This window comes from Oryctolagus cuniculus, chromosome 18 (assembly GCF_964237555.1).
Source record: "Oryctolagus cuniculus chromosome 18, mOryCun1.1, whole genome shotgun sequence".
In the NCBI taxonomy this organism is placed as follows: domain Eukaryota; kingdom Metazoa; phylum Chordata; class Mammalia; order Lagomorpha; family Leporidae; genus Oryctolagus; species Oryctolagus cuniculus.
In genome coordinates, this window is record NC_091449.1 from 14,348,572 (window position 1) to 14,420,660 (window position 72,089).

At 48.0% G+C, this 72,089-nt stretch overlaps 1 long non-coding RNA gene and 1 pseudogene across 1 annotated transcript; both read left to right on the forward strand.

Moving 5' to 3' along the window:
* The first annotated feature begins 11,148 nt into the window (after positions 1-11,148).
* Positions 11,149-35,185, forward strand: LOC138846516 (small ribosomal subunit protein uS5 pseudogene; annotated as a pseudogene).
* Positions 35,186-49,357: 14,172 nt separating this feature from the next.
* On the forward strand, positions 49,358-52,703 carry LOC138846806 (uncharacterized). Its single transcript, XR_011384336.1, has 2 exons — positions 49,358-49,949; positions 52,549-52,703. It is a non-coding gene; the product is annotated as an uncharacterized lncRNA (long non-coding RNA).
* Positions 52,704-72,089: the final 19,386 nt, after the last annotated feature.

The following is a 72,089-nucleotide window of genomic DNA, read 5'->3' on the forward strand; positions in this document are numbered from 1 at the left end:
GGCAGCAGCTCAACCCACTGCACAATGCCAGCCCACAAGCTTTCTTTTTGTCCTCAAAGACTTATTTATTTGAAATGCTGAGTTACAGGGGTAGATGAGGGGAAAGAGAGACACAAAGAGATCTTTCATCTGCTGGTTGATGTCCCCAGATGGCTGCCACACGCGGCGGGGGGGGGCTGGCCAGGCTGAAGTCAAGAGCCCAAGCAGTTGCCCAAGCACCTGAACCATCTTCTATTACCTATCCAGGTGCATTAGCAGGAAGTTGGATTGACAGTGCAGCACCCAGGACTCAAAAATGGATGCTCTTATGGGATGCCAGTGTCACAGGTGGCAGCTTAACACATTGTGCCACAGCACCGCCTCAACCCTGGGTTTTCCTTGTAGTAAGGGTCTGTTGATGATAAATTCTGCTTTTGTTCCTTAGGGAATGAATGCCTGTATTGCCATATCTTCTTGAAATCAACATGAATTAAGGACAAGGCCAGATAATCAGAGACATCTGCCCCACCCCAGGATGCACCCTACCCAGGACAGCTCCAGGAAGGCACAGGAACCAAAGAGGGGTTGAAATTGGCAGGTGTTTCATTCTGAGCCTCAGGTGATGCAGAAAGTACAAACTCAAAAGAAATGGGCTGAGATGCTGAATGAGTGAGTCCATGACACTCACTAGGCTTTTAATCCAGCGATTAACACAGGACCTGGAGGCATCCATCCAGCTCTCAGTGCCTGCTTCTTTTACCTACAAACACAACACTAATTTCCGAATTTAAGTGTTCAGATTACCAAGAAGTGCATGAGTCTTCACTGCCCCCTAAGCACCCAGGGCAGCCTCAGCTGCAAAAGAAACCATTTCCCCAAGTATCTGCTGGTGTCTTGTGTCTTCTCCTGATACTCATAGCTTGCTGCAGAAATACTAGCTCCTGCAGCCAATGTATGCGACAATTCTTTGTTTAGGCAGTCTACAATCTGTTGGTTTTAATCTATCCCCAAGCCAGAGGAGGTCAAGGGAGCCCTTGCTGGTCAGGCACAGCATGGCAGACCTTACACAGGTGTAGTGCAGTCCTACGTGCAGACTGAGGCTGTGCCCTCTATAAACGGCCCCTTCAGGAGGGCTGCCTGGCTCAGCCCCGACTGTAATGGCTTTTTGGGGAGTGAGCCAGCAGAAAGATGTCTTTGTCTGTTATGCCCTCTCTGTTTAATTCATTTTAAAATATCAAATTTTTTTTTTATTTTAAAAGTTATAATTGTATTTCCATTAGGGTAAAACCAAATATTAATCCCACTTCTGAAAATGTTACATATTCATCCCAACACAGAGTCAAGTGCCCAATCAGGGCAGTGACTGCATCATGTGGTTCTTGGTAGCATTTCTTTATGGTGTTACTTCAATACCTGTTACTTATCCAGTAAGTTGGCTGAGTACTTCATTTGGGATTGGTCTAGCAATTCAGTCTCTAAGCAGATCTTTCCCTGTTATGCCTCCACTAGAATCAGTAGAAAAGCAACACAAATTGCTGAAGAACAATTAAATCAGTGAGGTTGTTAACCTCAATGACTAGAGGCACTGACACCTACCACACCTTTTGTCCCCCTACACACCCCACAGATCGACAGTCAGCCCAGTTGGAAAGGGCAAGGACTGCACACTCCCAAAGCTGTCTTCATGTGTAATCATACTCCACCCTACTAAATCAACATAAAACAAGCTAGGAAAGGAAGTTGGGGGAGAAAAATATAGCACAGCATCAGGGATGAGATGCCTTCGTAATTACAGTATTTTTCAGATTTTAAGTACATTCCAAAGGACCCAGGCACTTAGTTAAAGCTAAAAATGAAAGTGACAAAAATTTGAGAAGACAGGAAATAGTCTTTCCTAAAGTTGAAACAAAGGAATGAGGAACAATATCCAAGAGAATCAAACACAAAGCCTAACAGATGGAAGTGGGACCCTGAAATCCCCAATGGCCCAGAACTGGAGATCAGAGCCAGAGTCCCCCAGGGCCCAGTTTATGAATTCACAAAAAGGAACATGATCACACCTCAGAATACTAGTCATTTACAAAAGATACAACTGCGGCAGTGGACTTTGCCAGAAAAAGCTACACATTTCTGAGATTCAGCCTAAAAGGGAGCCTTCAGTTGTCAAAATCAAGGCAACTTACAAATTGTAAGCATTCAGAAAATACTTCTCACATGTACTTTTTAGAACTATCAAGATAAACAACAGGAAGCATAGGGATCACAACAGTATTTCCAACTCAGAAATGGTGTAATCCGCTTGAAGTGTCATTCCAGGACCAACCAAGGAAACAGTCACGAAACAGCTTTCTTGTCTCAACATTAGGTGAAGGACTACAGGCTGGGAAGAAGTTCACTAAGCTGTTTCAACATGCCAATTTACTTTGGGAGTTGGAATAAGGTAAGACAGGCAGAATGACGTTTGGAAACAAGTGTTCATAGCTGTCATTGTTGACTACTGTCCTGAGGTGGGACTACATGAGCATTACATTGTCAAAAAAAAATTGGTGAACTCCAGAGACTATTTGGAGGGGCAGGGCATTTCAACATGGGATTTCAGGATACTATCAAGCTGATCTACATACGAAAGGTTAAATAAGTGAATAAAAGAGTAACAGTTCTACTTTATTAAAATACTGAGTTTATTTCACAAATCTTTTTTTTTAAAATATCGGTAAAAGGGCACAATTTGGAGTACTGGTAAATTCACTTTTATTTTATTTGAAACACTAGTGCCCATATGGTGTTGGCGTTGCAGGCTGGGGCTTAGAACGCTGTCCCAATGAATAAAATCTTTAAAAATTAAAATGAAATAATTATAATAATATAATTTCTGAAAATTTATCGTAAGAAAGCGAGCAGATGGTATGTTAATTAGCGTGACTGTGGTGGTAACAAGAAAATCAATCTTTTTAAAAAGCACTTTTAATAACTTAATGGTGTCAGGACGTAGATTTAGGTCTTTAATCCACGTTGAGTGGATTTTTGTGTAAGGTGTAAGGTAGGGGTCTTGCTTCATGCTTCTGGCCAATAGAATACAACAACACATCAGGAAAATCATCCACCCAGACCAAGTGGGATTCATCCCTGGTATGCAGGGATGGTTCAACATTCGCAAATCAATCAATGTGATTCTCCACATTAACAGACTGCAGAAGAAAAACCATATGATTATCTCAATTGATGCAGAGAAAGCATTTGATAAAATTCAACACCCTTTCATGATGAAAACTCTAAGCAAATTGGGTATAGAAGGAACATTCCTCAATATAATCAAAGCAATTTATAAAAAACCCACAGCCAGCATCCTATTGAATGGGGGAAAGTTGGAAGCATTTCCACTGAAATCTGGCACCAGGCAGGGATGCCCACGCTCACCACTGCTATTTAACATAGTTCTGGAAGTTTTAGCCAGAGCCATCAGACAAGAAAAAGAAATCAAAGGAATACAAATCAAGAAGGAAGAAGTCAAACTATCCCTCTTTGCAGACGATATGATTCTGTACTTAGAGGATCCAAAGAACTCTACTAAGAGACTATTGGAACTCATAGAGGAGTTTGGCAAAGTGGCAGGATATAAAATCAATGCACAAAAATCAACAGCCTTTGTATACACAAGCAATGCCATGACTGAGAAAGAACTGCTAAGATCAATCCCATTCACAATAGCTACAAAAACAATCAAATACCTTGGAATAAACTTAACCAAGGATGTTAAAGATCTCTACGATGAGAATTACAAAACCTTAAAGAAATAAATAGAAGAGGATACCAAAAAATGGAAAAATCTTCCATGCTCATGGATTGGAAGAATAAACATCATCAAAATGTCCATTCTCCCAAAAGCAATTTATAGATTGAATGCAATCCCAATCAAGATACCAAAGACATTCTTCGCAGATCTAGAAAAAATGATGCTGAAATTCATATGGAGGCACAAGAGACCTCGAATAGCTAAAGCAATCTTGTACAACAAAAACAAAGCTGGAGGCATCACAATACCAGATTTCAGGACATACTACAGGGCAGTTGTAATCAAAACAGCATGGTACTGGTACAGAAACAGATGGATAGACCAATGGAACAGAATTGAAACACCAGAAATCAATCCAAACATCTACAGCCAACTTATATTTGATCAAGGATCTAAAACTAATTCCTGGAGCAAGGACAGTCTATTCAATAAATGGTGCTGGGAAAACTGGATTTCCACGTGCAGAAGCATGAAGCAAGACCCCTACCTTACACCTTACACAAAAATCCACTCAACGTGGATTAAAGACCTAAATCTACGTCCTGACACCATTAAGTTATTAGAGAACATTGGAGAAACCCTTCAAGATATTGGCACAGGCAAAGAATTTCTGGAAAAGACCCAGGAGGCACAGACAGTCAAAGCCAAAATCAACTGTTGGGATTGCATCAAATTGAGAAGTTTCTGTACTGCAAAAGAAACAGTCAGGAGAGTGAAGAGACAACCAACAGAATGGGAAAAAATATTTGCAAACTATGCAACAGATAAAGGGTTAATAACCAGAATCTACAAAGAGATCAAGAAACTCCACAAAAACAAAACCAACAACCCACTTAAGAGATGGGCCAAGGACTTCAATAGACATTTTTCAAAAGAGGAAATCCAAATGGCCAACAGGCACATGAAAAAATGTTCAAGGTCACTAGCAATCAGGGAAATGCAAATCAAAACCACAATGAGGTTTCACCTCACCCCGGTTAGAATGGCTCACATGCAGAAATCTACCAACAACAGATGCTGGCGAGGATGTGGGGAAAAAGGGACGCTAACCCACTGTTGGTGGGAATGCAAACTGGTCAAGCCACTATGGAAATCAGTCTGGAGATTCCTCAGAAACCTGAAGATAACCCTACTGTTCGACCCAGCCATCCCACTCCTTGGAATTTACCCAAAGGAGTTTAAATTGATAAACAAAAAAGCGGTCTGCACCCTAATGTTTATTGCAGCACAATTCACAATAGCCAAGACCTGGAACCAACCTAAATGCCCATCAATGGTAGACTGGATAAAGAAATTATGGGATATGTATTCTTTAGAATACTATACCACAGTAAGAAACAACGAAATCCAGTCATTTGCAACAAAATGGAGGAATCTGGAACACATCATGCTGAGTGAAGTAAGCCAGTCCCAAAGGGACAAATACCATATGTTCTCCCTGATCGGTGACAACTGACTGAACACCAAAAAGGAAACCTCCTGAAGTGAAATGGACACTATGAGAAATGGTGACTTGATCAGCATAGCCCTGACTGCTAATGGACAACTTAATACATTATCCCTCATAGTATTTTTTTTTGTCTGTTCTACTTAATATGACTGGTTTAATTCTGTAATTATCACACAGTTATTCTTAAGTGTTGAAAATTAACTGAAATGTGATCCCTGTTAAACATAAAAGTGGGAATAAGAGAGGGAAGAGATGTATAATTTGGGGCATGCTCGGGCTGACTTGCCCCAATTGGTAGAGTTGGAAACATACCAGGGGATTCCAATTCAATCCCATCAAGGTGGCATGTGCCAATGCCATCTCACTATTCCAAGTGATCAATTTCAGTTCACAATTGATCATAATGAAAGGACTAAGAGTCAAAGGGAGCACATAAACAAGTCTAGTATCTGCTAACACCAACCGATAGAATAAATAAAGGGGAGAGTGATCCAACATGGGAAGTGAGATACTCAGCAGACTCATAGAATGGCGGATGTCCTAAATAGCACTCTGGCCTCAGAATCAGCCCTAAAGGCTCTCGGATCTGGCTGAAAAGCCCATGAGAGTATTTCAGGCATGGAAAGCCAAGACACTCTGGCAAAAAGATCTCTGTGAGTGAGATCCCAGTGGAAAGAACAGGTCTTCAAAGAGGGAGGTGCCTTTCTCTGAAGGGAGGAGAGAACCTCCACTTTGACTATGACCGTGTCTAAACAAGATAAGAGTCGGAGAACTCAAGGGGCTTCCATAGCCTTGGAAACTCATAACTGGTGCATGGGGAGATTACTGATGCCATAAACAGGAGTGTCAATTGGTAAAGTCAACAACAGGAGTCACTGTGCACTTACTCCTCATGTAGGATCTCTGTCCTTAACGTGCTGTACACTGAGGCTTAATGCTATAACGAGTACTCAAACAGTATATTTCACTTTGTGTTTCTATGGGGGTGCAAACGACTGAAATCTTTACTTAATGTACACTAAACTGATCTTCTGTAAAAAAAAAAAAAAAAAAGAAAGAAATTATCAATTCCCAACTTGACTCTCACTGGGATTAAACATGACAATAGGTCTGATCTGATTTCATCATCATTTAAAAAAAAATCATCTATTATTTTTCACGTTATGTTTCTGTGTGGGAGCAAACTGTTGAAATACTTACTTAAGGTATACTAAGCTGATCTTCTGTATATTAAGATAATCGAAAATGAATCTTGATGAGAATGGAAGGGGAGAGGGAGTGGGAAGGGGGAGGGTTGTGGGTGGGAGGGACGGTATCGGGGGGGAAGCCATTGTAACACATGAGTCGTACTTTGGAAATTTATATTCATTAAATAAAAGATAAAAAAAAAACCACCTACGTAATGAAACTGAAAAAAAAAATAAAAAGCACTTTTTGTTACAGATGTGTTTATTGATTTGAAAGGCAGAGTTCCAGAGAGGGAGAGAGAGGTCTCGCACTCGCTGTTTCACTCCCCAAATGGCCACAACAGCCAGAGCTGAGCTGTTCCGAAGCCTGGATCCGGAGCTTCTTCTGGGTCTGGGTCTCCCACACACACAGGCCCAGGGGCCCGAGGACTTGGGCAAATCCTCTACTGCTTCCCAGCCATAGCAGAAAGCTGGATCGGAAGACCGGGGCCCCTACGGGATGCAGGCACTGCAGGCCTCTCTCTCTCTCCCTCTCTCTCTCTATCACTCTCTCTCTCTCTCTACCTCTCTATCCCTATCTCTATCTCTCTGTATCTCTCTCTACCTCTATCTCATCACTAACTCTACTGCTCTGTAACTCTGCCTTCAAACAAATAAAAAATAAAAAATATCCCTGCCCTGCTGGAGCCCGAAGGAATCCCTCCCTCGCTCCTGATTGGACAGTAAGAGCAAGGGGGCGGGCCTGAGGCGCTGAGCTACCAGCGCGAAGCAGAGGCGAGAACTCTGGGAGAACTTGACCACTGGAAAGCGGGTCCTGGCGCCCGAGTCTCAGCCCCGTCCCCTAGTGCGTGGCCCGGGGTGGGCCCGCTGCCCACCCACTGCCAAGAGCACGCGGAGGACGGCAGCCCACGAACGTGGCCACCGCACCCCGCCCCCCCCGGCTTTCGCGTTGTCTACAATGGCGTCCCCGAGGAGCTCCCCGACGTCATGGGGCAACTAAGCCCTGGGTGCAGAGGGGTCCAGATGGATGTTGTGCAGATCGGCGGGCAGCGGGTCCTCGGCAACCTCGGGGCCCTGAGCCTGGGAGCTCTCAGGGCCGTGATCTTCCTGCGAAGGTGCGCTGAGCTCTGAGCCTGGCGGTGGTGGTGACTCCCTGGGGTGGCAGTGCTGACCCATTCGCTGCAGTTTTCTTTGCTGGGCGCGCTGATTTTTAAACCAGGTCTGGGGAGGAAGGGAGGGAACAGGTTGCTCCAGAGGCAAGGACCCCAGGGAGACCCCATGGGCCTCAGAAGCTCGGGGCCCTTGTGGCGTGGGCACGCTGGGCTCAAGCCTCTTTCTCAAACGCTGTGCCGGGCCCGGGAGGGAGCCGCAGGCATCAGGTAAAGGGGAGGGGGCCGGGCAGCCTCTGCCCTGCTCCCAAGCGATCCTCCGCAGCAGAACCTAGAACTTTGCGCGCTAGGCTTTGCACCACAAAGGCTCACGTTCTGGGAGCTCGGTCTCTCAGGACACAGTACTGAGAGGTGCAGAGACCCTCGGCGGGGAGGCCTGGTGGGGTCATTCACCCATGGTGTCAATGCCGCCTCGAACTCTTTCAAATAAATAATAAATAAATCTTAAAATGAAATTCTGTCTCATTGCCTCTCGCACAATACATTTAAAGAAATACAATTTGAAAACGCGCTGCCCGCACGCACGTGTTTGCTCTGCCTGCACGGGCGGCTCTGGGCTGGCTCCCGCGGGCTGGGCAGAACCATCCACCAGGTGGGGTCCTCTCCATTGGCTCAGACTTGAACTCTTCTGCCCCAAGGCAGCCAGGAGCACCAGGGGGAGTCTATCTTGTGAAGCGCCCACCCTCAGGGACTTTGGGACCAGCCCCACGGCAGCCTCTGCCTGCCAGCCTCGAAGGGACTGCGAAGTGCGTGCATTGGCGACTGCCCTGAGTGGCCAGCACAGCAGTGACCGCAAGTGAGTGCGTGGCACGGAGGGCGCAGGGTTCGGGACATACCTTGATCACGCACTCATCCAAACATAGCTTTGCCGCTAACTCTTGTATCTTCTCCCAGTCAGGACAGGGGGTCTTTTCTAAAACAGCTTTCAACATCCCCAACTGCTCGGGGGTAAAGGCCGTGCGGCTGCGGCGAGCACACCTGGGCGCTGCAGAGGGAACAGGAACAAAGGGCTTTGGTTTGCTTTCAGAAAGAATCCTTTGGCCATCCTGATGCTGGCTTTGACTGCAGCAGCCACTGCATGCATTTCGGAATTCACCAGGTAGACAGCAGCGCTCTCGGGGTCTCTCCTTTTTGCCTGGGTCTCCCAAAGGAATGTTGGAAAATGCACCGTGAAAGGCAGAGCCTGATCTCATGGTCATGCATTTTCAACGTGAGCTTGAACTTCACGAGGGGAAGATGTCCTGCTGCCACACACACACACACACACATACATAAATACAAACCCACACACACAGAAAGACACAGACACAGAAACTCACATACACAGAAACACACACACACATACAAACTCATACATACACACCCACACACCCATGACATACATACATACACATACATACATAAGAACCCACACACTAACACAAAGACAGACACATACAGACACACACAGAAAGATACACACATATATATACACACATATGCATACATATACAAACCCACACACAAACACAAATACACGCACAGACAAACACACACACGTACATACACATACATACATTCATACACACCCACACCCACACCCTGTGAAGGCAAGTGCCAAGCTCGCAGTTTCTCCCAGCTCATGAGAAAGACAGAGAGAGAGACAGAGAGAGAGAAAAACTGCATAGGGCTTTGCAGGAAACCCTCAGCCATGGAGGGTATGGAAAGAGATGGAGAAAGAGCCGCAGGCAGAGGAGAAGGAGGCCAGAAGCACATGTGCGTGGTTAGAATGCAGCCACTGGGGCCGGCCCCTGGGAGGCCTTGCAATGCTGGGTTCCTATCCCAGAGTCCCAGTTGGAGTCCCGGCTACTCCACTTCCCACCCAGCTCCCTACAAATGCACCTGGGAAAGCAGTAGAAGATGGCCCAAGTACTCAGGCCCCCATACCCACATGGGAGACCCAGATGGAGCTCCCGGCTCCTGGCTTTGGATTGCACCAGCCCTTGGTCATTGCAGCTACCCATGCAAATACACATGCAAAGGAAATGTGTTTTTTTTTTTTCATATTCAGAAGGTGCCTGGCATTGTGGCAGAGTGGGTAAAACCCACCACTGGCAACACTGCTGTCCCATATGGACACTGGGGCAAGGCCCAGCTGCCCCACTGCCTATGCAGCTCCCTGCTCATGTGCCTAGCAAAGCAGCAGACAATGGCCAAAAGATAGGACCCCTGCACCAATGTGGAAGAGCTTATTTTTATTATAAAACTTGCATTCAAGGATATACTTTCTTTTTTTAAAAAAAGTCGATTCATTTATTTGATGGTCAGAGTTACACAGAGAAAAAGGAGAGGCACCGAGAGAGAGAAAGAGAGAGAGAGAGAGAGTCTTCCATCCACTGCTTCACTCCCCAACTGGCCACAATGACTTGAGCTGTGCCAATCCAAAGGCAAGAGCCAGGAGCTTCTTCCCGGTGTACCATGCGGGTGCCGGGGTCCATCTTTTCCTGCTTTCCCAGGCCATGCCAGAGAGCGGGATCAGAAGAGGAGCAGCCTGGACTTGAACCAGAGCCCATATGGGATGCCTGCACTTCCAGCCAGGGCTTTAACCCACTGCACCACAGCGCCGGCCCTATCAATGAACACATTAAAAAAAACCTTTTTTTTTTTTTGACAGGCAGAGTGGACAGTGAGAGAGAGAGACAGAGAGAGAAAGGTCTTCCTTTGCCGTTGGTTCACCCTCCAATGGCCGCCGCCGCTGGCGCGCAGCGGCCGGCGCACCGCGCTGATCCGATGGCAGGAGCCAGGAGCCAGGTGCTTTCCTGGTCTCCCATGGGGTGCAGGGCCCAAGCACCTGGGCCATCCTCCACTGCACTCCCTGGCCACAGCAGAGAGCTGGCCTGGAAGAGGGGCAACCGGGACAGAATCCGGCACCCCAACCGGGACTAGAACCCGGTGTGCCGGCGCCGCTAGGCGGATGATTAGCCTAGTGAGCCGCGGCGCCGGCCGTAAACAAAACTTTTTAAAAGAGAAAGATTGTATCTGTGTCTCCAGACAAGAAATGCACTCTACACTAGGTTTTTCCAATGCAAAGGAAACATGAGAAAATACAGAGAGACTAAGAAATGCATGGAAAAAATGAGTCAAAAAATGGGTTCATTCTGGTGCAAAAAACAATTTTTTGAAAGCCATGCATAACTTTTTCTTTTCTTTTATATTTAGACAGGCAGAGTTCGACAGTGAGAGAGAAACAGAGAAAGGTCTTCCTTCCGTTGGTTCACCCCCGCCCCCTAATGACCAATACAGCCGGCCTGGGCGCTGTGCTGATCTGAAGCCAGGAGCCAGGTGCTTCCTCCTGGTCTCCCATGCAGGCGCAGGGCCCAAGCACCTGGGCCATCCTCCACTGCCTTCCCGGGCCACAGCAGAGAGCTGGACTGGAAGAGGAGCAACCAGGACTAGGACCCGGCACCTATATGGGATGCCAGCACCACAGGCAGAGGATTAACTGAGTGAGCCACGGCCACTGTCCCCATAACTGCGCCTGGGAGCCCCCGGAGCCCTGCTCTTCCTCCGCAGGCGCGCTGAGCTCCGAGCATGTTGGCGGCGGCGGCGGAGGCGGTGGCGGCGGCAATGGCAGCAGCAGTGGTGGTGGCAGCGGAGGAGGAGGAGGAGGCTGAGGTGTGGACTCGCTGGGCTGGCGGGAATGGCCCTTCCGCTGCAGTTTTCTTTGCTTGGCGCGCTGATTTTTAAACCAGGTCTGGGGAGGAAGGGAGGGAACAGGTTACTCCAGAGGCAAGGACCCCAGGGAGACCCCATGGGCCTCAGAAGCTCGGGGCCCTTGTGGCGTGGGCACGCTGGGCTCAAGCCTCTTTCTCAAACGCTGTGCCGGGCCCGGGAGGGGGCCGGGCAGCCTCTGCCCTGCTCCCAAGGGATCCTCCGCAGCAGAACCTAGAACTTTCCATGCTAGGCTTTGCACCACAAAGGCTCACGTTCTGGGAGCTCAGTCTCTAAGGACACAGTACTGAGAGGTGCGGAGACCCTCAGCAGGGAGGCCTGGTGGGGTCATTCGGCCATGGGGTCGCGCGGGGCCGCCTTGGGCCCTGGGGGCAGTGAACCGGCCGATGGAAGACGCCTCTCTCTGCCTCGAACTCGTTCAAAGAGATAAATACATATTTAAAAAAAATTCGGTCTCATTGCGTCTCATCCAATACATTGAAAGAAATACAATTTGGAAACGTGCTCCCTGCACACACGTGTTGGCTCAGCCTGCGCGGGTGGCTCTCTGCGGGCTCCTGGCGCTGGTGCTGGGCGGCGCCATCCACCAGGGGCGGTCCTGGCCGCCACCGCCAGGCGGCTCAGACTTTAACTCTTGAGCCCACAACCACAACCGCAATGCAGCCGCGAGCGCCCCGTCCGCCCTGGGAAGTCTTTCTTGTCAAGTGCCCACACGCAGGAAGTTCGGGACAAGACCCGGGGCAGCCTCTGCCTGCCAGCCTCGCGGGGACTGCGAAGCGCAGCGCGCGCATTGGCCATTGCCCTGAGCAGCCAGCGCAGCGGTGACCACAGCAAGTGAGTGCGCGGCGCGGAGGGCGCGGGGCTCAGGACATACCTTGATCACATACACATCCAGATGAAGCTCGGACGCTAACTCTTTGACTCGCCTCCAATCTGGGCAGTGGCTGGTTTCTAAAACAGCTTGCAGCAACCCCAGCTGGTCGGGGGTAAAGGCTGTGCGGCTGCAGCGAGAGGACCTGGGCACTGCAGAGGGAACAGCAACAAAGAGCTTTGGTTTGCTTTAAGCAAGAATCCATTGGAGTTCCTGATGCAGACATTTGGGGGTTTCCCGGTAGACATCAGCGCTCTCAGATTCTCTCCTCTTTTGCTAGTTCTCACAAAGAATTTGTGAAAATGCGCCTTGTAAGGCAGAGCTTGAACTTCAGGAGGCGAAGATGTCCTGCTGCCACACACGCACACATACATACACACCACACACAAACACACACAAGACAGACACACACACAGAGATACACACACACAGAGACACACAAACGCACACACAAAGACACATAGACACAAACATATATACACATAGATACACACAGACACACACACATATATACATAGACATACATAGATTCATACACAGCCACACACACACACAGATGCACCCACATACCCACCTCCACACCCATATACACACATTCATACATACATACACATGCCTACATACATACACACCGAGACACACCCATCCCCCATATACATACGAACACATACATGTGTACATACACAACCACACACCACTCCCAAATACATACATACTTACACATACATGCATACACACATATATACACACATGTACACATACATACATGCATGCATACGTACCCACATACATACATACATACACACCCACACACTCACACCCACACCCACACACTAAAGGCAAGTGCCAAGCATGCAGTTTTCTCCCAGCTCTTGAGAGAGAGAGAGAGAGACAGAGAGAGAGAAAAACTGCATAGGGTTTTGGAGGAAGCCCTCAGCCATGGAGGGGATGGAAAGAGATGGAGAAAGAGCCCAGTTCTGACCATTGTGGCCACCTGGGGAATGAACCAGTGGATTGAAGACCTTTCTCTATCTCCTTCTCACTGTCTCTCTCTCTCTCTCTGTCTCTCTCTCGCTGTCACTCTGCCTTTCAAATAAATGAATCTTTTTTTTTTTGACAGGCAGAGTGGACACTGAGAGAGAGACAGAGAGAAAGGTCTCCCTTTTGCCATTGGTTCACCCTTCAATGGCCGTCACGGCTGGCGCGCTGCAGCTGGCGCACCATGCTGATCTGAAGCCAGGAGCCAGGTGCTTCTCCTGGTCTCCCATGCAGGTGCAGGGCCCAAGCACTTGGGCCATCCTCCTCTGCACTCCCTGGCCACAGCAGAGAGCTGGCCTGGAAGGGGGGCAACCGGGACAGAATTCGGCACCCCAACCGGGACTAGAACCCCGTGTTCTGGTGCCACAAGGTGGAGGATTAGTCTATGGAGCCACGACGCTGGCTCAAATAAATAAATCTTAAAAACAAAGTTTGTTGCCCTTGAATATTTCAGTTGGAGTTGTGTAAGCTGAGCCCCTTGAGAAGTCTGATGCGTTAGCTGCTATTTCTGTCCTAGGCGCTCACCAGACGCCTTTCCCCTTGCACACTGGTGGGGCTTGCTGTCCACTGCAGGCTTCGTCTTCCACATCGTCTTGTCCTCTCTGAAAGCAAAGTGTGCATGTGTGCTCTGCTGATATTGCTTTCTTTTTAAAACATATTATAGGGCTGGTGTTGTGTCGCCACCATCTGTGTGTCACCAGCATCCCGTATGAACACAGGTTCTAGTGTCAGCTGCTCCACTTCTGATCCAAGTGCCCACTAATGCACCTGGGAAAGCAGCAGAAGATGGCCCAAGGGTTTGGGCCCCTGCACCCATGGAGAAGACCTGGATAGAGCTCCAGGCTCCTGGCTTCAGTCTGCCCCAGCTCTGCTGTTGTGGCCATTTGGAGAGTAAACCAGCAGATGGAAGATCTCTCTCCTTCTCTTTCCTTGCCCCCATTCATCTAACTTAGTCTTTCAAATAAATATTTTCTAAAATTGTATGAGTGTTGTTAATTTTAAATGTACAACACAAAAATTGTGAGGAGTTTCCATATACCCCAGCTGGCTGCCCTATTAATATCTCCTATTAGTGTGTCTGTCACACATGAGCCACACACAGCTGCCCCATTTTTTTAACCCAGGACCAGATGGATTCACTGCTGAATTCTACCAGGCATTTAAAGAAAAATAAGCCGAATTCTTCTCAAACTATTCAGAATAATTGAAAAAGAGGGAATCCTCCCAAATTCTTTCTATGAAGCCAGCATCACCTTAATTCCTAAGCCTGAAAAAGATGCAGCATTGAAAGAAGATTACAGATCAATATCCCTGATTAACATAGATGCAAAAGTCCTCAATAAAATTCTGGCCAATAGAATGCAACAACACATCAGAAAGATCATCCACCCAGACCAAGTGGGATTTATCCCTGGTATACAAGGATGGTTCAACATGCACAAATCAGTCAATATGATACACCACATTAACAAAATGCAGAAGAAAAACCATATGATTTTCTCAATAGATGCAGAGAAAGCATTTGATAAAATACAACACCCTTTCATGATGAAAACTCTAAGCAAATTGGGTATAGAAGGAACATTCCTCAATATAATCAAAGCAATTTATCAAAAACCCACGGCCAGCATCCTATTGAATGGGGAAAGGTTGAAAGCATTTCCACTGAGATCTGGTACCAGACAGGGATGCTCACTCTCACCACTGCTGATAAAATATAGTTCTGGATGTTTTAGCCAGAGCCAGTAGGCAGGAAAAAGAAATTAAAGGAATACAAATTGGGAAGAAAGAAGTCAAACTATCCCTCTTTGCAGATGATATGATTCCTTATTTAGGGGATCCAAAGAACTCTACTGAGAGACTATTGGAATTCATAGAAGAGTTTGGCAAAGCAGCAGGATATAAAATCAATGCCAAAAGTCCCATGCCTTTGTATACACAGGAAATGCCATGGCTGAGAAAGAACTTTTTTTTTGACAGGCAGAGTGGATAGTGAGAGAGAGAGAGAGAGAGAGAGAGAGAGAAAGATCTTCCTTTTTGCCGTTGTTTCACCCTCCAATGGCCACCATGGCCGGCGCGCTGCAGCCGGGGCACCTTGATGATCTGAAGCCAGGAGGCAGGTGCTTCTCCTGGTCTCCCTTGTGGGTGCAGGGTCCAAGGACTTGGGCCATCCTCCTCTGCACTCCCGGGCCATAGCAGAGAGCTGGCATGGAAGGGGGGCAACAGGGACAGAATCCAGCACCCCGACCGGGATTAGAACCCAGTGTGCCGGTGCCACAAGGCAGAGGAATAGCCTATTGAGCCACAGCGCCAGCCGAGAAAGAACTTCTAAGATCAATCCCATTCACAATAACCACAAAACCAATCAAATACCTTGGAATAAACTTAACCAAGGACGTTAAAGATCTCTACAATGAGAACAGCAAAATCTTAAAGAAAGAAATAGAAGAGGATACCAAAAAATGGAAAAACCTTCCATGCTCATGGATTGGAAGAATCAATATCATCAAAATGTCCATTCTCCTAATTGCTGAGGTTTCCACGACCTTATGGAGAAGAGATGTGCTCTCACAAATGCAAGTGGTCCTCACTATGGATCACAAATCTCCAAGAGCCAACAGCTTTAATGGAGATCCTACAAGTAAGATTCACCCCAATTCTAGTGGCCACTGCTCACCTCATACAAAAGCCAGGCCCAATCCCCACTGAATGGGAAAAAACAGGAAGCATCTGGGTAGAGCAGTGGCCAATATTACAACCCAAACTTGGCATCCTTAGAGAACTGGTACAGGAACAATTGGAAAAGGGACACATAGAGCCCTCCACTAGCCCTCACAACACGCCCATTTTTGTGATACCAAAGAAACAGGGAAAATATAGGCTACTACAGGATTTGAGAGCCATCAACAAAATCATAAAAAAGATGGTTGGTGTTATAACAACGCCACTTCTTGACTAGAAAAAGAGAAAGTGGGGATGACTTCACTGCAGTTATCGTAACCTCAAGGAAAAGCTGATTCCACCTAGAGCCAGTTCCCAGACGCCAGCCAGAGGAGCCTGTTAGAATACTCAGATTCCAGGCTGGCATTCTCCATCCAGGGGCCATTGCTAACGGATAACACATAGTTACCATTGATATCAAAGATTGTTTCTTTTCCATTCCCATCACAGAGCAGGATAAGGCCTACTTCGCCTTTACAGCATGGAAGCCCAATTTCCAGCTCCCTGCAAAAAGATTTCAGTGGACAGTACTCCCACAAGGCATGTAAAATAGCCTGGCCATTTGCCAAAAATACGTTTCTCATGTGACCAGCACACTTAAAGATCAGTGCTTGGTCATACACTATGTGGATGATATCTTACTTGCTCACAAAAATGCAGCAACTCTGAATGCCTGTGTAAGTGATACAGTAAGAAATTTACAATTCCTGGGTTTGTCTATTGCCACAGGAAAGGTACAACATTTTCTTCCCTTTCAATTCTTGGGTTATCACATCTCCTCCCATGTATCTCCAATGGGCCCAAACCTAAAAGTCAAGTATAAATACTCACTTAATGAACATCAGCAACTATGCGGCCAAATCAATTGGCTGAAGCCCTTCCTTCCCCTAACACCTGCAGAGCTTAGACCACTATACGATTTACTGACTAAGGGGAACAGACCTTCTTCAAAAATCACATTGACATCAGCAGCCAAATCCACTATAGAAAAGATCAACACCCAGTTATCAAGTTTAAAAACCTTTAGATATGACCCTCAGTGCCTCTATTTGCCATAACCATATATACCCTCAAGGCCCCCTTAGGAGTTATTTGGCAATAAAATAGACCACTTTTTTGGGTGCACATAGCCTGGAGTGAGTGTTGTAAAGTAGTTAACAAAGTAGATGCCATCCTTATGATGGGACTTAAATTAAGATATTATGCCAATAAGATATTTAACACAGAACCAGACATAGTGGTCCTACCCCTATCACAATTAGAACTGTTGACAGTGATGCAGAATAGCATGCTCTTTCAAACTTTAATGATAAATTTCCCAGGACAGGTTGACAATCACCTGCCAGCAGACAGGCTACTCCAGATATTACAAACCTTAGAAATAGACTATCCAACACATACTTTCCCTGCTAATCAACCTATACCCATGGCACTGTGTGCATTTATGGATGCTAACAAGTTACTGTTTGGAATAGTGATCAAATCCTCAACAGAAAAAGATAGGATCCATGTAGAACCCCACGGGGCATCAGTACAATTGGGAGAAATAAAGGCAATAATCAAGGTTCTACTCCATAGCCAGGATGGGCTGGTAAATATGTTTTCGGACAGCAAATACTCAGTACAGGTTGCAAAGATGATCCCCTTTGCAGTCTTTTTTTTAAATTTTTATTTATTTTTTTATTTTTTGACAGGCAGAGTGTACAGTGTGAGAGAGAGACAGAGAGAAAGGTCTTCCTTTGCTGTTGGTTCACCCTCCAATGTCCACCGTGGCTGGCGTGCTGCGGCCAGCGCATGGTGCTGATCCGATGGCAGGAGCCAGGTGCTTCTCCTGGTCTCCCATGGGGTGCAGGGCCCAAGCACTTGGGCCATCCTCCACTGCACTTCCCTGGCCACAGCAGAGAGCTGGCCTGGATGAGGGGCAACTGGGACAGAATCCAGCGCCCCGACTGGGACTAGAACCTGGTGTGCTGGCGCCGCAAGGCAGAGGATTAGCCTAGTGAGCCGCAGCGCCGGCCCCCTTTGCAGTCGTTAACCCGACCAATAAGCCAATTGATCACACATTCACAACACTTAAAGAGCTAACTGAGAACAGAAAATACCCATGGTATAACTCGCACATTAGATCACTTACTGGGTTACCTGGCTTTATTAACCAAGGCAACAAAAAAGGTTGATCGTCTTATCTTCTGCAACACGGCTTCCATTGGACACCTAGAACAAGGCCATATTCTACACCAAAAATTTCATATGTCAGCAAGCAACATAAAATTGCTTTTCCCGGAGCTAACAATGAGCCAATGCAAACACCTAGTGCACTCTTGCAAGAATTGTGTACCCCTCCCCCCATTAGGCCCACTGCAACAAGCAGTAGTGACCCCGTGAGGCCTTGCTCCTAATAAGCTCTGGCAAGTGGACGTCACCCACATGAACTCCTTTGGTAAACTTCAGTTTGTCCATGTGGTGGTAGATACTTATTCAAAGGCTGTATTTGCAACAGCCCAATCTGGAGAAAAGGCTAGTAATGTGATAAAGGCAGTTAAATCAGCCAATCTGGTTCTTGGTGTCCCCTGAACCATAAAGACTGATAATGGGCCAGCGTATACATCACAGGAATTTAATTTCTTCCTGACATTCTGGAACATACAGTCTGCCACAGGTATCCCATAGAAACCACATGGACAGGCAATCATTGAAAGAACTCATAGGACAATTAAAGATCTCTTACAAAGACAGAAAAAACATCATATGCCCCCGGACCCACAGCTTGCTTTGACAGAGGTCCTTTTCACTATCAAATTTCTTAGTTTTGATTCCCAAGGGATCAGCCCAGCTTATAAACACTGGGGATCCTTTCCATCCCAGCCCCCAGCCCCTATGGTTAGGTGGAAAGACCCCTGACAGGAGAATGGAAGGGACCACACCCTCTGCTAACCAAGGGTCAAGGATATGCTTGTGTCTATCCAGAGAATGCGGAACAGCCCATTTGGGTACCAGCCAGAAACATCAAGCCTGCAAGTGACAGCCAAACAGAACCAGTTGAAACAAGACTGGGAGTCTGCCTTGTTGGCAGACACACCTGCCCGATCATCCTACACTGAGAAACTGCCCATAGCCACATCCATTACTGCTTTATACCCCACTAGCTCTGATCAGCCACTCAAATGGCCCACAGCCCGTGTGTGTCATGCCATTCCTTATTATCACTGTTCTTCATTCTTACCTCCATCTGAGCAAGCACTCCTGTGGTCTCCTGTTTTGAGTGCTGGTAATCAATGGTGGGTAAGATCCCCTGGGGGACAACCTAAGACAAGCACAGGCGTGTACGGAGACCACATGGAAATGGGGTCAACAATGGTATGGCCAAGAATCATGCCTCCCGTTGCTCAAAAATGAAAAAGGGGAAATGTGGTGGAATGAGAAGGTGAGAAGGTCGTGCCAAGATGGCCACTGGCAACAGAAACTGCCTGGCAACAGGCTGTGATTGGATGGTTTCAGAAACCACACGACAACAGAGCCTGACTGAGAGCAGGTTGTGATTGGATAGCTTCGGAAACCACATGACAACAGAGCCTGACTGACAACAGGCTGTGATTGGATGGTTCCAGAAACTGCCTGGTAATAGAGCCTGATTGGCAACAGGCTGTGATTGGATGGCTTTGGAAACTACCTGGCAACAGGCTGTGATTGGTTAGGGCATAGACCGCCCCTTGACTGGATTGGCTGCCTTGGCTATATAAGCAGCTGTTGCAACTGAAATAAACGAGTCTGCATGCTACTTGCCTCAGGCCTGCTTTCACCCAACTCTCGGGGTCTGTGTGGTGACTCCGCACCTCTTTCCTCACCATGCTCTTCCTCTCAGAAACAAATCCACCACAACAAACATGGATTAAAGATCTAAATCTACGACCCAACACCATCAAATTATTGGAGAACATTGGAGAAACCCTGAAAGATATAGGCACAGGCAAAGGCTTCTTGGAAAAGACCCTGGAGGCACAGGCAGTCAAAGCCAAATTAACAAATGGGATTGCATCAAATTGAGAAATTTCTTTACTACAAAAGAAACAGTCAGGAAAGTGAAGAGGCAAGTGACAGAATGGGAAAAGATATTTGCAAACTATGCAACAGATAAAGGATTAATAACCAGAATCTACAAAGAGATCAAGAAACTCCACAACAGCAAAACAAACAACCCAATTAAGAGATGGGCCAAGGACCTCAATAGACATTTTTCAAAAGAGGAAATCCAAATGGCCAACAGACATATGAAAAAATGTTCAGGATCACTAGCCATCAGGGAAATGCAAATCAAAACCACAATGAGGTTTCACCTCCCCCCCGGTTAGAATGGCTCACATTCAGAAATCTACCAACAACAGATGCTGGGGAAGATGTGAGGAAAAAGGGACACTAACCCACTGTTGGTGGGAATGCAAACTGGTCAAGCCACTATGGAAGTCAGTCTGGAGATTCCTCAGAAACCTGAAGATAACCCTACTGTTCGACCCAGCCATCCCACTCCTTGGAATTTACCCAAAGGATATTAAATTGGCAAACAAAAAGCTGTCTGCACCTTAATGTTTATTGCAGCTGAATTCACAATAGCTAAGACCTGGAATCAACCTAAATGCCCATCAACAGTAGACTGGATAAAGAAATTATGGAACATGTACTCTATAGAATACTATAGAGCAGTAAAAAAACAACAATAAAATCTGGTCATTTGCAACAAAATGGAGGAATCTGGAAAATATTATGCTGAGTGAAATAAGCCAGTCTCAGAAGGACAAATATCATGTGTTCTCCCTGATCGGTGACAACTAACCAAGCACCAAAAAGGAAACCTGTTGAAGTGAAATGGACACTATGAGAAACGATGACTTGATCAACCCTTGTCCTGAATGTGGATGAACAACTCAATACTTTATCCCTTTTAGTATTTTTTTGTTCTACTTAATACTATTGGTTGAACTCTTTAATTAACACACAATTATTCCTCGGTGTTTAAATTTAACTGGAAAGTGATCTCTGTTAAATGTAAGAGAGGTAAGAGATGTACGATTCGGGACATGCTCAAGCTGACTTGCCCCAAATATAGAGTTGGAAATGTGCCAGGAGATTCCAATTCAATCCCTTCAAGGTGTCATGTACCAATGCCATCTCACTAGTCAAAGTGATCCATTTCAGTTCACAATTGATCATAATGATAGGACTAAGAGTCAAAAGATCACATAAACAAGACTAGTGTCTGCTAATACTAACTGATAGAATTAAAAAGGAGAGAATGATCCAACATGGGAAGCGAGATACACAGCAGACTCATAGAATGGCAGATGTCCTAAATAGCACTCTGGCCTCAGAATCAGCCCTTAAGGCATTTGGATCTGGCTGAAGTGCCCATGAGAGTATTTTAGGCCTGGAAAGCCAAGACAATTTGGCTAAAAAAAAAAAGACCTAAATGAAAGATCTCTGCGAGTGAGATCCCAGTGGAAAGAACAGGCCATCAAAGAAGGAGGTACCTTTCTCTGTAGGGAGGAGAGAACTTTCCCATTGACTATGACCTTGTCTAAATAAGATAAGAGTCAGTGAACTCAAAAGGCTTCCATAGCCTGGGCAACTCATGACAAGAGCCTAGGGTGATTACTGACACCATAAACAAGAGTGTCAGTTCGTTAAGCCAACAACAGGACTCACTGTGCACTTACTCTTCATGTAGGATCTCTGTCCTTAATGTGTTGTACAATGTGAATTAATGTATAATTAGTACTCAAACAGTACTTTACACTTTATGTTTATGTGTGAGTGTAAACTGTTGAAATCTTTACATAATATATACTAAATTGATCTTCTGTTTATAAAGAGAATTGAAAATGAATCTTGATGTGAATGGAATGGGAGAGGGAGCATGAGATGGGAGGATTGTGGGTGGGAGGGAAGTTATGGGGGGAAAAAGCCACAGTAATCCGTAAGCTGTAGTTTGGAAATTTATATTTATTAAATAAAAGTTAAAAAAAACTTATACAAGAAACCACAGAAACTTTTTAAAAACTCAGTAAACTCCCAGTAGGAAAAACACAAAGAAATCACAGAAGACCCACCATAATCAACCTTCCAGAAACCAAATACAAAAAGAAAACCTTAAAGCCAGCTGAAAAGAAGACACATTACACCAAGATTAACAAGATAAGATAAATACCTGTTTCTTGTCAGAAACTATGCAAGCCAGAAGAACAAGGAACAATATTTTCCAAGTACTGAAAAAAATGTTGACACAACATGTATATGGAATATTTTTTAAAACAATGCATCATCTGAGACATGAAAGATAGTTCTTCAAGCAGAAAGAAAATGATTCTCAATGGAAACAGGGTCTATAAAGGAAATATGCATCAAAATGGTAGATACTCATATCTCTTAGCACATTTATAAACACTTTCAAAGTGTGTTTTCAAGTCCCTGATTGCATCATTTCTAATATTTATACCTCTGGAAGCACACATCTTCTCATTTGTGCAGTTCTTTACATGATTGCTAATACTGAATTTTCCAATAAAGTCTTGTTTGTGTTCTCTGAGTTACAGAAGCAACTCTACTGAATATTTCAAGATTCCTTTTACAAGGTCACCTTGATTCTTTAAGAACTGGACCATTTTAAAGGCCACTTCTCAGCTAATCAGTCAAAAGCTAGTGCAAACTGAGATCCCATCATCATTTGTGACATAGCCTAGGGTTCCAATATATTTAGCAACATTTTTCCTACCCACAGTCCATAGTAGAGGTCAAATTCTCATGTAGCCAGTAGCAGGGTTTCCTAGACCCCATTTCACAGTGGGGCAGCCCTTCTTCACTCCCCACTTGACACAGCTAGGTCTCCTCTTGTTCATGAGGCTTGGAGCCCTAGATTTCCCTAATGTCATGTTAGCAACTCGAGCCTACAGCCAGGTTTGCATACGTCAGTGAGCTGCCTGGACTTCAGCACCTTCTCACATTTGGTTTTGGATATCCTCTTCATTTCGAGTGCCTGAATATGTTGCTCACTCTAAGTGAGGCTATATACCTCTAACTTCATTTTATCTAGTTTCCACTTGCTATAAGGTAAATATGTCCCCACAAAGTTCAAGTGTTGGAAATTTAATCACTAATCTAGCTATTGAGAGGTAGGACCTTTAAGAGGTCATTAGGTCATGAAGGATCTGACCCCTCATGAATGGATTAATGACAGCAGTGAGTTACCACGGGAGTGGATTCCTTATAAATGGCTAACTTTGGGGCAGGCATTTGATACAGTGGTTAAGAAACCACACGGGAAGCCCTCATTCCATATTGGAGTTCCTGGGTTCCGCTCCTAGCTCCACTCCCAACTCCACCTTCCTGCTAATGCACACCCTGGCTCAAGTGCTTAAGTCACTGCCAACCACATGTGAGACCTGGATTGAGTTCCTGGTTTCCAGCTTCAGCCTGTCCTAATCCTAGCCTTGGTGGGCATTTGTGCAATATACCAGTGGACAGGAGAGTTCTCTCCACTTGACTCTTTTATTCTCTCTCTGTGTGAATGTTTCATTCTGTCTTTCTCTGTGATATTCAATAAATAAGTAAATATTAAAACGCCTTGCAGCACCAGCATCCCATATGTGCACTGGTATTAGTCCTGGCTGCTCCTCTTCCAATCCAGCTCTCTGCTATGGCCAGGGAAAGCAGTAGAAGATGACCCAAGTCCTTAGGGCCCTGCACCCATGTGGGAGACTGGAAGAAACTCCTAGCTCCTGGCTCCTGGCTTCAGATGAACACAGTTCTGGCCGTTGTGACTATTTGGGGAGTGAACCAACGGACACAAAATCTTTCTCTCTGTCTCTCCCTCTCACTGTCTGTAACACCACCTCTCAAATAAATAATAAAAAATCTTAAATAACTAAATAAATAAATGGATGAGTTTGGCTGTCTTTCTGCTTGTAGATGCATTTGTGGTTCTTGCCTTTCCACCCTCTGCCATGGAATGATATATCAAGAAGGCCCTCACTGCATGCTGATACTCTGATACTGGACTTCCCAGCCTCTAGGACCATGAGAAACAAGTACCTCTTGTTTTTGAATTATCCAGTTTATAAAACACAGTTACCACAGCATATAGCAGACACCACTTCAGATGTTTGGAATGCAAACCTACAAGAAGTGCTTGTATGTTAGCACAAACTTGATACAAAACATTTCAATGATAGTATGAGAGATAAAGTTCCAACAGAGTCTCAATTAAGACTGTAGACCTAAATATCATAAATCTAAAATTAAGAATTAGAGTACAGCATTTATTACATATAAATAAGCACAGCGGGTTTATCTGAGTAACACAAGGCTGGATTAACATGAGCAGAGTGAATAATATAATCCAGGAGCTAGCAAACTTAAGATAGAAAATACTTCAGGTTTTGTGTGCCACATGCAGCCTGTGTGACACAGTCTTCTTTAGTTATGTTTGCCTGTTTGGCTTTATAATCCCTTAAACAAACAAGACCATTCATAACTCACAGTCCAAAATGCAGACCAGTTTGCCAACAAGATATAGGTGGAGTATTCCTTATCTAAAAGTCCTGGGACAAGAAGTGCTACAGATTTTAAAGAGTTTTTCAGAGTTTGGAATATTTCACAAATTTTATCAGCTGGGCATTTCTCTTCTAAAAATCTCAATTTGTAATGTTCTGAAACTTGAAAAATTTAAAGTGTCATTTAGGACGTCAAGAAGTTTTGGATTTTAGATAATTACAGGTTTTAGATTTCCAGTTAGGGATGTCCAACCTTTACAATTCAAAACCATATCATTATCTCAATAAATACATATAATGTGTCTGATAATATCCAATATCTATTCATGCTTTTTAAAAAATTATGCATACTCTAAGAACATAACTCACTTAACCTGACAAAGATTATCAACTAGAAATTTATGGCAAACTTCCCTTCTTTTTTTTTTTTTTTTTTTTTTGACAGGCAGAGTGGACAGTGAGAGAGAGAGACAGAGAGAGAAAGGTCTTCCTTTGTCGTTGGTTCACCCTCCAATGGCCGCCGCTGCAGCCAGTGCACCGCGCTGATACGATGGCAGGAGCCAGGATCCAGGTGCTTTTCCTGGTCTCCCATGGGGTGCAGGGCCCAAGCACTTGGGCCATCCTCCACTGCACTCCCTGGCCATAGCAGAGAGCTGGCCTGGAAGAGGGGCAACCGGGACAGAATCCGGCGCCCCAACCGGGACTAGAACCCGGTGTGCCGGCGCCGCAAGGTGGAGGATTAGCCTATTGAGCCACGGCGCCGGCCCCAAACTTCCCTTCTTAATGCAGTCTCAGAAAGATTTTCTTTAACGTTGGGAACAAGGAAAGGATGCCTACCACACCTACTTCTACTAGGCAAAAAATACTAATGGTATACCATTTAGAAGGGATAAACAACACCCTCACTATAGAACAAAGGATATGATTGTTTATGCATAAAAACTCAGAAAGTACAAATAATTGGGATTGACAAGAGAGTTTAGATGTTCATAAGATTAATATATCTGTCTATCCATGTGTCCGTTACTTGGGTGATCTTACTCGTTAGGAGCTCCCAAAGGAACTATATGAAGCAAGCCTCTTCCACAGAGAATCCTGCGCTCACTTCTGCAAGAGCAATGGGATCCTAGTGACCTGAGATTATCCCTTTTAGAGGATTCAGCCGTTCCTTAATGTGAAGATCTCAAGTTCAAGCTCCTATCCAGTGATGGAACCCAACATTTAGTCTCCTGCTGCTGGCATTGTTGTTGCTACTTGCCTCCAGGATAAACCCAGCACCTGTTCACCATGCTAACTTTGATTTCCAAATGCTGGAGCTGATTGACATTGTTGATTGCTAGATTTTTGTCCTTGGAGATTTTTCTGATACCAAAGTACCTTATTCCACATCTTGCTATATTTTATAGAAAGATATTCTAGACCAAAGTGTGATTTATAAAAACTATTACATACAGAAAATACATTGGAAACAATCTTTTCAGAAAATACATTGGAAACAATCTTTTCAGATGACACAGCATAGGTAACTTGTATTCTCTTCTGCATTTCTGTATCATCTATTTATAATCTGTTCATTTTATAACAAAGAAATAATATATTTAATTTTTGAAAAGAAGTTGTGTACAGGACATGGTTCAAAAGCTTTTTAGAAGTATTTCTGAAAACACCAAAGAACACTTATCAAGCATATACCTGCTTTTTAAATAGTATCTGAATTCATTCTCATAGAAATCCTCATTATCCTTATTTTTGCAGGATATTGAGGCCCAGAAATGTAGAGTAATTTGTCCAATAACTGGGATTTCCATGCAGGAATACTTATTCCGAGGCCAGTGCTTTTTCTACATAACTATGCTGACTCCCACAGACAACATTTTCACATTACCACCTGCCAGTTCTAATCAAGAGATAGTAATTAAACAATTCTCTGCTTTTGACAATAACATTTAAGCTACCAGCACGTTAAAGAAATTAATATGAACAGCTGTTTATCTAATGGAAGATACTGTATCTCAACACAAATTACATACTATTACAGAAAAAAGTCTCCAATGTGACACAGTTATGATGCTTTTACAAAACAGGATTAATTGCATTATCTATTAGAGGATAAAGCATAAAAATGTTGTTTACTGACCAATATGTTTATAAACATGTTCAATTTGCTTAACAGAGAAACACAAATTACAGTAACAATGATATATCTATCAAATTGGAAAAAATTTAAAATAGGAATAACCAGATTAGACAAAAAGTGAAATGAGCATATATTTTAGGAGATAATGTAATTGGTAAAAATTTGCTCAAGAACAAATGATACATGCACATGAATAACATATTTGGCTTTTTAAAAGTTTCTTTTTTTTTTTTTTGGACAGCCAGAGTGGACAGAGGGAGAGACAGACAGAGAGAAAGGTCTTCGTTTACGTTGGTTCACCCACCAATGGCTGCTGCGGCCTGTGCACTGTGCTGATCCGAAGCCAGGAGCCAGGTGCTTCTCCTGGTCTCCCATGTGGGTGCATGGCCCAAGGACTTGGGCCATCCTCCACTGCCCTCCCAGGCCACAGCAGAGAACTGGACAGGAAGAGGAGTGCTGGAACAGAATCCGGTGTCCCGACCAGGATTAGAACCCGAGGTGCCGGCACCGCTAGGTGGAGGATTAGCCTAGTGAGCCACAGCACCAGCCGGCTTTTAACCTAATAATTCCTCTTCTGGGAATTTATCCTAATGAAAAAATCTCAGGTATTTATATAAAGATTTAGCTACATTAGTATTATATTAGTTCATTTTTCACTACTCTAACAAAACATTTGATGTTGGGTAACTTTATAAGGAAAAGAGGTTTCTTGTCTCACAATTCTGAAAATTCAAGGGCATGGCACCAACATTGGGCAGCTCTTATAAGGACTTCATGGTGAATGGCAATGCATGGGATGAGTCACTGCATCCCAAGACAGGAAACCAGAGAGCAATTCAAGAGGCAGTGTTGCTCTTAGACTAACTTCTCTTTTCCCTTCCAAATACCACTGTCAGGAATATGTAACAGGTAGAACACGACACTTCCTACCCAAACCTCCCTTCCCTTTAAACACGCACTTACATAAGAATGACAGAACCAGATGCAAAACCTTCCAGAACCCAGAAGATTCATGGAGTTTTCCAAAGTCTAAACAGTACAAAACAAGAAAAGGAAAAGCACTACAGAGATGAAGCAAAAAAGAGAAAACAAAAACAAATTATGACTGGAAAGATCTCCACTTTGTTCTCAACCAATGAGGAAAGCCTACTTTGAGATATGCAATACATGAGAACTCACTCTTGTAAGTTAGTTTCAGAGCCATGTTTCATTTCACCTAAATAAGCTCCCATAGAATTAAATTTCACATCTTGGAGTCTACTCCTGGGTTAGTAGACATGCATGAATTTCTCCAAGAGTCACACAAAATAGAAGAAACAAGCCATTACACAAGAGGTGTTCTCCTACCTTAACAGCTTCTCCAAGAGTTTGCTTGTTGTCAGCTTCCTCACTGGAGTGCAGTTCCAGTCTATAATTCAACTCCTGTAATTATTGTGCCTCTTCCTTCAATAGCATTTGTGCCTGTTATTCCTGAAGTAATGCATTACTGAGTTCTTCACATGCACTTTCAAACTTCTCATGGGTGATCAGTTTCTTTAAAAAGGGGTGGGTGGGGGCAATCAGTTATAAACTAACTCATTTTACCTTTTTTAATTCAGAACTATACTTGTTAACATTAGCAATACCATGCAAACATTTCTAAGTGCCTGATACATGACGAAAATACAATTTTTCCCTTCATTTTGCAAGATAAATATATCACTCTGAGTTTCAAAATACAAAAGGCATACTTCCAAAGTTATTATTTTTAGGTAACTAAAAATCTCACAGAATTTATTCCAAATTCTATAATAAATTCAGATAATGCTTAGTTCCAATCGTCATACATGAAAAGTTTTTATAAAGAATATGATCTGGGAATTAAAACCTTTAACAGCTTCCTAGACTTTTCATTGACTACCTAAAGGGCTGTGTCCAGTGGATGTTACCAGATCTCCCTAATGAAACATCTACTCTACATCATACCTACCTCTTCTACTCCCATTCCCACTATACAATCTTGTTTTATTTTCTTCTTATTGTCCTTATCTAAAGTCACTTCACTTTTTTAACTGCCTGTCCGCAGTCTGCCTCCACAAATGTAGTTTCACTGATCAGCAAACCCAGTACTGACACTCAGTAGGTACTCAACAGTTACTTGTTGAATGAAAAACATTCATATGTAAACATCTGCCAATAAAACTGTATCCCATAATGCACAACACAGTTTTTATCTCATATCTCTCTCTACCTTTCACACAAATAGATAGAAAAATCTTTTTAAAAAGAGAGAACATAAGAGATAAAACATTTTTTTAGATTTAGATATTTGCAGAAAAATGAAACTGTAACTGAAGAATCAGGGTTAATTGACCTACCTAACTCAGAAGAACTCTTTGCCCTTTGAAGGTTTATCTACTTGAACTAATAATTAACTTCAATAATTTATATTATCACAGGATTCCTAACTAATCCAAGATATCAAATCAACCTAGGTGTCTATCAACAAATGTATGAATAAAGAAAATATGGTATGTTCCCATAATAGAATACTATTTGGCTTTAAGAAAAAGTGAGATCCTCTCATTTATGAAAATATGGAGAATCTGGGGAACATTATGTTAAGCAAAGCAAACCAGGCACAGGAAGATAAGTAACACAAAATCTCACTCATGCATAGAATCTGGAACACAATCTTAAACAGAGAGGGAGTCACCAGAGGCTGGGGATGGGGGTGAAAGGAAGAGGTTCATAGAAAGAGGTTGCTTAAGAAGTGCAAAGTTGCAATTAGATGGAAGCAATAAGTCTGGAGTTGTAGTTACAGCATTGTGACCATAGTCAATGATGATATATTGTACAATTCAAATGAGCTACAAGAAAATTTTGAATGTTTCACAAAACAGAAATGGTTTTGAGGTGAGGGATATGCTAATTACTCTGACTTGATCAATACTCTATGTATATATGTATCAACACATCACACTGTACCCTATAAATATATATATATAATTATTATATGACAATTAAAAATAAAAGAAAACACACAATATATATACACACACAAAGTCTGCTACTGCCTATTACCATAAATGTTAAAACTGCAATTTGTAACTTAACCAAGAGATAAATGGAAAAATATATTTATTCTGAGGTTAAACCTGCTAAAGATGTTTCCTCAAGTAATGGGATATTAAAAGTAGTTGGTTGCGGCCGGCGCCGCAGCTCACTAGGCTAATCCTCCACCTAGCGGCACCGGCACACCGGGTTCTAGTCCCGGTTGGGGAGCCGGATTCTGTCCCGGTTGCCCCTATTCCAGGCCAGCCCTCTGCTGTGGCCTGGGAGTGCAGTGGAGGATGGCCCAGGTGCTTGGGCCCTGCACCCCATGGGAGACCAGGAAAAGCACCTGGCTCCTGGCTCCTGCCATCGAATCAGCGCGGTGCGCTGGCCGCAGCGCGCCGGCCGCGGCGGCCATTGGAGGGTGAACCAACGGCAAAGGAAGACCTTTCTCTCTGTCTCTCTCTCTCACTGTCCACTCTGCCTGTCAAAAAAAAAAGTATTTGGTTGCTAGTTTTAAGGAATAAGCTGGTGTCGGATCCTTCTTAGTGCCCCAAACCAGATTTGGTTCAGAAGGTGAAGGTGGGGCTCTGCGGTTGGGTGGCTCCCATCATCCTGGAGCTCAGCCGGAGGCCTTGAGGGGATCTTGGGGAATGTGCGGTGAAGCTGCTCCACACTCACACCCACCCAATGCAGACAGCAGCAGCTAGACATCATAATCTTTCTCTCTCTATCGATCACTTTTTTAAGATTTATTTATTCATTTGAGAGACAGGGCTACAGAGGATGAGACAGAGAGAGAGAGAGAGCTTCCTCCAGGTCTCCCACGTGGGTGCAGGGGCCCAAGGACTTCATGTGCATTTCAGCAGGCTTCACTTCAGTTATGAGATTGACTGGTGAAAAGGTCACCAGCATGCGGTGTGAGAACAGCAGTCTCCACTGGGCCAAAAGGACAGCACCAATGCCGCCAATCTGGTAGACATCCTGTAGGGCAGAAGCTAAGTTGTCAGATGTCCAGCTGGTGGGAGGAGGCGAGCCAGGGCTCCCAGCAGTGTGAATCACTGGCATTGCAGTCATGCTGGTGTTTTCTCATCCTTGGAAAAGGTGCATTCCCAGTGCTGAGGATATTTTCACCATTCCAAACAGAAATTGGCACAAGTGCTACCGTGTCTCGCCAGTGCAGTCCCCAGTCGTTACCAAGACCCCCATGTTACGGGAGTGTGAGCCCTGGCTAGGCTTGGCCCAGCTTCCTGCCTCCAGGTGAGGGAGAATCAAGGAAGACACGTGGATAAAGGTGAGCAGAGAAGCAAACTACTTCAAGACAGAGGGAAAGCCCACAGGCGGGAGCAGCTTAACCTCCAGGGAGAGAACGCTGCTGCTAGCAGGGTTTGGGGCTGTCCTTTCCTAGTCCTGGAAGCACAGGGGCCACTGTCTGTGGCTTAAGTGAACATTCAAGTAGAGTGAGGCTTGGGAACGGTTTGAGGGGCTTCCACTTGCAGGCCATTTTTGGGCATTTTCGAGTTGTCATGGCACGGTGGATGATGGGAGTGGGGCTTGGGCAGGGCAAATGGGCTGTAGTGCACACAGGGCTCTCTCATTTCAGTTTCCCTCTTTCCCTGGGAATCTTGGTCCTTTCTCTCAGCCTCTGAATACATACCCTTATGCTTCCATTTTCTCTGAAGCTGGGCTAGTTTTGTGCCTTATTCTCAACAAAGATATGGAAAGTGCTCCTTCTGAAGGTATCTTCCACGGAAGCTAATGCTCATGCCCATTACACAAATACATTTCACTCCCCTGGGAAGCTCCCTGTACTACCAGGCTTATTCAAGTGCCTCACACCTTGGGCCCAGTTGGTCCCACATACAAAGAACAGTGGCTCATTGTCCCAAATGTCATCCTAGATCGTTTAAATGGTCCACAAGGAAATCACCAAATCCTTCCTTCCATGGCAACTTTGGATTCCTTGTCTGGCCTGGGCTTATGCAGTTTTTATCTCAGTGTTGCAGCTCCTGCCAACCTCTGAGCTGTCCACAGTGCTGATGCTGTGTGTGTGGCGCAGGCCATGGTGCTGACCAATGGTGGCCTGGGTCTCAATGCCAAACAGAAGGCCAGCAGCTCAGGGGCTTGGACATTTTTTGTTCTTCACCCTGCTCGGGGATTTGACTTGCAGTTCAGGACAGATGGAATCTCATTTTGGTATTGCTGGACAAAAGCCATGGATTACGTGAGATTGGTGTGTGGAGTCTTTATTCTTCTGGCCTGAGCAACACCTACAGAGAGGGCAGCAGGGCCCGGGGCATCTTGTTGGAAGATGTCGGACAGCTGCCAATCAGAGTCTCTTGGTATCAAAGCTAAAGACCACAGAAAACTGAAGTTTCATCATTATCCTATATAGTCATCTGCTTAGTCTTTATTGAAGTATCTAATGGAATTAATTACTTTCTTTTGGAAACACAGGGTTGATATATTTTATATTTTTTGTTATGCTGGCTTTCTGTCTGCAAAATTTCTGAGTAAAATCAACACATTCACTAAACAGGGGAAAGTACTAAATGAGACAGAAATGTACTTTGTACTCATGTCCCCTAATACCCGATAGCTCTGAGGATGGTCAGTTTGGTGCGAGGTAACTTATGGACTGAGTACAGCATATGAGAGGTCTCTACAGGGAAGTGTGACCACAGGTGTGTGGCTGACCACACAGGTGTGTGTGTATGGTAGAGAGCATGGGGCTCTGGGAGAAGTGTGAGCAACATTGACACAGATTGTATCCAGATGAAAATGCACCTAAAGGATCACTCAGTAGAGCTTGGACTGTATGCTAAGGGCCATAGTGGGCCATGAAAAGCTGATAATGAAAAACGTGATATAAGTATCATAGAGTGGAAGTCCACAAGTTTGCTATTTTTCTTCCTCCATCATCATTTTTCCTTCTTCTGGATTAAAAATTTTTCAGGATCTCACAGATTTTCATGACTTTAACTAAAATATCTGAAAGAGCTTTGGGAAATCCAAGGCTTATTTTAGCCTCCAGCTTGGAGGCTACACTTCAGGGTCAGGCAGCCCCACAGTCTGGTGTCTGTGGAAGCCACTCATGGCAGGTGCAGGGGAGTAATCAGATCTTGAGCCAGGAGGAAGAGAGAAAACCTAGACCCAACTACTACTCAAATAACCAAACCTCTCATGTGAACTACCCCCTGAGGGAACACCCTCAAAGACGCAAAAACGTACCACTGGCCCCATCTCTCACATGCCCTCATTATACTAAATCTCCACCATTAATCCACCAAACATCAACATTAAGACATTTGAGCTTAAACAACTCCCTGAGTTTTGGGAGACAAGTCCTGTTGTACCTACACATAAGCTCTATCTCATGTTTTTGTTGTTGGTCTAGAGTTTACAATAGACATCTTCTCTTTATCACACCCTGCCATCCAGTGATACTGGACTTCTTCACCTATAATATAGTAACCCCACAACAACAGGTTTCCATTCACCCTCTTATGCTTCTGCAATTTCATAATTTTACTCCTACCCACATTATAAACAATACAACCTATTGTTACAATTTTTGCTTTAAAAATGATCATTTAAGGCAATTAAAGGTAAGCAGTCTTTTATATTTATCAACATGCTACCCATTTTCAGTGTTCAGTGTTCATTTTTATAAATTTAGGTTTTCATCTGGCATCATTTTTCTCACATGTGAAGCATTTAATAAGCTTATGTTTTTAAATGATTTATTCATTTATTTGAAAGGCAGAGTGACAGAGAGGGAGAAACAGAGAGAGAAGAGATCTTCCATCCACTGGTTCACTCCCCAGATTCCCACAAGAGTCAGGGCTGCACCGGGCCAAAGCCAGGAGCCTAGAACTCCAACCGTGTCTCCCATGAGGGATGCAGGGATCTAGATACTTGGGCCATCCTCCGCTGTTTACCCAAGTGAATGAGCAGGATGCTGTATTAGAAGCAGAACAGCCAAGACGTGAACTGGTGCTCTGATGTGGGATGCCAGCATGGCAGGCAACAGCTCAACCCACTGCACAACGCCAGCCCCCTAAGCTTTCATTTTTTGTCCCCAAAGACTTATTTATTTGAAATGCAAAGTTATGGGGGTAGATGTGGGAAGAGAGAGACAGAGAGAGATCTTCCATCTGCTGGTTGATGTCCCCAGATGGCTGCCACAGGCGGGGCTGGCCAGGCTGAAGTCAAGAGCCCAAGCAGCTGTCCAAACAGTTGAGCTATCTTCTACTCCCTATCCAGGTGCATTAGCAGGAAGTTGGGTTGAAAGTGGTGCAGCCAGGACTTGAAAATGGATGCTCTTATGGGATGCCAGAGTCACAGGTGGCAGCTTGACCCACTGGGCCACAGCACCGCCCCAACCCTGGGTTTTCCTTTTAATAAGGGTCTGTTGATGATAAATTCTGTTTTTGTACCTTAGGGAATGAATGCCGGTATTGCCATATCTTCTTGAAATCAACATGAATTAAGGACAAGGCCAGATAATCAGAGACATCTGCCCCACCCCAGGATGCACCCTACCCAGGACAGCTCCAAGAAGGCACAGGAACCAAAGAGGGGTTGAAATTGGCAGGTGTTTCATTCTGAGCCTCAGGTGATGCAGAAAGTACAAACTCAAAAGAAATGGGCTGAGACACTGAATGACTGAGTCAATGCCCTCTTCTGGGTTTTATATTTTTTTAAATTTATTTGACAGGTAAATTTATAGACAGTGAGAAAAGAGACAGAGAGAAAGGTCTTCCTTCCTCTGGTTCACCCCCCAAGTTGCACCGATCCGAAGCCAGGAGCCAGGTGTTTACTCCCAGTCTCTCATGTGGTGCAGGGGCCCAAGCACTTGGGCCATCAATCACTGGCTTCCCGGGCCACAGCAGAGAGCTGAGCTGTTAGAGGAGCAACCGGGACTAGAACCCAGAGCCCATATGGGATGCTGGCGCCCAGGCGGAGGATTAACAAAGTGAGCCATGACTGGTGCAGAAGCAGATGCGGGCTGGCCAGTGGACCCGGTTCAAGGGGTCTATTGCCATTGGGGCTACAACGGCCACATCAGCCTGGGCGTGAAGTGCTCCAAGGAGGTGCCCCTGCCATATGAGGGGCCATCATCCTAGCCAAGCTGTCCATCGTGCCCGTGAGTAGAGGTTACTGGGGGAACAAGATTGGCAAGCCACACAACGTGCCGTGCAAGGTGATCGGCTGCTGTGGCTTTGTACTGGGGCACTGTATGCCCCTACCAGGGGCACCAGGATCGTCCCTGCTCCTGTCCCCAAGAAGCTGATGCTGATGGCTGGCACTGACAACTGCTACACCTCAGCCCGGGTGCACTGCCATCCACGGCAACTTTGCCAGGGCCACCTTCAATGCCATCTCCAAGACCTACAACTACCTGACCCCTGACCTCTGGAAAGAGACCGTGCTCGCCAAGTCTCCCTCTCAGGAGTTCACCAACCATCTCATGAAGACTCACACCAGGGTGCCATGCAGAGGACCCAGGCTCCAGCTGTGGCCACAACAGAGGTTTTTACACAAGAAAAATAAAGTGGATGGAGCCTGCCAAAAAAAAAAAAAGAAAAAAGAAAAAAGAAACAAAAAATACCCTAAATATACCACTCTGTCTCCCCCATCAGATAAAGAAATAAAGCCGTACCCCTCATCCTCCCACCTGCGTCGTCCATCCTTACTCCTTCATTTGCGTGCAGCCCTGCCTCCAGCTTCACCTCCACGCAGTCAGTCCTCAGCGGACTGACAACCCTGGGGTCCTGAGGTGGGGCGGGGGTCCTGGCTCCCTCAGCCACAGAAGCACTGAGTCAGCCTCTACACTTGCCAAAGCTCCCACTGGGAGACCCCTATGCTGTGGGCAACCGAGTCATCCCCACGGAGGCGGCGGGGTAGGCGCCGAAGCAGCGTGGGCGCTATGCCCTCAACCGGGCAGGGACCTCACCATGGCCCCCGCCCCACTCCAGAGAGCGCGCCCCGGCCCCAGTGCTCTGGCTTGGCACCTCGGCTTCCCAGCTCTGGGAGCTCAAGGGACCAAGCGCTCCTGCCAGTCCCTGCATGCTGCCCTGAGCAGCCGCTTCCTGGCACTGCTGCCCACTGCGCAAGGGCTTCAGAGTCCAGATACCCAAGAAGGAGCGAGCTAAAGCCCAAAGCCCAGGTCTCTCCCTGGAAGGATTTTCCAGTCTGTTCTCCCAACACTTCCATGGGCCAGTTCTTTCCTCTCTGTTAGCAGATTGATTTCTTTGGAAGGTAGTTCCAGAAAGGGAGAGACAGAGGACACAGCTCTTCCATCTGGTGGGTCACTCCCCAAATGGCGAGTCCCTGGGGCTCTACATGGAGCCTAGCACTTTTGGAACCTACTGCACCAGTTTTTTGGCTCCCACTGGAGCTCCAAAAGGGGGTGGCCCAGGCCTCTGTGGCTGTCCTGCGTTGAATCTGTTCATTGATTCTGAGTTCTCTGCAGCTCTGCTGTAGAAGCCGTGGCCCAGGGTCTCTGTGCCAAGTCAACCTAAATTTTGATCTTCAGTGGTCCTGTGGGAAATTCTCCACTGCTGCTGGGTTGCCAGGGCCTGGGTCACAGAGGCACAATCTGCACAACCCCCCAGGCGCTGGAATCACACACAGAGCTGGGGCTCCTTTCACCAGGGAGAAAAGGATGTATGCACCTATTTGAATGAGCTACAGAGAGAGAGAGAGAGAGAGAGAGAGAGAGAGAGGTCTTCTATCCACTGGGTCACTCTCCAGTTGGCCGCAACAGAGTTGGATCAGAAGTGGAGCAACTGGGACTGGAACCAGCACCCATATGGGATGCCAGCACTGCAGGTGGCGGCTTTATCCACTATGCCAAATCGTTGGGCCCTCAAGCGGTGTCTTAATCACTGTGCCAAGCATACACCCAAGCAACAGAATTTTAGTTTACTTTTTAAAAATGACTATTTATTTGGAAGAGAGAGAGAGAAATCTTCCATCTGCTGGTTCACTCTCCATATGGCTGCAACAGCTAGAGCTGTGCCAATTTGAAGCCAGGAGCCAGAAGCTTCTTCCAGGTCTCCCACGTGGGTGCATGATGGCAATGCCAGTGATTCACACTGCTGGGAGCCCTAGATTGCCTCCTCCCACCAACTAGACATCTGACTACTTAGCATCTCCCCTACAGGATGTCTACCAGATTGGTGGCATTGGTGCTGTCCCCGTGGCCAAGTGGAGACTGCTGTTCTCACACCGCATGCTGATGACCTTCATGCCAGTCAGTGTCACAACTGAAGTGAAGTGTGCTGGAATGCACATGACGCCCTTGGGCTCCTGCAACCGCGTGGGAGACCTGGAGGAATCTCCTGGCTCCTGGCTTCGGATCGGCACAGCTCTGGCCTTTGCTGCCCACAGGGGAGTGAACCAGTGGATGGAAGACTTTCTGTCTCTCTCTCTCTCTCTCTCTCTCTCTCTCTCTCTCTCTCTGCCTCTGCTAATCTGTAGCTCTACCTTTCAAATAAATAAACAAAGCTTAAAAAAGAGAGAGAGAGATTTTGATGTGCATCAGTTGCTGTTGCACTGGGAGGTGTGGGTGGGGAGCAGCATCACCCAGCATTCCCCAGACTGCTCCCCGAGAACTCTGGCTGAGCTCCAGGATGGATAGGAGCCACGCACGCACAGAGCCCCACCTTCGCTTTCTGAACAGGATCTGGATTGGGGCCCCAAGAAGGATTCGACTCCGGCTTGAAGAGAGCCTCTGTGAGAGCCATGTGAATGCTGGGAAGAATTTTCTGGTGAAGCATGGGTGGCAGAAGAGAAGAGCATTGACGCTGTGGGGAAAGGTTGTGGAGACCATTCCTCAGAGACCAGCAGTGTAGAAAGACAGGTCCCACCTGTCCTCCTCTGTGTGTGGGAACGAAACTAAGAATCTGAACACAGACACGGATGACTAGAGTGGGAGGGCTGGAGGGGTGAAAGGAGTTTGGATTAAAAAACTGGGGCAGCTGGGTGTGGCTCATGTGTGACAGACACACCAATAGGAGATATTAATGGGGCAGCCAGCTGGGGTATATGGAAACTCCTCACAATGTTTATGTTGTAAATTTAAAATTAACAACATTCATACAATTTTAGAAAATATTTATTTGAAAGGTAATGTTAGAGAGAAGGGTGCGAGGGACAGAGAGGGAGAATCTTCCATCTGCTGGTTACTCCCCAAATGGCCACCACAGCAAAGCTGGGCCAGACTGAAGCCAGGAGCCTGGAGCTCCATCAGGGTCTCCTCCATGGGTGCTGGGGCCCAACTCTTGGGCCATCATCTGCTGCTTTCCCAGGTGCATTAGTGGGCAGCTGGATCAGTAGTGGAGCAGCTGAGACTTGAACTTGTGTTCATACAGGATGCTGGTGACACAGATGGTGGCCTACAATAAAATATGTTGTAAAGAGAAAGCAATATCAGCAGAGCACACATGCACACTTTGTTTTCAGAGGGGACAAGATGATGTGAAAGACGAAGCCTGCAGTGGACAGCCCAGCCAGGGCTAGGCCAGGCCCAAGCCAGGAGCCAGGAGCTTGAGTGCAGGGGTCCAAGCACTTGGGCCATTAGCAGGGAGCTGGATCCGAAGTGGAGCAGTGGAGACTTGAACCGGCGCCCATATGGGATGCTTTAATCACAGGTGGCTGATTTACCCATTGTGTCACAACACAGGTCCCAGATCAGTGGTTTTTTTTTTTTAAAGATTTTATTTATTGATTTGAGAGGTAGAGTTACACACAGTGAGAAGGAGAGACAGAAAGGTCTTTGATCTGCTGCTTCTTTTCCACGGTGGCCACAATGGTCAGAACGGGGCTGATCTGAAGTCAGGAACCAGGAGCCTCTTGTGGTGCAGGGCCCATCTCTTGGGCCATCTTCCACTGCTTTCCCAGGCCATAGCAGTAAGCTGGATGGGAAGAGGAGCAGCCAGGACTAGAACCAGTGCCCATATGGGATGCTGCCACCACAGGTGTAGGATTGACCTACTGCACCACAGCGCAGGTCCCTCAGTGTTTTTGTTTTTGTTTTCTTATAGCAACCATATTCTGATCCCCGTTGTCAATGCCCTTGTCCACCTGCTAAAGGAGGCCTCCCATGTGCTGTTATGGATCTACTTTTAGGTTCCACACCCTGAAATTCCACTGCCCGGGGAGGGAGATGCTGGGCTGCGGCCATTGGCAGGCTTCCAGGGGCGTCATGGCTCTGCAGTGGGGCAGTGGTCTCGTGTCCAAATGTGGCCCCAGGGCACTGCTGCCTGGCCAGGGCGGTGCCCCCACTTGGAGTCTGAAGAATTAGCAGGAGATTAAACATGGTTATGCTGATAGGATTCCATGGACAGAGCAATGGGCAGCTACCAAGGGGTGGAGGTGGTCCAGGCACTCCCAGAGTGCGCCGGGTTTTCTTTGGGATGCCCAAGGCAGTTTGCCTGTTGACTTGTTGGCAAGCCAGTGAATAACATCTGCTTAATCTGAGAAAGCAGTGGAAGCGAACAGAGCAAGCCTGGGAAGTCCCGCCAGCAGCCCTGTCCTCCGCGCAGCACCCCTGACCCTTCCTCTCCCCACACAGGCCAACTTGGAAAGTTCTGATAGGCAGTCAGCAGCTGTCCTGATCCGGCTCCTGCTGACTTCTCTTTGTTTCTGCATCTAAGAGAAGGGCACATATCTGTGCTCAGAGAAGAATGTCGGAAAGCCTGCATCGCCAGGGTGAAGTTCCCAGGGTGCCCGGTTCTTTAGAGATGGGCCAACTGGAGGTTTCATTGCTCCTAAAAGTGTCTTGAACTTGAGGGGGCTGATATAGTGCTAAAGTTACCATTTTAAATTGGCATCTTTTCATTCCATCTACCTGCTAACCTCTTCAAGTGCCATATATGTAAATAGGTCTAGGGTGTGACTTAGGGAGGGTCCATCAAACACTTAATACCATCCCAAGTTGGCTTATAAAGGAAGCAACCGGCAGCAACAGGCAGAGCAACCGCAGATGCTGGAGAAGAAGCAGCTTCGGAAATACTGCCGGTCCCCATCCTGATGTCAAGTGAGCAAGTGGCCAAGGCGGGTGGACGAGAGGTTGGCTGTGCGGAAACCAAGGCGGCCATGCAGGGCTTGGTAATAATCCAAGTCTTACCAGCACCTAGTCCCGGTTGCTCCTCTTCCAGTCCAGCTCTCTGCTGTGGCCCGGGAAGGCAGTGGAGGATGGCCCAGGTGCATGGGCCCTGCACCCCATGGGAGACCAGGAGGAAGCACCTGGCTCCTGGCTTCAGATCAGCACAGTGCGCCGGCCATAGCAGCCATTTGGGGGGCAGAGGTGAACGAATGGAAGGAAGACCTTTCTCTCTGTTTCTGTCGAACTCTGCCTGTCTAAATATAAAAAGAAAAGAAAGAGTTATGCACGGCTTTCAAAAAATTGGTTTTTTTTGCACCAGAATGAACCCAGTTTTTGACTCATTTTTTCCATGCATTTCTTAGTCTCTCTGTATTTTCTCATGTTTTCCTTTGCATTGGAACAACCTAGTGTAGAGTGCATCTCTTGTCTGGAGACACAGATACAATCTTTCTCTTTTAAAAATTTTTGTTTAAAGAGTTCGTTGATGGGGCCGGCGCTGTGGTGCAGTGGGTTAAAGCCCTGGCTGGAAGTGCAGGCATCCCATATGGGCTCTGGTTCAAGTCCAGGCTGCTCCTCTTCTGATCCCGCTCTCTGGCTTGGCCTGGGAAAGCAGGAAAAGATGGGCCCCTGCACCCACATGGGAGACCAGGAAGAAGCTCCTGGCTCCTGCCTTTGGATTGACACAGCTCAAGTAATTGTGGCCAGTTGGGGAGTGAACCAGTGGATGGAACACACTCTCTCTGTCTCTCTCTCTCTCTGTGCCTCTCCTTCTTTCTCTGTGTAACTCTGACCACCAAATAAATGAATAGACCTTCTTTTTTTAAAAAAAAAAAAAAGAAAGTATAGCCTTGAATGCAAGTTTTATAATAAAAATAAGCTCTCCCACATCGGTGCAGGGGTCGTAACTTCTGGTTGTTGTCTGCTGCTTTGCTAGGCACATGAGCAGGGAGCTGCATAGGCAATGTTGCCAGTGGTGGGTTTTACCCACTCTGCCACAATGCCAGGCGCCTTCTGAAAATAAAAAAAGTTACTTTGCATTTCTAGCTGCAGTGGCCAAGGGCTGGTGCAATCCAAAGCCAGGAGCCGGGAGCTCCATCTGGGTCTCCCATGTGGGTGTGCGGGTCCGAGTACTTGGGCCATCTTCTACTGCTTTCCCAGGTGCATTTGTAGGGAGCTGGGTGGGAAGTGGAGCAGCCGGGACTCCAGCTGGGACTCTGGGATAGGAACCCAGCATTGCAAGGCCTCCCAGGGGCCGGCCCCAGTGGCTGCATTCTAACCACGCACATGTGCTTCTGGCCTCCTTCTCCTCTGCCTGCGGCTCTTTCTCCATCTCTTTCCAACCCCTCCATGGCTGAGGGCTTCCTCCAAAGCCCTATGCAGTTTTTCTCTCTCTCTGTCTTTCCCATGAGCTGGGAGAAAACTGCCAGCTTGGCACTTGCCTTCACAGGGTGTGGGTGTGGGTGTGGGTGTGAGTGTGTGGGTGTGTATGTATGCATGTGTGTGCATTTAGGTATGTATGCGTGTGTGTGTGGGTGGATGTGTGTGTGTTTTTGTGTATGTATGTGTGTGTTTCTGTGTGTCTGTGTGTGTGTGTGGACGTGTGTGGCAGCAGGACATCTTCCCCTCGTGAAGTTCAAGCTCACGTCGAAAATGCATGACCATGAGATCAGGCTCTGCCTTCCAGGGTGCATTTTCCAAAATTCCTTTGCGAGACCCTGGCAAAGAGGAAGAGACCCCGAGAGAGAGCGCTGGTGTCTCTGGAGCAACCGGGGACCAGGTCACGCCCCAAATGTCTGCATCAGGAACTCCAATGGATTCCTGCTTAAAGCAAACCAAAGGCCTGTGTTGCTGATCCCTCTGCAGTGCCCAGGTCCTCTCGCCCCAGCCGCATGGCCTTTACCCCCGACCAGCTGGGGATGCTGCAAGCTGTTTTAGAAACCAGCCGCTGCCCAGATTGGAGCCCAGTCAAACAGTTAGCGCCCGAGCTTCATCTGGATGTGTATGTGATCAAGGTATGTCCTGAGCCCCGCGCCCTCCGCGCCGCGCACTCACTTGCTGTGGTCACCGCTGCGCTGGCTGCTCAGGGCAATGGCCAATGCGCGCGCTGCGCTTCGCAGTCCCCGCGAGGCTGGCAGGCAGAGGCTGCCCCGGGACTTGTCCCGAACTTCCTGCGCGTGGGCACTGGACAAGAAAGACTCCCCCGGGCGGGCGGACGGGGCGCTCGCGGCTGCATTGCGGTTGCGGTTGTGGGCACAAGAGTTGAAGTCCGAGCCGGCCGGCGGCCGGCGGTGGCGGCCAGGACCGCGCCTGGTGGATGGCGCCGCCCAGCCCCAGCGCGGGGAGCCAGCCGAGAGCCGCCCGCGCAGGCTGAGCCAACACGTGTGTGCAGGGAGCGCGTTTCCAAATTGTGTTTCTTTCAATGTATTGGATGAGACGCAATGAGACCGACTTTTTTTTAGGATGTATTTATCTCTTTGAACGAGTTCGAGGCAGAGAGAGGCGTCTTCCATCGGCCGGTTCACTGCCCCCAGGGCCCACGGCGGCTGCGCGCGACCCCATGGCCGAATGACCCCACCAGGCCTCCCCTCCGAGGGTCTCCGCACCTCTCAGTACTGTGTCCTTAGAGACCGAGCTCCCAGAACGTGAGCCTTTGTGGTGCAAAGCCTAGCGCAGAGAGTTCTAGGTTCTGCTGCCCTCCTGGGCCCGGCACAGCGTTTGAGAAAGAGGCTTGAGCCCAGCGTGCCCACGCCACTAGGGCCCCGAGCTTCTGAGGCCCATGGGGTCTCCCTGGGGTCCTTGCCTCTGGAGTAACCTGTTCCCTCCCTTCCTCCCCAGACCTGGTTTAAAAATCAGCGCGCCCAGCAAAGAAAACTGCAGCGAAAGGGCCAGCCCCGCCAGCCCGGCGAGTCCCCACCACCACCAGGTTCAGAGCTCAGCACACCTTCGCAGGAAGATCACGGCCCTGAGAGCTCCCAGGCGCATGGCCCCGAGGCTGCCGAAGACCCGCTGCCCGCCGATCTGCAAAATATCCATCTGGACTCCTCAGCGCCCTGGGCTTCGTTGCCCCATGACATCGGGGAGCTGGTGCGCATGTACGGCTTGTTCGATGACGACGAGCCCGACGACTAGCAGATATCTGAACCTCCAGACTTCAAGGGCCAAATTTTCCCAGTCCTAGAAAAAAGAAAGAAGAAAAAAAGAATGAAGCATGTAGGAGCCCCTGCCGGCGACCTGGAGACAGCCCTGAAGGGACCACTCCTCTGCCTCGTTCTTTGCAAAACTAAACGTGTTGGGATTTTGGGGAGATCTCTGGGCTGGTCGGAGGCATCACAGCCTGGAGGCTGGTTTTCTGTAGTGTGTGGACGTTTTGTAACGGTGAACTTAGATGTTTTTGAAGTGCTTAAAGAAGAGGATTTATGGGGTTCCTGAGGGCAGTCAGGTGGGCCTGGTGACCTGGCCGCGGCCTTGGCCCCCAGCCGCCACCAGAGAGTCCGGGGTCGCCGCCACCGTGGAGCGCCAGGGGGCGCCATCGTAGACAACGCGCAAGCCGGGCCGCGGCTGGAACTCTGCCTTTCCAATCCATCAACACATCTGTACCAAAAAGTGTTTTTTGAAAAGATTGATTTTCTTGTGACCACCACAGTCACGCTAATTAACATACCACCTCCTCGCTTTCTTAGGATGTTTTTGCAGAATGATGATTGTCTTTTCATTTTTAAAGATTGGATTGATTGGGGCCGGCGCTGTAGCACAGCGGGTTCAACCTCCAGCCTGCAGCGCCAACAGCCCATATGGGCACTGGTCTTTCCAATAAAATAAAGTAAAATAAAATAACATAAATCGTTGTTTGAGGATGTTGTTATTGAATTCTTGGAGAGGTAGAGCTGCAGACAATGAGAAGAAGAGACAGGGAGAAAGGTCTGCCTTCCGTTGCTTCACGCCCCAAATGGCCACAAGGGTCAGAGCTGTGCCAATGGGGAGCCGGGAGCCAGGGGCTGGGGTTCACCTCTTCAAGCGGCACATCTGTCAATCAGGTCTAGGGTGTGACTTAGGGAGGGTCCATCAAAGACTTCATACCATGCCAAGTTGGCTTCCTTCTCTAAAGGAGCCATCCTTTAGCCAGGCGGGCGGGCGGCAAGGGGCAGACAAGCGCAGAAGCTGGAGAAGCAGCAGCTTCGGAAATACTGCCGGTCCGCGTCCTGATGTCGAGTGAGCAAGTGGCCGAGGCGGGTGGGCGAGAGGTTGGCTGTGCAGGGCTTGCTTGGTGGTAGGCCAAGCCATGCCAGCACCGGCTTGGCCGTTGGCGGGATCGCTGGCTTCTGGCAATGGAGCAAACAGGAGCACAGTTTGCTGCAGGGCTCCCGCCAGCAGTGAGCGAGTGTCCGCCGTCTCTCCCATCCTTTGGGATGCCCGTGACTGTCATACTGTTAACACGGCAGCCAGTGGGGTCTCCCGGAAACTCTGGTGTTGCTGGCACAGAAAACCTTCCAGTCTTTGGCTTGTGTTTTCCACTTGCTTCCGAGTTGCACTGTTCAGATATTTTAAATGTCCATGTGACGCAAGGCTACTAGAAAAGTTCATGGAAATGGATTTTAAAACATTGACTTGGGCAAAAACTGTTTGGAATCCACCTATGCAGATAAGGGGTCTTCAGAAAGTTCCTGGGAAAATAGGTAGGAAGAAAAAGTTATGCATGGCGTTCCAAAACATTCTTTTTGCACCAGAATGAGCTCAGTTTTTGACTCCTATTTCCATGCATTTCTTAGTCTCTCTGTATTTTCTCCCATTTTCCTTTGCCTTGGAAAACCCTAGCGTAGAGTGCATTTCTTGTCTGGAGACACAGACACAATCTTTCTCTTTGAAAACCATGTGTTGAAAGAGTGAGTTGATGGGGCCGGCGCTGTGGTGCAGCGGCTTAAAGCCCCGGCCTGAAGGGCAGGCATCCCATACGGGCGCCGCTTCGAGTCCGGGCGCCGCTTCGAGTCCCGGCTGCTCCTTTTCTGATCCAGCCCTCTGCTATGGCCTGGGAAAGCAGTAGAACACAGCCCAAGTCCTTGGGCCCCTGCACCTGCATGGCAGACCCGGAAGAAGCTCCTGGCTCCTGCCTTTGCATTGGCACAGCTCGAGCCATTGTGGCCAGTTGGGGAGTAACTCTGACCTTCAAAGAAATGAATCGATCTTTTTTTTTTTTTTTTCAAAAAAGAACAAAGAAAGAAAGAAAGTCTATCCTCGAATGTGAGTTTTATAATAAAAATAAGCTCTCCCACATGGGTGCAGGGGTCCCATCACTTGCGCCGTCCTCTGCTGCTTCCCTAGGCACATGAGCGGGGAGCTGCATAGGCAGTGGAGCAGCTGGGCCTTGCCCCAGTGTGCATATGGGACGCCAGTGTTGCCAGTGGTGGGTTTTACCCACTCTGCCACAATGCCAGGCGCCTTCTGAAAATGAAAAAACATTTCCTTTGCATGTGTATTTGCATGGGTAGCTGCAATGGCCAAGAGCTGGTGCAATCCAAAGCCAGGAGCCGGGAGCTCCATCTGGGTCTCCCATGTGGGTGTGGGGGCCTGAGTACTTGGGCCATCTTCTACTGCTTTCCCAGGTGCACTTGCAGGGAGCTGGATGGGAAGTGGAGCAGCCGGGACTCCAACTGGGACTCTGGGATAGGAACCCAGCATTGCAAGGCCTCCCAGGGGCCGGCCCCAGTGGCTGCATTCTAACCACGCACATGTGCTTCTGGCCTCCTTCTCCTCTGCCTGCGGCTCTTTCTCCATCTCTTTCCAACCCCTCCATGGCTGAGGGCTTCCTCCAAAGCCCTATGCAGTTTTTCTCTCTCTCTGTCTCTCTCTCTGTCTTTCTCATGAGCTGGGAGAAAACTGCGAGCTTGGCACTTGCCTTCACAGGGTGTGGGTGCAGGTGTGGGTGTGGGTGTGGGTGTGAGTGTGTGGGTGTGTATGTATGCATGTATGTGCATTTAGGTATGTATGCGTGTGTGTGTGGGTGGATGTGTGTGTGTTTTTGTGTATGTATGTGTGTGTTTCTGTGTGTCTGTGTGTGTGTGTGGACGTGTGTGGCAGCAGGACATCTTCCCCTCGTGAAGTTCAAGCTCACGTCGAAAATGCATGACCATGAGATCAGGCTCTGCCTTCCAGGGTGCCTTTGCCAAAATTCCTTTGCGAGACCCTGGCAAAGAGGAAGAGACCCCGAGAGAGAGCGCTGGTGTCTCCCGAGCAACCGGGGACCAGGTCACGCCCCAAATGTCTGCATCAGGAACTCCAATGGATTCTTGCTTAAAGCAAACCAAAGGCCTGTGTTGCTGTTCCCTCTGCAGCGCCCAGGTCCTCTCGCCGCAGCCGCACGGCCTTTACCCCCGACCAGCTGGGGATGCTGCAAGCTGTTTTAGAAACCAGCCGCTGCCCAGATTGGAGCCGAGTCCAAGAGTTAGCGCCCGAGCTTCATCTGGATGTGTATGTGATCAAGGTATGTCCTGAGCCCCGCGCCCTCCGCGCCGCGCACTCACTTGCTGTGGTCACCGCTGCGCTGGCTGCTCAGGGCAATGGCCAATGCGCGCGCTGCGCTTCGCAGTCCCCGCGAGGCTGGCAGGCAGAGGCTGCCCCGGGACTTGTCCCGAACTTCCTGCGCGTGGGCACTTGACAAGAAAGACTCCCCCGGGAGGGCGGACTGGGCCCTCGCGGCTGCATTGCGGTGGCGGTTGTGGGCGCAAGAGTTCAAGTCTGAGTCGGCCGGCGGTGGCGGCCAGGACCGCGCCTGGTGGATATCACAGCCCAGCCCCAGCGCGGGGAGCCAGCCGAGAGCCGCCCGCGCAGGCTGAGCCAACACGTGTGTGCAGGGAGCGCGTTTAAATGTATTGGATGAGACGCAATGAGACCGACTTTTTTTTTAAGATGTATTTATCTCTTTGAACGAGTTCGAGGCAGAGAGAGGCGTCTTCCATCGGCCGGTTCACTGCCCCCAGGGCCCACGGCGGCTGCGCGCGACCCCATGGCCGAATGACCCCACCAGGCCTCCCCTCCGAGGGTCTCCGCACCTCTCAGTACTGTGTCCTTAGAGTAGAGCTCCCAGAACGTGAGCCTTTGTGGTGCAAAGCCTAGCGCGCAAAGTTCTAGGTTCTGCTGAGGAGGATCGCTTGGGAGCAGGGCAGAGGCTGCCCGGCCCCCTCCCCTTTACCTGATGCCTGCGGCTCCCTCCCGGGCCCGGCACAGCGTTTGAGAAAGAGGCTTGAGCCCAGCGTGCCCACGCCACAAGGGCCCCGAGCTTCTGAGGCCCATGGGGTCTCCCTGGGGTCCTTGCCTCTGGAGTAACCTGCTCCCTCCCTTCCTCCCCAGACCTGGTTTAAAAATCAGCGCGCCCAGCAAAGAAAACTGCAGCCAAAGGGCCAGCCCCGCCAGCCCAGCGAGTCCACACCTCAGCCTCCTCCTCCGCCTCCTCTGCCACCACCGCTGCTGCTGCCACTGCCGCCGCCGCCGCCGCCGCCAACATGCTCGGAGCTCAGCGCGCCTGCGGAGGAAGAGCAGGGTCCCGGGGGCTCCCAGGCGCAGGGCCCCGAGGCTGCCGAGGACCCGCTGCCCGCCGATCTGCACAACAGCCATCTGGACTCCTCTGCGCCCTGGGCTTCGCTGCCTCATGACATCGGGGAGCTCGTGCGCATGTACCGCTTGTTCCATGACGACGAGCCCGACGACTAGCAGATATCTGAACCCCCAGACTTCAAGGGCCGAATTTTTTCCAGTCCTAGAAAAAAGAAAAAGGACGAAGCAGTCTGTAGGAGCCCCTGCAGGTGACCTGGAGACAGCCCTGGAGGGACCACTCCTCTGCCTTGTTCTTTACAAAAGCAAATGTGCTGGGAGTTTGGGGGCTCTCTGGGCTGGTCCAAGGCATCACAGCCTGGAGGCTGGTTTTCTGTAGTGTGTGGACGTTTTGTAATGGTGAACTTAGATACTTGTGAAGTGCCACAAGAAGACGATTTATGGGGTTCCTGAGGGCAGTCAGGCGGGCCTGGTGACCTGGCCGCGGCCTTGGCCCCCAGCCGCCACCAGAGTCCGGGGTCGCCGCCACCGTGGAGCGCCAGGGGGCGCCATCGTAGACAACGCGAAATCCAGGGCCGCAAGGGTGTGGTGGCCACGTTCGTGGGCTGCCGTCCTCCGCGTGCTCTCGGGCGGTGGGTGGGCAGCGGGCCTCCCCGGGCCACGCACGAGGGGACGGGCCTGAGACTCGGGCGCCCGGACCCGCTTTCCAGTGGTCAAGTTCTCCCAGAGTTCTCGCCTCTGCTTCCCGCAGGTCGCTAGGCGCCTCAGGCCCGCCCCCTTGCTCTTCCTGTCCAATCAGGAGCCAGGGAGGGATTCCTTCGGGCTCCAGCAGGGCAGGGATATTTTTTTCTTTTTTATTTGTTTGAAGGCAGAGCTCAGAGCGGTAGAGTTAGTGATGAGATAGAGGTAGAGAGAGATACAGAGAGATAGAGATAGGGATAGTGAAGAGTTAAAATTGTATATGTGCAGGTGTAAAAAGTTAAGCTTAAGCTTACAGGTTTAAACCTTCCTGGTACAGCTGTAAAAATAAGACAGAGTGAAGTAGCACCTTGACAGCAGGGACTCCATTTTGGAGCACTTGAGACTCCATTCTGAGAAAGCACCCCCCACCGTGAGACTCTGGTCTGAAACTATGATCTCAAATAGTCGGACAATAGCAGTGCACTACATCACCCTTGGCAACACACAAAAACCCCCTAGCATGATTGCTCAAGCTTAAAAGTAGAAAGGTTGCACCTGGGTTACCTGGGCTAATAATGAAGATGTGATTTGTCTGTGTCTTACATTAATGTCAAGTCCTAATTGCTGATTGTAATATTGTAACTGATGTTGTCAAGATTATGATAAATATTAATTTCACTTAGGTTTTAGGTTATGTTGACCCCAGTAACCATATACTCTTTTGATTTTATGTACTCTCTTTTGATTTTAGCAACTGTGTATAGCAACCGTGCATAGCAACCATGTATTCCCCCCTTCCCGGTTTTGCGGTTTTTGCCTTTATAAACCCTAACCTTTGGTTATTCGGGGCTGCTCTGTTCATGTATGATCAGACAGCCCCAGCATGCTGGATAATCAATAAAGCTTCCCCTTGCTGTTTGCATAAGAGATGTCTCTTGGTGACGTTTTTCGGGCAGTTGACTCTAACATTTGGAGGCCCCAGCGAGATCTGACTGCTGCCTGGGGACGTCTCCAACAGATATCTCTCGGGGTAAGTGCAGGCGCCTATTCGTGTTGTCGGCCGGCTTATTTGTGGTTTGTGTCTCTTCATTCTGGATTTTGGTAGTTTGTGAGCGCTCGAGGGTTTCGGGAACTGTGCTGGTGTAGTAGCCGCTGGGATAGGGCGTGAGCCCTTCCTGGCTGTGGCTGGCAGATGTGCCCGGGGGCCACAGGCTACGGCCCTGAGGGACGCCTCAGGAGGACAAAGGAAGGCTGGGGACGCCCAGATACTTCCGACGGGGCAGGCGTGGAGTCTGCATTCCCAGCACAGATGGGGTGGCCGGTAAGGCCTTCTTATTATTAGTCTTTTGTAGTTGTAAGGTGCTTTGTTGGTTGTCTTGTTATTTGTTGATTGTATTCTCTTGTCATTCAGCATTGTATGGGGTGCTGTGATGGCTCCCGTATTGGTAGATTTGGAATCTGCATTTGTATTGCCAGCATTGTCGGGTGACTCTGAAGTGGTTCTGGAGTCTGCATTTGTAGGTTCTGAAGTGGTTCCGGAGCTTGCATTTGTATTACCGGCATCCTCACAGGGCTCTGAGGCGGTTCCAGAGTCTGTGTTTGTATTGCCAGCATCATCGCGACCAGTAGTTTATCTCAGTTCCTCTACGGACACTTTGTGTGGTTGTTGTGTGCTGATTCTCTACACTGTTTGTCTGTTCGTGTACATTGTGATGTCTGCTAACATGGGCCAGACTGTGTCTACACCTTTGTCTCTAACTTTGAATCATTGGTAGGAGGTAAGCGACCGGGCACATAACCTCTCTTTGTCAGTCAAGAAGGTAAAGTGGCAGTCTTTCTGTGCCTCTGAATGGCCAGCTCTGGGAGTGGATTGGCCCCCGGAGGGCTCTCCATTTACCACTCATTCGCCAAGTGAAAGAGGCCATTCTCCTGCCTGGCCGTCAAGGGCACCCAGACCGGGATTTTGAGAAAACATCGGAGGTCAGTATTCCTTCCCTCAAGCGGGACCGGATCTGTGGAAGTGACCGTTGAGTGTCCGGCACCCCACAGCTCTCTGAGAACGCGGAGTCCCCCCGGCCACGGCTTAGCTATGGCCGAAACTCCAGAGGGATTGTAAGGAATGGGAGGGAAATTAGGCAGGGCAGTTGGCTGAGAGTCTGGAGACCCCCTGAGCTCGCTTCGGCTTCCAGGCAGCCGGACTGTGACCCGAGCACCAGGTCTCTCTCTCGGAGGGACGCCTGGTCACGCTGCCTACTGCTACGCGAGCAGGGCTTAGCTTCGGTCGAGGCTAATATTGGCCCTCAGGTAAACTCAGACAACTAGGTAGTGGGTAACCTTAAGCGATAGGAGATTTCATGAGGAGCTTCATTGCTTTCTGCCTTCCTCCTCCTCCAGGGGCTCCCTCCCCCACTCTTTTGCTCTCCTCATCTCCATTCCTATACCACTGGCCAGGAGAAAGGGAGAGGGAAATTCCACAGGTCTCTCCACCCAGGGAAAAGCTGTTACCTGTTACCTGTTAACCCTTTCCAACCGGGTAAAAAGTTTTCTGTCTTTGCAACTTATGGTAGCTCTGGTGCGTCTTAAGTTTTTTGTGAACTATTACTGTTGCTAAGCTTTGATTGCCTGAGGACTAAATCTGGAAAAGAGCTAAAGTTAACTATCTGTTGTAATTGACTGAGTGTCTGCAGTAGTCCTAATTGATCTGGCTTTGGTTAAATTATAGGAGGTTCCCAACACTCTTGGTAAAACGGCGCACCTACCCAACCCCACGATTAGTCCTGCCAGGCCCCGGTGTGTGCAGTCTTCCCTGTAAATGGGGGAACACAGCCTTTCTCTGCACTCCAAATATCTCTAGGCAGAGCCCCCACCCCAGGGCTGCTTCTTTTTCCTCTCCTGGAGGAATTTCCAATTCAATACCACTGCTGACCTTACCTAAGGGAGCCAGAACCTTAAGCCATTAACCCTTTCCAAACTGATGGGTTTTTCTCTTTGCAGCTAATAAAAACCTAAACAATGGGTTCATATGCTGATAATCAGCTCTTTTCTGTGCTGCTGTCCCTGACTCATCTGAGAGCGTTCACCTGTCTTGAAGGTTTCGCGTTTTTCTATTGCCATTATGAGTCTTGATTGGAAAAACTACAGCACGAAGTTTGTTTACATTGTTTATCTGTTTTTAATGTCTAAGTAATTACCCAACTGATCAGAAATGTACTAATTTTGGCTAAATGGTTTGACTCTCTGACAGCTTAAATTCTAAACTGAGTCTTCCAACTTTGGGCTTCCAGTCGGATCCCTGGAACTCTCAAAGGATGAGACTCTAAATTTGTTAAAGTAACAGCTGCTTGGGTCAATTCAAATTATATAAAATATATTAAAATGTTATAAATGGTGTCAGACCTATGCTGTATTTATGTTATTGCTTTCCAGCTAAAGCGGTCTTATAAAAATAAGAGTAAAATTCTGTGTATACAAGCCTTTATGTTGTTAACTAAAGTAAGCCAATGCAGATTGGTTCAGAAAATTGAGGTAATGCAAACGCCCTTCAGTTTGCTCAGTGGCTTGCTTGCTCAGTTTTACATGTCTTTGATATGCTTTAAACTTGTTTCTCTTAATGAGGAAGATCTTTTCAAAGTTGTAAACATGCACTAATGTTTGCTGTCCAGGAGGTGTTATCCTCGTGTTACTTAAAAATATAAAAATGTAATTTTAACTTTTATTTCAGATAATGGTGTGGTATTCATTAATAACTCAGTGTCTTAAGTCATCTAGGCATCAGTGCTAAGTAAAACTTGGAAAAATATATTATATATACTTTTAACATCTCAAATTCAATAAAAAAAAAAAAACTGAGTTTGTTAACATGTATTCTCATAGGTTGTCCATACATGACAATTCAAGGCTATGTAAAAAAAAAAAAACTACGGGTATAAAGTTTCAAAAGGTGTAAACAAGTCATAAAAAGTTTTAAAATGTTTATAATTTTAAAATATTATTTACAGAGTTAAATGCTAATACCAAAATTACACTGACCTAAAGTTAAAGTCTAATCTTCTGTTATAACAATGGAGTTTAAAAAAAAATATACTAATGTTAGTAAATATCTAAAAATGGTCTAAATCATAAATCTTGGAATCTGTTTCTGCAAAAACTGTAACGTCTATTTTAACAGCGTCTGCTTAATCGATTACTCTGCCATTTCTAGAGTTAGGTCCTGTAAGCTCTTTTTGACTCTGTTAAATAAAACTCTTATATACAAGGTTTTTTTTATTTCTGGTTTATTCGACAACAAGAGACATAAAATTCATGTTAATCCATTGTGTACTCTACTGTCTCTGTTAAGTTATGGTTATGTGGCAGATGCTAAAAAACTGGGTTCCAGAAACCCAAGAAAGCGCTAGTGTCCACAGGCTACACGGTAAATACCCGGAAGCCAAAGGATGGCAGAGACCTCTGCCACAATTTCTCCTCTAAGTCAGGCTACACAGTAAACACTGGTTAAACTGCCAGTTAAATCTAAAAGCCCAGAAAGTCAGGCTAGAGACCCAACTTGCTGCCTCACTTCTCCTCTTTTCTCTTCCAGAAGGGAAGTTACTACTGTTCTGCAGGACTCTCCACTGTGACATACGGTTTGATCCCCAGACCTTATTTAAGGGATGACTGACCTTTTCTGTAATAATGCCTGGCCACAGTATAGGGCCCCAAACAACATAAAAAAAAAAGGGGGGGGGGGTTAAACTACTAGATCAATTTTTCAGTGTACGCGTTAAATGGGCAGAACTCCCCTTTTAAACCAAACTAAAAAATAGATAAAAAGTTAAACTGACGACCTCAAAGTATACAAACAGGTCACCACAGTTGATCTTACCTAAAGGGTCATAGTTCTCCTCATGGGCATGGTCTTAACTCACAGGAAAATACTAAGTGTCAGAATTTGCCCATGACCATAATTTTTCTAGCTCACCCTGATATTAAAAAATCTCCAAAAATCAGGGTTGGGTTGGGCACCCCCCTTGACTGGCATCATAGAGGCTGCCTCCATGGTCCACTTTATTAGAGACCAGTGGAATGAGGAGCAAGCTAGCAGCAGGAGCAATGTAGGGATGGGCAACAGGCCAATCAATGGCTGCTTTACACGGTGATCTGCCATCAAGGAGACCCAGCAAGGCCAGTGCACCCCAAACCTGTGCACCTGTTGCTGATATAAGGAGCCAGGGCGTTGGGCAAGCAGCTGTCGTAACAGCAAATGCCTTCTGTCAGCCCTGCCAAGAGCACAGCCACTGGACACGGAACTGCCCTGGGTGTCGAAGGACTCCTGGTTCAGAACCGCTGACCCTGTGGCCCCGAGCTAAAAAGCCTTTGGCTCTGCCCAGCCTCTGCCCAGCTTCCAGCTCCAGCCACTGCTATTGAGGGGATGGCCTAGGGTCAGTAAAACGTAAGTTGCCTATTTCTATCAGCCTCCTATTTAACTCTCCTAGTCCAGCCATGTAATGCAAGTCAACAGGGTGCCTCCCTTAAAGGAGATTTGCATCTCTTACAATTTTCTTAACAGCACCCCATGGATAGGTCTGGGCCTCACACACCCTGCCAGGCCTTAAAAGTCTATCCAATAGTCCAGGGGGAAGTGGTCCCCTCCACTCCTGTACTGAAACTATAGATGCTTCTCCTTACACCGTGTGTTTTTAATGCCCTTATTTGTTTTGTCTCTAACAGACTAAAAGCTGTTAACTCCAAATGGTCGTCAGACAAGGCTTCCAGCCCATTCCACTGGACTACCTGAACAGCCCTCTGGACCAAACAGTACAGTCTTTCCAAGGCCACTGTTGCACACCATAAGACAGGTAGCAAGAGGAAATACCCAAATCCCCCTCAACGCCCACATGCCAGCTTCGAAGAAGTTACAGAAGATGGAACTCCATCCATAATCCCAAAGAAGAATTTTGGGTATTACCTCTTGAGGGAAAAATATTAGGCAGAAAGTCAGTTATGAGCTTATGTGTGTGTGACATAAAGGCCTAATGTGTCCACCATATGCATCTGCATCTCAGTCATCCTGACAATGTTTCATGGGCAGCCCGGCCTTTACATCCTGCCCTGCCCCCTTCTACCTGATAACCTGCCAGGTGGAGATCCTTCTGCCTGACAAATCTTCCACAATCTCCCAGATGCAGCCCAGTATCTGCATTTCAGTATTACAGAACAGGCGGGGGTTGGATCTCATTCTCATAGGTGGGGGGTGTTATGTGCGGCCCTAAAGGAAAAATATTGTTTTTATGCTGACTGAACCCAGGTGGTTAGAAACTTCATGGCCAAACTCAGAAAACGACTGGAAAAACGGCAACAGGAGAGGGAAACTCAACAGGGATGGTTTGAGTCATGGTTCGGCCAGTCCCCATGGCTTACTACTCTACTGTCAGCCCAAACAGGACCCTTAATTATTCTACTCCTAATTGTAACCATAGGACCTTGTGTGTTAAATAGACTCATCACCTTCTTGCGGAAACAAGTTAAAAATGTTAAACTCATGATCATAAGACAACAGTATGTCACATTAAAAGATACAAAAACAAATCTCTAAGATTAGAGATCCTCACAACAAGGAGTGGGGAATGAAGAGTTAAAATTGTATATGTGCGGGTGTAAAAAGTTAAGCTTAAGCTTACAGGTTTAAACCTTCCTGGTACAGCTGTAAAAAGAAGACAGAGTGAAGTAGCACCTTGACAGCAGGGACTCCATTTTGGAGCACTTGAGACTCCATTCTGAGAAAGCACCCCCCACCGTGAGACTCTGGTCTGAAACTATGATCTCAAATAGTCGGACAATAGCAGTGCACTACATCACCCTTGGCAACACACAAAAACCCCCTAGCATGATTGCTCAAGCTTAAAAGTAGAAAGGTTGCACCTGGGTTACCTGGGCTAATAATGAAGATGTGATTTGTCTGTGTCTTACATTAATGTCAAGTCCTAATTGCTGATTGTAATATTGTAACTGATGTTGTCAAGATTATGATAAATATTAATTTCACTTAGGTTTTAGGTTATGTTGACCCCAGTAACCATATACTCTTTTGATTTTATGTACTCTCTTTTGATTTTAGCAACTGTGTATAGCAACCGTGCATAGCAACCATGTATTCCCCCCTTCCCGGTTTAACGGTTTTTGCCTTTATAAACCCTAACCTTTGGTTATTCGGGGCTGCTCTGTTCATGTATGATCAGACAGCCCCAGCATGCTGGATAATCAATAAAGCTTCCCCTTGCTGTTTGCATAAGAGATGTCTCTTGGTGACGTTTTTCGGGCAGTCGACTCTAACAATAGAGAGGTAGAGATACACAGTGATAGAGAGAGAGAGAGAGAGAGAGAGAGAGAGAGAGAGAGAGAGAGAGAGGCCTGCAGTGCCTGCATCCCGTAGGGGCCCCGGTCTTCCGATCCAGCTTTCTGCTATGGCTGGGAAGCAGTAGAGGATTTGCCCAAGTCCTCGGGCCCCTGGGCCTGTGTGTGTGGGAGACCCAGACCCAGACCCAGACCCAGACCCAGAAGAAGCTCCGGATCCAGGCTTCGGAACAGCTCAGCTCTGGCTGTTGTGGCCATTTGGGGAGTGAAACAGCGAGTGCAAGACCTCTCTCTCCCTCTCTGGAACTCTGCCTTTCAAATCAATAAACACATCTGTAATAAAAAGTGTTTTTTAAAAGGATTGATTTTCTTGTTACCACCACAGTCACGCTAATTAACATACCACCTCCTCGCTTTCTTCGGATTTTTTTTTTAGAAAGTTGATTGTATTTTCGTTTTTAAAGATTTTATTTATTGGGGACGGCTCTTTCGCACAGCGGGTTAAAGCCCCAGCCTGCATTGCCAACAGCCCATATGGGCACTGATCTTTCTTTCTTTCTTTTTTTAACTTTTATTTAACAAATCTAAATTTCCAAAGTACAGCTTATAGATTACCGTGGCTTTTCCCCCCATAACTTGCCTCCTTCCCGCAATCCAATCCTCCCATCTCCCGCTCCCTCTCCCATTCCATTCACATCAAGATTCATTTTCAATTATCTTTATATACAGAAGATCAATATAGTATATAGTAAGTAAAGATTTCAACTGTTTGCACCCACGCAGAAACACAAAGCGTCAAGTACTGTTTGAGTACTAGTTATAGGAAGAATTCACATTTTACAACACGTGAAGGGCAGAGATCCTACATGAGGAGGAAGTGCACAGTGACTCCTGTTGTTGACTAAGAAATTGACACTCTTGTTTCTGGGGTCAGTAATCACCCTAGGCTATTGAGTTGCCTAGGTTAGGGAAGCCTTTTGAGTTTGCCAACTCCCATCTTATTTAGACAAGGTCATAGTCAAAGTGGAAATTCTCTCTTCCCTTCAGAGAAGGGTACCTCCTCCTTTGATGGCATGTTCTTTCCACTGGGATCTCTCTCACTCGCAGAGATCTTTCATTTAGGTTTTTTTTTTTTTTTTTTTCCAGAGTGTCTTGGCTTTCCATGCCTAAAATACTCTCATGGGCTCTTCAGCCGGATCCGAACATCTTAAGGGCTGATTCCGAGGTAAATTGGCATCTGTTAATCCCATGTATCTGATAAGCTCTTCAAGTGCTACATCTGCCAATCTGGTCTAGGGTGTGACTTAATACCGTCAGGAGTTGGCTCTGTTCTAGAAAGGAGCCGTCCGGGTGGCAGGGGGCAGACAAACACAGACGCTGGAGAAGAAGCAGCTTCGGAAATACTGCCGGTCCGAGTCGTGATGTCGAGTGAGCAAGTGGCCGAGGCGGGTGGGCGAGAGGTTGGCTGTGCAGGGCTTGCTTGGTGGTAGGCCAAGCCATGCCGGCACCAGGTTGGCCGTTGGCGGGATCGCTGGCTTATAGCAATGGAGCAAACAGGAGCACAGTTTGCTACTGGGCTCCCGCCAGCAGTGAGCGAGTGTCCGTCGTCTCTCCCATCCTTTTGGATGCCCGTGACTGGCATACAGTTAACACGGCAGCCAGTTGGGTCTCTCTCCCATAATCTCTGGTCTGTGACGCACTTCCCAAGCCATCGAGGGGACAGGGCTGCATCACTGTTTTAGACACCATTCTGCTTCCTCTTGAATGCTCATTGCCTGTTTCTGACCTTTCTCATTTTAAAGAACTGTGCGTTTCGTTTTGGGTTGTTTTGTAGAGTATCTTTGTTGTCTCCCAGAAACTCTGATGTTGGTTGCACAGAAAACCTTCCAGTCTTGAAACTTGTGTTTTCAATTTGCTTAGCAGTTTCACTGTTCAGATCTTTTAAATGTTTATGTGACACAGGGTGGAAATTGATTTTAAAGCATTTGATTGGGGAACAACTGTTTGGAAACCTAAGCAGATAAGAGGTCTTCACAAAGTGTGTGGGAAACTAGGGGTGAAGCAAAAGTTATGGGGACAGTGGCCGTGGCTCACTCAGTTAATCTTCTGCCTGTGGCGCTGGCATCCCATATAGGTGCTGGGTCCTAGTCCTGGTTGCTCCTCTTCCAGTCCAGCTCTCTGCTGTGGCCCGGGAAGGCAGTGGAAGATGGCCCAGGTGCTTGGGCCCTGCACCCGCATGGGAGACCAGGAGGAAGCACCTGGCTCCTGGCTTCAGATCGGCACAGTGCGCCGGCCGGCCTAGCGGCCATTTGGGGAGCCGGGGTGAACCAACGGAAGGAAGACCTTTCTCTCTGTTTCTCTCTCACTGTCCAACTCTGCCCGTCTAAATATAAAAAGAAAAGAAAAATTATGCATGGCTTTCAAAAAATTGTTTTTTGCACCAGAATGAACCCATTTTTTGACTCATTTTTTCCATGCATTTCTTAGTCTCTCTGTATTTTCTCATGTTTTCCTTTGCATTGGAACAACCTAGTATAGAGTGCATTTCTTGTCTGGAGACACAGATACAATCTTTCTCTTTTAAAAAGTTTTGTTTAAAGTGTTCGTTGATGGGGCCGGCGCTGTGGTGCAGTGGGTTAAAGCCCTGGCTGGAAGTGCAGGCATCCCATATGGGCTCTGGTTCAAGTCCAGGATGCTCCTCTTCTGATCCCGCTCTCTGGCATGGCCTGGGAAAGCAGGAAAAGATGGGCCCCTGCACCCACAAGGGAGACCGAGAAGAAGCTCCTGGCTCCTGCCTTTGGATTGGCACAGCTCATGTCATTGTGGCCAGTTGGGGAGTGAACCAGTGGATGGAACACTCTCTCTCTCTCTCTGTGTGTGTGTCTCTCCTTCTTTCTCTGTGTAACTCTGACCATCAAATAAATGAATAGACCTTTTTTTTTTTTAATAAAAAAAAGTATATCCTTGAATGCAAGTTTTATAATAAAAATAAGCTCTCCCACATGGGTGCAGGGGTCCTATCTTTTGGCTGTTGTCTGCTGCTTTGCTAGGCACATGAGCAGGGAGCTGCATAGGCAGTGGAGCAGCTGGGCCTTGCCCCAGTGTCCATATGGGACAGCAGTGTTGCCAGTGGTGGGTTTTACTTACTCTGCCACAATGCCAGGCGCCTTCTGAAAATGAAAAAAACTTTTACTTTGTATGTGTATTTGCATGGGTAGCTGCAATGGCCAAGGGCTGGTGCAATCCAAAGCCAGGAGCCGGGAGCTCCATCTGGGTCTCCCATGTGGGTGTGGGGGCCTGAGTACTTGGGCCATCTTCTACTGCTTTCCCAGGTGCATTTGCAGGGAGCTGGATGGGAAGTGGAGTAGCCGGGACTCCAACTGGGACTCTGGGATAGGAACCCAGCATTGCAAGGCCTCCCAGGGGCCGGCCCCAGTGGCTGCATTCTAACCACGCACATGTGCTTCTGGCCTCCTTCTCCTCTGCCTGCGGCTCTTTCTCCATCTCTTTCCAACCCCTCCATGGCTGAGGGCTTCCTCCAAAGCCCTATGCAGTTTTTCTCTCTCTCTGTCTCTCTCTCTGTCTTTCTCATGAGCTGGGAGAAAACTGGGAGCTTGGCACTTGCCTTCACAGGCTGTGGGTGTGGGTGTGTATGAATGTATGTATGTGTATGTATGTGTGTGTTTGTCTGTGTGTGTCTTGTTTGTGTTTGTGTGTGGGTTTGTATATATGTTTGCATATGTGTGTATGTACATGTGTGTATCTTTCTGTGTGTGTCTGTATGTGTCTGTCTTTGTGTTAGTGTGTGGGTTCTTATGTATGTATGTGTGTGTATGTATGTATGTATGTCGTGGGTGTGTGGGTGTGTATGTATGAGTATGTATGTGTGTGTGACTTTCTGTGTCTGTGTCTCACTGTGTGTGTGGGTTTGTATTTATGTGTGTGTGTGTGTGTGTGTGGCAGCAGGACATCTTCTCCTCGTGAAGCTCAAGCTCACGTCGAAAATGCATGACCATGAGATCAGGCTCTGCCTTCCAGGGTGCATTTTCCAAAATTCCTTTGGGAGACCCAGGCAAAGAGGAGAGACCCCGAGAGGGCTGCTGTCTACCGGCTCGCTCCCGAAATGCATGCAGTGGCTGCTGGAGCCAAAGCCGGCATCAGGATGGCCAATGGATTGTTTCTGAAAGCAAACCAAAGCCCTTTGTTCCTGTTCCCTCTGCAGCGCCCAGGTGTGCTCGCCGCAGCCGCACGGCCTTTACCCCCGACCAGTTGGGGATGTTGAAAGCTGTTTTCGAAACGACCCCCTGTCCTGACTGGGAGAAGATACAAGAGTTAGCGGCAAAGCTATGTTTGGATGAGTGCGTGATCAAGGTATGTCCGGAGCCCTGCGCCCTCCGTGCCACGCACTCACTCGCTTGCGGTCACCGCTGTGCTGGCCGCTCAGGGCAGTCGCCAAGGCGCGCGCTTCGCAGTCCCTGCAAAGCTGGCAGGCAGAGGCTGCCACGGGGCTGGTCCCGAAGTCCCTGCGGGTGGGCCCTTGACAAGATAGACTGCCCCTGGCGCTCGCGGCTGCCTTGGGGCAGAAGAGTTCAAGTGTGAGCAGGTGGTGAGGACTATGCCTGGTGGATGGCTCCGCCCAGCCCGCGGGAGCCAGCCAAGGGCCGCCCACGCAGGCCAGGCGGAGCAAACACGTGTGTGCGGGGAACGCGTTTCCAAATTGTGTTTCTTTGAATTTACTGTGTGAGAGGCAATGAGACAGAATTTCTTTTTTAAGATTTATTTATTATTTATTTGAAAGAGTTTGAGGCGGCTTAGACCCCATGGCCGAATGACCCCACCAGGCCTCCCCTCTGAGGGTCTCCGCACCTCTCAGTACTGTGTCCTTAGAGACCGAGCTCCCAGAACGTGAGCCTTTGTGGTGCAAAGCCTAGTGCGCAAAGTTCTAGGTTCTGCTGCGGAGGATCGCTTGGGAGCAGGGCAGAGGCTGCCCGGCCCCCTCCCCTTTACCTGATGCCTGCGGCTCCCTCCCGGGCCCGGCACAGCGTTTGAGAAAGAGGCTTGAGCCCAGCGTGCCCACGCCACAAGGGCCCCGAGCTTCTGAGGCCCATGGGGTCTCCCTGGGGTCCTTGCCCCTGGAGTAACCTGTTCCCTCCCTTCCTCCCCAGACCTGGTTTAAAAATCAGCGCGCCCAGCAAAGAAAACTGCAGCGAAAGGGCCATTCCCGCCAGCCCGGCGAGTCCCCACCACCACCAGGTTCAGAGCTCAGCACACCTTCGCAGGAAAATCACGGCCCTGAGAGCTCCCAGGCGCATGGCCCCGAGGCTGCCGAAGACCTGCTGCCCGCCGATCTGTAAAATATCCATCTGGACTCCTCAGCGCCCTGGGCTTCGCTGCCCCATGACATCGGGGAGCTGGTGCGCATGTACGGCTTGTTCGATGACGACGAGCCCGACGACTAGCAGATATCTGAACCCCCAGACTTCAAGGGCCGAATTTTTTCCAGTCCTAGAAAAAAGAAAAAGGACGAAGCAGTCTGTAGGAGCCCCTGCCGGCGACCTGGAGACAGCCCTGGAGGGACCACTCCTCTGCCTTGTTCTTTACAAAAGCAAATGTGCTGGGAGTTTGGGGGGCTCTCTGGGCTGGTCCGAGGCATCACAGCCTGGAGGCTGGTTTTCTGTAGTGTGTGGACGTTTTGTAATGGTGAACTTAGATACTTGTGAAGTGCCACAAGAAGACGATTTATGGGGTTCCTGAGGGCAGTCAGGCGGGCCTGGCGACCTCGCCGCGGCCTTGGCCCCCAGCCGCCACCAGAGTCCGGGGTCGCCGCCACCGTGGAGCGCCAGGGGGCGCCATCGTAGACAACGCGAAATCCAGGGCCGCAAGGGCGTGGTGGCCACGTTCGTGGGCTGCCGTCTTCCGCGTGCTCTCGGGCGGTGGGTGGGCAGCGGGCCTCCCCGGGCCACGCACGAGGGGACGGGCCTGAGACTCGGGCGCCCGGACCCGCTTTCCAGTGGTCAAGTTCTCCCAGAGTTCTCGCCTCTGCTTCCCGCAGGTCGCTAGGCGCCTCAGGCCCGCCCCCTTGCTCTTACTGTCCAATCAGGAGCGAGGGAGGGATTCCTTCGGGCTCCAGCAGGGCAGGGATATTTTTTTCTTTTTTCTTTGTTTGAAGGCAGAGTTCAGAGCGGTAGAGTTAGTGATGAGATAGAGGTAGAGAGAGATACAGAGAGATAGAGATAGGGATAGAGAGGTAGAGAGAGATACATAGTGATAAAGAGAGAGAGAGAGAGAGAGAGTGATAGAGAGAGAGAGGCCTGCAGTGCCTGCATCCCGTAGGGGCCCTGGTCTTCCGATCCAGCTTTCTGCTATGGCTGGGAAGCAGTAGAGGATTTGCCCAAGTCCTCGCGCCTCTGGGCCTGTGTGTGTGGGAGACCCAGACCCAGACCCAGACCCAGAAGAAGCTCCGGATCCAGGCTTCGGAACAGCTCAGCTCTGGCTGTTGTGGCCATTTGGGGAGTGAAACAGCGAGTGCAAGACCTCTCTCTCCCTCTCTGGAACTCTGCCTTTCAAATCAATCAACATATCTGTAATAAAAAGTGTTTTTTAAAAGGATTGATTTTCTTGTTACCACCACAGTCACGCTAATTAACATACCACCTCCTCGCTTTCTTCGGATTTTTTTTTTAGAAAGTTGATTGTATTTTCGTTTTTAAAGATTTTATTTATTGGGGACGGCTCTTTCGCACAGCGGGTTAAAGCCCCAGCCTGCATCGCCAACAGCCCATATGGGCACTGATCTTTCTTTCTTTCTTTTTTTAACTTTTATTTAACAAATCTAAATTTCCAAAGTACAGCTTGTAGATTACCGTGGCTTTTTCCCCCCATAACCTGCCTCCTTCCCGCAATCCAATCCTCCCATCTCCCGCTCCCTCTCCCATTCCATTCACATCAAGATTCATTTTCAATTATCTTTATATACAGAAGATCAATACAGTATATAGTAAGTAAAGATTTCAACTGTTTGCACCCACGCAGAAACACAAAGCGTCAAGTACTGTTTGAGTACTAGTTATAGGAAGAATTCACATTTTACAACACGTGAAGGGCAGAGATCCTACATGAGGAGGAAGTGCACAGTGACTCCTGTTGTTGACTAAGAAATTGACACTCTTGTTTCTGGGGTCAGTAATCACCCTAGGCTATTGAGTTGCCTAGGTTAGGGAAGCCTTTTGAGTTTGCCAACTCCCATCTTATTTAGACAAGGTCATAGTCAAAGTGGAAATTCTCTCTTCCCTTCAGAGAAGGGTACCTCCTCCTTTGATGGCATGTTCTTTCCACTGGGATCTCTCTCACTCGCAGAGATCTTTCATTTAGGTTTTTTTTTTTTTTTTTCCAGAGTGTCTTGGCTTTCCATGCCTAAAATACTCTCATGGGCTCTTCAGCCGGATCCGAACATCTTAAGGGCTGATTCCGAGGTAAATTGGCATCTGTTAATCCCATGTATCTGATAAGCTCTTCAAGTGCTACATCTGCCAATCTGGTCTAGGGTGTGACTTAATACCGTCAGGAGTTGGCTCTGTTCTAGAAAGGAGCCGTCCGGGTGGCAGGGGGCAGACAAACACAGACGCTGGAGAAGAAGCAGCTTCGGAAATACTGCCGGTCCGAGTCGTGATGTCGAGTGAGCAAGTGGCCGAGGCGGGTGGGCGAGAGGTTGGCTGTGCAGGGCTTGCTTGGTGGTAGGCCAAGCCATGCCGGCACCAGGTTGGCCGTTGGCGGGATCGCTGGCTTATAGCAATGGAGCAAACAGGAGCACAGTTTGCTACTGGGCTCCCGCCAGCAGTGAGTGAGTGTCCGTCGTCTCTCCCATCCTTTTGGATGCCCGTGACTGTCATACAGTTAACATGGCAGCCTGTTGGGTCTTCCATAATCTCTTGTCTGTGACGCACTTCCCAAGCCATCGAGGGGACAGAGCTGCATCACTGTTTTAGACACCATTCTGCTTCCTCTTGAATGCTCATTGCCTGTTTCTGACCTTTCTCATTTTAAAGAACTGTGCGTTTCGTTTTTGGTTGTTTTGTAGAGTATCTTTGTTGTCTCCCAGAAACTCTGATGTTGGTTGCACAGAAAACCTTCCAGTCTTGAAACTTGTGTTTTCAATTTGCTTAGCAGTTTCACTGTTCAGATCTTTTAAATGTTTATGTGACACAGGGTGGAAATTGATTTTAAAACATTTGATTGGGGAACAACTGTTTGGAAACCTAAGCAGATAAGAGGTCTTCACAAAGTGTGTGGGAAACTAGGGGTGAAGCAAAAGTTATGGGGACAGTGGCCGTGGCTCACTCAGTTAATCCTCTGCCTGTGGCGCTGGCATCCCATATAGGTGCTGGGTCCTAGTCCCAGTTGCTCCTCTTCCAGTCCAGCTCTCTGCTGTGGCCCGGGAAGGCAGTGGAAGATGGCCCAGCTGCTTGGGCTCAGCACCCCATGGGAGACCAGGAGGTAGCACCTGGCTCCTGGCTTCAGATAGGCACAGCGTGCTGGCCGGCCTATTGACCATTTGGTGGGCAGGGGTGAACCAACGGAAGGAAGACCTTTCTCTCTGTTTCTCTCTCACTGTCAAACTCTGCCCATCTAAATATAAAAAGAAAAGAAAAAGTTATGCATGGCTTTCAAAAATTGTTTTTTGCATCAGAATGAACCCATTTTTTGACTCATTTTTTCCATGCATTTCTTAGTCTCTCTGTATTTTCTCATGTTTTCCTTTGCATTGGAACAACCTAGTGTAGAGTGCATTTCTTGTCTGGAGACACAGATACAATCTTTCTCTTTTAAAAAGTTTTGTTTAAAGTGTTCGTTGATGGGGCCGGCACTGTGGTGCAGTGGGTTAAAGCCCTGGCTGGAAGTGCAGGCATCCCATATGGGCTCCGGTTCAAGTCCAGGCTGCTCCTCTTCTGATCCCGCTCTCGGGAATGGCCTGGGAAAGCAGGAAAAGATGGGCCCCTGCATCTGCATGGGAGACCAGGAAGAAGCTCCTGGCTCCTGCCTTTGGATCGACACACCTCAAGTCATTGTGTCCAGTTGGGGAGTGAACCAGTGGATGGAACACACTCTCTCTCTCTCTCGTTCTCTCTCTCTCTGTGCCTCTCCTTCTTTCTCTGTGTAACTCTGACCATCAAATAAATGAATAGAGCTTCGTTTTTTTTTTAAAAAAGAAAGTATATCCTTGAATGCAAGTTTTTTTTTTTTTTGATAGGCAGAGTGGACAGTGAGAGAGAGAGACAGAGGGAAAGGTCTTCCTTTGCCGTTGGTTCACCCTCCAATGGCTGCCGCAGCCAGCGTGCTGCGGCCGGTGCACCGCGCTGATCCGATGGCAGGAGCCAGGAGCCAGGTGCTTTTCCTGGTCTCCCATGGGGCGCAGGGCCCAAGCACCTGGGCCATCCTCCACTGCACTCCCTGGCCACAGCAGAGAGCTGGCCTGGAAGAGGGGCAACCGGGACAGAATCCGGCGCCCCAACCGGGACTAGAACCCGGTGTGCCGGCGCCGCTAGACGGAGGATTAGCCTAGTGAGCCGCGGCGCCGGCCCTGAATTCAAGTTTTATTACAAAAATAAGCTCTCCCACGTGGGTGCATGGGTCCTATCTTTTGGCTGTTGTCTGCTGCTTTGCTAGACACATGAGCACGGAGCTGCATAGGCAGCGGGGCAGCTGGGCCTTGCCCCAGTGTCCACATGGGACACCAGTGTTGCCTTGGTGGGTTTTTACCCACTCTGCCACAATGCCAGGCGCCTTCTGAAAATGAAAAAAATTACTTTGTATTTGTAGCTGCAGTGGCCAAGGGCTGGTGCAATCCAAAGCCAGGAGCCGGGAGCCAGGAGCTCCATCTGGGTCTAACAGGTGGGTGTGGGAGCCTGAATATTTGGGCCATCTTCTACTGCTTTCCCAGGTGCATTTGCAGGGAGCTGGGTGGGAAGTGGAGCAGCTGGGACTCCAACTGGGACTCTGGGATAGGAACCCAGCATTGCAAGGCCTCCCAGGGGCCGGCCCCAGTGGCTGCATTCTAACCACGCACATGTGCTTCTGGCCTCCTTCTCCTCTGCCTGCGGCTCTTTCTCCATCTCTTTCCAACCCCTCCATGGCTGAGGGCTTCCTCCAAAGCCCTATGCAGTTTTTCTCTCTGTTTGTCTCTCTCTCTGTCTTTCTCATGAGCTGGAGAAAACTGCAAGCTTGGCACTTGCCTTCACAGTGTGTGGGTGTGGGTGTGGGTGTGAGTGTGTAGGTGTGTATTTATGCATGTATGTGCATTTATGTATGTATGCATGTGTGTGTGTGGGTTTGTATATATGTATGCATATGTGTGTATGTATATGTGTGTATCTTACTGTGTGTGTCTGTATGTGTCTTTGTGTTAGTGTTGGGTTCTTATGTATGTATGTATGTCGTGGGTGTGTGGGTGTGTATGTATGAGTATGTATGTGTGTGTGACTTTCTGTGTATGTGAGTTTCTGTGTCTGTGTCTTTCTGTGTGTGTGGGTTTGTATTTATGTTTGTGTGTGTGTGTGTGTGTGTGTGTGTGTGTGGCAGCAGGACATCTTCCCCTCGTGAAGCTCAAGCTCATGGCGAAAATGCATGACCATATCAGGCTCTGCCTTCCAGGGTGCATTTTCCAAAATTCCTTTGGGAGACCCAGGCAAAGAGGAGAGACCCCGAGAGCGCTGCTGTCTACCGGCTCGCTCCTGAAATGCATGCAGTGGCTGCTGGAGCCAAAGCCGGCATCAGGATGGCCAATGGATTGTTTCTGAAAGCAAACCAAAGCCCTTTGTTCCTGTTCCCTCTGCAGCGCCCAGGTGTGCTCGCTGCAGCCGCACGGCCTTTACCCCCGACCAGTTGGGGATGTTGAAAGCTGTTTTCGAAACGACCCCCTGTCCTGACTGGGAGAAGATACAAGAGTTAGCGGCAAAGCTATGTTTGGATGAGTGCGTGATCAAGGTATGTCCCGAGCCCTGCGCCCTCCGTGCCACGCACTCACTCGCATGCGGTCACCGCTGTGCTGGCCGCTCAGGGCAGTCGCCAATGCACGTGCTTCTCAGTCCCTGCGAGGCTGGCAGGCAGAGGCTGCCCGGGGCTGGTCTCAAACTCCTTGAGCTTGGGCCCTTTAAAAGATAGACTTCCCCTGGCGCTCGCGGCTACCTTGGGGCAGAAGAGTTCATGTCTGAGCCTGTGGCGAGGACCCTGCCTGGTGGATGGTTCCGCCCAGCCCACGGGAGACAGCCCAGAGCAGCCCCCGCAGGCGGAGCAAAGACGTGTGTGGGGGCATCGCATTTCCAAAGTGTATTTCTTTAAATGTATTGTGTGAGAGGCAATGAGACAGAATTTCTTTTTAAGATTTATTTATTATTTATTTGAAAGAGTTCGAGGCGGCATCGACCCCATGGGCGAATGACCCCACCAGGCCTCCCCTCCGAGGGTCTCTGCACCTCTCAGTACTGTGTCCTGAGAGACCGAGCTCCCAGAACGTGAGCCTTTGTGGTGCAAAGCCTAGCGCAGAAAGTTCTAGGTTCTGCTGCTGAAGATCCCTTGGGAGCAGGGCAGAGGCTGCCCGGCCCCCTCCCCTTTACCTGATGCCTGCGGCTCCCTCTCGGGCCTCGCACAGCCTTTGAGAAAGAGGCTTGAGCCCAGCGTGCCCAAGCCACAAGGGCCCCGAGCTTCTGAGGCTCATGGGGTCTCCCTGGCGTCCTTGCCCCTGGAGTAACCTGTTCCCTCCCTTCCTCCCCAGACTTGGTTTAAAAACCAGCGCACCAAGAAAAGCAAACAACAGCGAATGGGTCAGCAGTGCCACCTCAGGGAGTTGCCACCACTGCCCGGCTCAGAGCTCAGCACGCCCTCGCAGGAAGATCATGACCGTAGGAGCTCCCAGGCGCAGGGCCCCGAGACTGCTGAGGACCCGCTGCCCGCCGATCTGCACAACATCCATCTGGACTCCTGTACAGCCTGGGCTTCACTGCCCCATGACGTCGTGGAACTCGTTCGGATGTACCACTTGTTCGATGACGATGAGCCTGACGACTAGCAGATATCTGAACCCCCAGACTTAAAGGGCCTAATTTTTCCAGTCATAGAAAGAAGAAAGAAGAAAAAAGAATGAAGCAGTGAAGGAGCCCCTACTGGCGACCTGGAGACAGCCCTGGAGGGACCACTCCTCTGCCTTGTTCTTTACAAAAGCAAATGTGCTGGGAGTTTGGGGGGATCTCTGGGCTGGTCCGAGGCATCACAGTCTGGAGGTTGGTTTTCTGCAGTGTGTGGACCTTTTGTAACGGTGAACTTAGGTACTTGAGAAGTGCTAAAGAAGAGGATTTATGGGGTTCCTGAGGGCAGTCAGGCAGGCCTGGTGACCTCGCCGCGGCCTTGGCCCCCAGCCGCCACCAGAGAGTCTGGGGTCGCCGCCACCGTGGAGCGCCAGGGGGCGCCATTGTAGACAACTCATATGTGATCAAGGTATGTCCTGAGCCCCTTGCCCTCTGTGCCGCGCACTCACTTGCTGTGGTCACCACTGCGCTGGCTGCTCGGGGCAACGGCCAATGCGCGCGCTGTGCTTCGCAGTCCCCGTGAGGCTGGCAGGCAGAGGCTGCCTTCTTTGAGGACTTCCACATGGGTATCCAAGGCTTATGTACCTGGGCCATCCTCTTCTGTGTTCCCAGGCCATTGGCAGGGAGCTGGATCAGAACTGCAGTGGCCGGGACACAAAGTGGTGCCCATGTAGGATGGCGGCTTTACCCGCTGCACCACAGTGCCAGCCCTGGAGGGCACCGCTTGGGTGAGAATCCTAGGACCTGCAGAGGAGAAGGCAACACTGGCCCCCTTGCCTTGTTCCTTGCTCCAATGCCCCGGAGCTGGGCTTTAGGGTAGCATTTCTGCATGCCGTCAACCCCTCCTAGCCAACTGCCAGAGCAGGGCAGCTGTTCTGTACGATGCTGTCATGTTTTATACCTGGTATTCTGCCTCATCACAAGCGCATGGCACAAAGCCTGGACCTGAAGCTGACCCTGGACTTTGGAGGATAAGCCCACATTTCTATTCTTCTGATATCACACACACACGAGATCATGACAGAGGAAGCTGTTGACCCACAAGGGAGGGCTGCGTGAGAACTGTGCACCTGCTCGATTTCCTGAAAACCTAAAACTCCTCTCCAACGTAGTGTCTGTTATTAGTATTAATATTACTATTTGTAAAATCAAGTTTCGGGGGAGGCCTTTGGCTCAGCGCCTCAGAAATGGCTTAGAGGGCCTGCATTCCCCATTTGAGTGCCTGGGTTGGAGTCCTGGCTGCTGCCTAAGGCAAACCCTGGCAGGCAGTGCTGATGCTCAGTACTTGGGTCCCTGTCCTTGGACAGAGTTCGAGGCCCTGGTGCTTGTGGGCACTTGGGGGTCGGAAACCAATGCCAGCAACTCCAATCTGGGTCTCTTGTTCACCCCTCAACCAGAGCTTCATGCTCTCTACCATACGCACACACCTGTGTGGTCAGCCACATGCCTGTGATCATGTTTCCCTGTGGAGACCGCTCACATGCTGAATATAATGCTTAAGTTACAGTGCACCAAGCTGACCATCCTAAGAGCTGTCATGTATTAGGGGACATGAGTACAAAGTACATTTCTGTCTCATTTAGTATTTTCCCCTGTTTAGTGAATGGGTTGATTTTACTCAGAAATTTTCCTGACAGAAAGACAACAAACAAAAAATATAATATACCAACTGTGTGTTTTTCATAAGAAAGTAATTTATCCTATTAGATACTTCTGTAAAGACTAAGCAAATGCCTATATAGGATAATGATGAAACTTCAGTTTTCTGTGGTCCTTAGCTTTGATACCTCAAGACACTGAGTAGCAGCTGTCTGACATCTTCCAACAAGATGCCCCAGGCCCTGCTGCCCTTTCTGTAGGTGTTGCTCTCACCAGAAGAATAAAGACTCCATCACACCAATCTCACGTAATCCATGGCTTTTGTCCAGAAACACCAAAATGAGATTCCATCTGTCCTGAACTGCAAGTCAAAGTCCCCGAGCAGGGTGAAGAACAAAATATGTCCAAGCCCCTGAGCTGCTGGCCTTCTGTTTGGCATTGAGGCCCAGGCCACCACTGTGTGGCCAACACCACACACACAGCATCAGCACTGTGGACAGCTCAGAGGTTGGCAGGAGCTGCAACACTCTGAGATAAAAATTGCATAAGCCCAGGCCAGACAAGGAATCCAAAGTTGACATGGAAGGAAGGATTTGGTGATTTCCTTGTGGACCATTTAGACAATCTAAGATGACATTTGGGACAATGAGCTGCTGCTCTTTGTATGGGGGACCCACTGGGCCCAAGGTGTGAGGCACTTGAATAAGCCTGGTAGTACAGGGAGCTTCCCAGGGGAGTGAAATGTATTTGTGTAATGGGCATGAGCATTAGCTTCAGTGGAAGATACCTTCAGAAGGGGCACTTTCCATATCTTTGTTGAGAATAAGGCACAAAACTAGCCCAGCTTCAGAGAAAATGGAAGCATAAGGGTATGTATTCAGAGGCTGAGAGAAAGGACCAAGATTCCCAGGGAAAGAGGGAAACTGAAATGAGAGAGCCCTGTGTGCACTACAGCCCTGTGTGTGCTGTCCAAGCCCCACTCCCATCATCCACCAGTGCCATGACAACTCGAAAATGCCCAAAGGTTGGCACACAAGTAGAAGCCCCTCAAACCCTGCCCCAAGCCCCACCCTACTTGAATGTTCACTTAAGCCACAGACACTGGCCCCTGTGCTTCCAGGACTAGGAAAGGACAGCCCCAAACTCTGCTAGCAGCAGCGTTCTCTCCTGGAGGTTAACCTTGCTCCTGCTTGTGGACTTTCCCTCTGTCTTGAAGTAGTTTGCTTCTCTGCTCACCTTTATCCACATGTCTTCCTTGATTCTCTCTCACCTGGAGGCAGGAAGCTGGCCCAAGCCTAGCCAGGGCTCACACTCCCGTAACATGGGGGTCTTGGTAATGAATGGGGACTGCACTGGCGAGACACGATAGCACTTGTGCCGATTTCTGTTTGGAATGGTGAAAATATCCTCAGCACTGGGAATGCAACTTTTCCAAGGAAGGGAAGACACCGGCATGACTGTAATGCCAGTGATTCACACTGCTGGGAGCCCTGGCTCGCCTCCTCCCACCAACTGGACATCTGACAACTTAGCATCTGCCCTACAGGATGTCTACCAGATTGGCGGCATTGGTGCTGTCCCCGTGGCTGAGTGGAGACTGCTGTTCTCACACCACATGCTGGTGACCTTTTCACCAGGCAATCTCATAACTGAAGTGAAGCCTACTCAAATGCACATGAAGTCCTTGGGACCCTGCACCCATGTGGGAGACCTGGAGGAAGCTCTCTCTCTCTCTGCCTCTGCCTCTGTAGCCCTGCCTTTCAAATGAATAAATAAATCTTAAAAAAAAAGTGATCTAGAGAGAAAGATTATGATGTCTAGCTGCTGCTGTCTGCATTGGGTGGGTGTGAGTGTGGAGCAGCTTTGCCGCACATTCCCCAAGATCCCCTCAAGGCCTCCGGCTGAGCTCCAGGATGGATGGGAGCCACCCAACCACAGAGCCCCACCTTCACCTTCTGAACCAAATCTGGTTTAGGGCACTAAGAAGGATCCGACACCAGCTTATTCCTTAAAACTAGCAACCAACTACTTTTAATATCCCATTACTTGAGGAAACAACTTTTGCAGGTTTAACCTCAGAATAAATATATTTTTCCATTTATCTCTTGGTTAAGTTGCAAATTGCAGTTTTAACATTTATGGTAATAGGCAGTAGCAGACTTTGTGTGTGTATATATATTGTGTGTTTTCTTTTATTTTTAATTGACATATAATAATTACATATATTTATAGGGTACAGTGTGATGTGTTGATACATATATACATAGAGTATTGATCAAGTCAGAGTAATTAGCATATCCATCACCTCAAAACCATTTCTGTCTTGTGAAACATTCAAAATTTTCTTGTAGCTCATTTGAATTGTACAATATATCATCATTGACATCATCATCACAGTGCTGTAAGTACAACTCCAGACTTATTGCTTCCATCTAATTGCAACTTTGCACTTCTCAAGCAACCTCTTTCTATGAACCTCTTCCTTTTGCCCCCATCCCAGCCTCTGGTGACTTCCTCTCTGTTTAAGATTGTGTTCCAGATTCTATGCATGAGTGAGATTTTGTGTTACTTATCTTCCTGTGCCTGGTTTGCTTTGCTTAACATAATGTTCTCCAGATTCTCCATATTTTCATAAATGAGAGGATCTCACTTTTTTTTCTAATGCCAAATAGTATTCTATTATGGGAACATACCATATTTTCTTTATTCATTCATTTGTTGATAGACACCTAGGTTGATTTGATATCTTGGGTTAGTTAGGAATCCTATGATAATATAAATTATTGAACTTAATTATTAGTTCAAGTAGATAAACCTTCAAAGGGCAAAGAGTTCTTCTGAGTTAGGCAGGTCAAGTAATCCTGATTCTTCAGTTACAGTTTCATTTTTCTGCAAATTTCTAAATCTAAAAAAATGTTTTATCTCTTATGTTCTCTCTTTTTAAAAAGATTTTTCTATCTATTTGTGTGACAGGCAGAGAGAGAGATGAGATAAAAACTGTGTTGTGCATTATGGGATACAATTTTATTGGCAGATGTTTAATTATGAATGTTCTTTCATTCAACAAGTAACTATTGAGTACCTACTGAGTGTCAGTACTGGGTTTGCTGCT